Below are 68,768 nucleotides of genomic sequence, written 5' to 3' on the forward strand. Positions count from 1 at the left end.
CCCCTTCCCTGCTAATCCAGAAATGATAGAGAATATAGTCTGAATTTTGAGCATTAAACCAGAATTTCCAATAATGATGTTCCTCTGCCATGTTAAAAACCACCTGCACTGAAAGATCTTGGGATTTTAAATCAGTAGATGTGTATGTTTGGGTTTTCCACCTGTTTCTGTGAATGTCTCACTCTGATATTTGCCAAGTATCTTGCACAAACTATTTGAATGCCTAAAGTTAATCATGGAAGTTCAAGATGCTGAAATAAAGTCAAGCACAGGATTGTTTCGCCCTCATTATGGTCTTGTTAGCAAATATCCAGCAACCTCCTAGCAGGGTGTCACTTTTCCTCCTCATTTCTCATAGAACTGGCTCCTCTACATGAAAGCACAGACTATAAATAATATTGGATCTTTAGCTTAAAAAATGCATATCCTGATGAATACCCTGATGAATATTTATTCAGCACATTAAAAATACCATCCATGCCTGGCTTTCATTTGGCTCATAAACCTGAATAGTGCAAAAACCTTAAAGACAATATTTATTCAGCACATCAGCCAAGCATCAGCTGAGGAAATTTCATATTTCTGTTTGGGATAAGCACACACATCCTATTACTGTCCTGTGGAAACCCTTCATAATCTTTTGAGGTATTTCTTTGAGACAGATAGGACTGCTCCCACCTCACAGCTGGAGAGATGTAGTAGACAGATTTATGGCATTTAATTCCCACTAATTCCAACGGAGGTAGATGCTGAATAGTTTATTAAAATCCGACTGCAAGTATCTTGCCCAGGGTCACAGAGGAATCCCCTGAAGCAGGATTTTCAGAGTTCTGGATCAGCATTCCTGATTTTCCCCTCCTGCTGAGGATGCTTTATTTTGAGTACCATGACTGGGTGTGCACAGCAGTATCACCTTGGGTTTTCTGGTCAGTCTTGAGCCAAACCTTCCCCGTTATCCATCACACTGTGGTGGTATTTGCTCTCTGGCTCTGCCTTGGAACCACCTGCATCTTCAAGCAAGAAAACTGAAATAATTTCTGAATTATTGACCTTGGCAGGGCTTTCCAGCTGCTGTAATGAATGTGAGCTCCCCTTACCTTTTCCTGTTCACTTGGGACAAGATGTAAACTCAAACTGTCTCCTCTAGCTGAGGTTCTGATTTTCTTGGGAAGAGACACTGCTGTGCCTGGAGAGGGATTTTGCAGTTTGAGTCCTCTGCCATGCATGGAGTTGCTCTGCAGACACAGCTCCTGGTGCAGTGATGTCCATGTTTACCTCCCACTCTGCCCAGGACAGGGCTCTGCTAACAAGCAACATTTGGCCTTTTTAGCTTTAGTGTTTAGTCCCTCCAGAATCCTTGATTCCTGTTTATTCCAGTTTGGATTTGAAGAGATAATGCTTTATACTGTGATTTCTAAGCATATCAGAATAAGTTGCCCATATTCTACAGCCCAGACTTTCTCATCTTCTGACATCACTGGGAAAGTTTAGCTTGTTTTTTCCAAACTCAGTGTGTTTGTCTCCTATAAATATACACTTTTCAAAACATCCTCTCCTCAACAAGACATGGTTCCTATTGTGTCCTGCTGGCATCTGTAAATTGAATGTCCTGGTCACAGTCAGGGATTCTCTGACCAAGAAATGTGTGAGGCCCCATCCCCTCCATTTGCTCCATCTGATCACACTTTGCCAGAATCATCTCTGATTTTCTCTAAAACAACAAAAAGAAGAATCAGCCGTTGGAGTGGGAAATTCTTTCCACTGCAGATGGAAATAGGAATTCACTTGTCACTACTGCTTTCAAATGAATTTCTAAATGAAAAACCCTTTTATACTGTCAGTACTGTGACATGGAGATGACAGGTTCTGTTGGTTTTCCACCAGTTACAGCCTGTGTCAGCAGCTTTTCAGGATCCAGGATACACTCCAGTTTCTACACTAAAAACCATTTCTTTATGTTGCCTCTTTGCTAGGAGCAACTGTGAGTGCTGGTGCCTTGTAATATGTTTATAATTTTTTACATAAAGAATTCTGTAACATGTTCTTCAGAAGATTTGATGGTGTAGCTTCCACAATCACCTTGTGTTCTTTTCCATATCCCTTCTATGTGCAATTCAATTAAATAGGTTGATGGTGTTTGTGTTAATCTAAGCAGCATTTTTGGCAACATGACAAGCTGAACTGGACTGAGTTTTTGTGGGTTTATGATAGTCCTGCCTGTAGCTGATGTTTCTTAAACAAAATGTTTGAAAACAAAAAAACCTGGCTGTTTTTAAATGTGAGATTCCCATCTCTGGCTGTGTGGAAACTATTCTGGGCAGGAGGCAAATATTCCAGGATAAAAAATACCCTTCCACACATATCCTGAAAAATACAACGAAAAAAATGCAAAAGCACAAGTAGTAGCAGTTCTTTGTCGAACTGTTCATGCTTTTCTTGTGCAAGCCCCTTGAAGCCCTAATTAAGGACTAAAATTTCTTCTTTCAGGCTCTATCGAGGACTAACAGATGCCCATACAATACATAGATAAGATTCATTGATGTTTGATGGATGGATGGTGATCATCTCCAGTTCTGAGACAGGTAAGTTTAATGGTTTCTCTACTTTTACATTAATATGCTCATGTCCCCTAATCCCAAACATTTTTCCTTTATCGCTTCCTTGGAATTAATTCCGAACTCAGAAACGTGGTGCTTGCCTTGCCAGCTGTTTACAAATCTCCCTCCACAGCTGAACTGCTGCATCCCAGAGCTGATTTGCAATAACTCTCCTAACTCAGCTCCTGGCCTTGCTGAAGGGGAGGCTTCAACTCTGACATTCTGTGGCACCTTGCAAATGCCTAGGAAAGGAAAAAAAAAAAACTGGAATGCAGAGTCTTTCAGCATCTGCATAATCAGGATTTGACCCAAGGGCCAAAGGAGGGTTTCTTGTTTAATTGCATTTCTCTGTGGTTTCAATTCTGGACAATAACCTGAGTGTGACAGGCAGCAGATTTCAAGTTAGGAAATTTATACTAATCCCAAGTACTTTTACAGTACCAAGAACTACAGTTTAACACTATCAAATGTCTCCCTAAGCTCTGAGTTGGGCATTTTGAGACACTGAATGAGGAGAGGGAAAGTGATCTCCCCTAATTTGTGTTTCTTCTTTGAAGTATCCATTACCACAGAGTCTGTTCTGCTTATGGGATTTATAGGTTTGAATAGTGAATTCTGTCTATGGGATTTAAAGGTTTGAATAGTAAAAATATGTATCAGAATATGTAAAATGCTCAAATAGAAACTCACCTATTGAAATGCTCATATTGAAGGCCAGTTGCAAACATAAATTCCTTTTCTGTGCTCAGAAGAGTTCACTTGCTGATGTAAATGGGTTCTACCATTTGCTCTATACTTTTAGGAATTCTTTGAATAAAACCCTTTGGAAAAGCAAACAGGATAAAATGAGCTGACAAAATCCAATACAGATACAGACATAGAGATATATTTCTTATCAGTCATTGTTGCTGTCTCTTCATTGGAAAAAAACAGTGGACAAAAAGAAAGATTTCTATATAATGGACACAGATAGGGAAAAAAATCAGAATATCCGCTTAAGATTTTTCTCTTGGCCTTCTCACATCCCTTTTCCTCAGCAAGTGGCAGTTTCCTTGCACAGTGCTGATGAGGAAAGGGCTTTGTCTTGAGAAAGAAAACTCCTCTCCACTGATTATATCAAAATACACATTTTTGTAAGTCAGTTTGTTTTCAAATGGGGTATTTGTAATCCCTCCTTAGTTTTATTTCTTGCTACTGGCAGGTCAATAACTGGTCTACTTATGCCATCTCCTGGGTAATTACAGAATTGTCTCCACACAGGAAAAGCCTCTATCAAGAAGCATTAGTAATTATCAGTGCCTTGAAATAATTTGCTAATTGAATCCCTGAAGTAATTTTCCTTCTTATTTTACAAAATTTGGAACAATTCAAAAACTTCTGAATTATTAGTAATGTACCATACTCAGCTATTATGAATAACCAGGAGATTGTACGAAAAAGATCTTTGTAATCGTGGTCCCAACATTGATATATTTAGTGCAGTTATGTTTCACAAAAAAATACTTTTTTATACTGATATTTTGCCAAGGAGAGCTCTGTTTCCTCAAAAGAGTGGGTTTTAATCTCTTGGGGATGATCAAAAAGAAGGAACAGATGTTGGCTGTGCTGCATAACATGTTACTGGAGATAACTGTGCTGTGTGACACTTGGTTTCTGATGTAAATGGTAGAAGAACCTGAAAGAGCAGATGATTTTGTTTGATCTTTGGTAATTTTAGCTTTGCTATTCTGTTCATTCATTTAATTACCCTTACCAAATTTCACATTGGGTACTTACACCTGTCTAGGGGACAAGGAAAAGGCTGAAGAGCCTCCACTGGCTTCTGTAGCCTCTTTTGCTTCATTTTCCATAGTATAGGATGGTTTTCTTGCAAACTGGGGCTGGCTGCAGCATCTTCAGTGGGACAGGTGGCACAGACAAAGCAGAGGAAATCTAGAAATTTTTCCTCAGAGCAAAAAGTGTTTGGTGAATCTGAGTTTCAGTTCACACCTCATAGAGGTAACTGGAAATTATAGATTCCTACCACAGGTGTTAAGCAAAACAAAGCAGGCATCTGAAATGCTAAATATTCACATTTTCCAAGTGCCTTCTGGTCCCTAAGAAACCTGCATTCAGGATAGGATTAAATGATTACAGTAGACATTGTGGATTATGTTCTTCTGGGCATCCAGAAAGGACCTGCTCAGTCCCAGGTGAAGGTGTTGTGTTTCACCAACAGGGTTAACACAGGATGTTTCCATTGTGAAGGCTTCTCGTGCCTTTTAAAAATTAGGAAGTAATGAGAGTGTGAAGAGCAGGAACAGCACAAGGACAATGTACAGCATCTCCTCACCTGTGCTTTGAGTGTGCCTCCCCTGGATTTTCCCTAATCGCCAGGTTTCCATCCAAATGCTATGACAGGCTAAAATAGAAAGCCACATTGGAATGGCATAAATCTCTCATTTTTCTCAGTCTTCAGCATCAGCACATGTTGAGAAAGGAAAAGCCTATTTTCAGGTTTTTTGAGGGTGATTGTGGCCTCTCAACTCAGTTGGGAAAGTTTGTCAGCACCACACGTGCTACAGTGTCTGTTCCCTGCTTGCTCTCTGAAAACCTTCAGAAAAGCCCCCAGCTTGGCCCATGAGCTTTTTAAAACACGAATCCAACACTCTGCTACTAAGTGTTTAATTATTAGGATTGTGAAATACAACACCACCTACTGCATTAAGAGAAGGAACTAATTATAACCCTCTCAGCATGTGGTTTCCCCTTCACTGATAGAATCTCTTGTCATTTACTTGTCCTCTAAATGCCTTCTTATGATACCTTAATCAGGATAAATGGATCCTTCAGAGGGGAGAAAATGACCCCAAACTGGCACAGAAAGATTTGATTAAAACTTATACTCCTTCTGTGGCTACCCAAAGATCCCAGGGGATCCCATTGCTCAGCAGAATAGAGGAAATAGGAGAGAGGGAAAAGCTTTCTGTCTGAGAAAAAAACACTATATCACTGGTGTGCTGCCATCCCCTCTCTGTAGGACCAGCCTGTGATCAGCGTCTCTTGTTCCCTTCAGAACTCAGTGTCAGAAGTTTGGTTGCAGCGTGATTAATTTCCCCTTTACTGATTGTGTGTCATTCGCTTTTAAGCGAGATCTTTACAAATGAGGCAAAACAAAGGCAGAGATGAAGCTTGTGCGGAGATAAACATTTGTGCTGCCGGGACTCCCACTGACACGGGCACAGCGGGGGCCACAGGTAATGGGGACTCACAGGCCTCGTGATTAGACCCCTCGCTGGGAACAGGTAATTGAAACACTAGAGCCCATCACCAGCAGTTAGGGAACAGCAAGGCACGCAGGTACTTAGTTTAAAGCAGGCCCTGAACAAACCAGAGGTTTCACACGCTCCCCGTGCCAGTGAGTGAACGAAGCAGGGCCCGAGGATGATACCGGCGGCGTTTGCACGGAGAGCACGGGACGTCCCTCAGCAGGGGCTGCTGCTGGGTGGCTCTGGGGGCACCAGGCACAAGCAGAAGGGCCTTGAGAACAGATGTGGCCAGTTGTATGGACTGAAGATCATATCCCTCAGCCCAGGCGTCACTGGAAAAGGGTGTGTGCCCAGCAGGGACATTGCATCGACCTCTGTGTGAACCTTTGGAAGCTCCCTCAGTGACTGGGAGTCTGATGGTTCCCTCTCACCCCCAGTGGAGACAGGGCAACAGCAGCTTTGAGGCCCAAATCTGCTTAGGGTATCACCTCATGACAACCTACAACATCTTCTTGAGGGGAAGAAGAGGGGTAGACACTGATCTCTGCTCTCTGTGGCCAGTGACAGGACCCAGGGAATGGCCTGAAGTTGTGTCAGGGCAGGGTTAGGTTGGGTATTAGAAAAATGTTCTTTCCCCAGAGGATGGCACTGAACAGGCTCCCCAGGGCAGTGGGCACAGCACCAAGACTGCCAGAGCTCCAGGAGTGTTTGGAGGATCCTCTCAGGCACAGGGTGCGACTCTTGGGGACGTTCCTGTGCAGGGCCAAGGGTTGGATTCAATGCTCCTTGTGGGTCCCTTCCAACTCAGCATATTCTGTGATTTTGTGATAATATTCAGGCACAAATAAATCTGCTGCCTCCAACATTTACCTCTTGGTCTGTCTCCTGGTGGAAACCTCAGCCTCACATAGTTAAGAGCCATCACTTCCTTCAGTAAGGTCTTTAAAGGTGTGACTGACACAAATGTGAGATGCAGGGAAGAAATGTGCTAATTTATACCTCATTCTCACTTCCTAGTAATCATTGTATCTCATGAAAGCCTCTGGCATTAGCAACTGTGGGTCTGATCACTTATAACCTTTGGTGACTGCACACATGGCATGCTCCAAACCCAACAGAAGTTTACATGAACAATAAACACACAGAATACTTTCATTATTATTTTTAATCTTGCGTAATTTTCAGAAGAAATAGCAAAACACAGCATAAGTCTAATTTTAGCAACATGGTTATCATTTGCAATAAAAACATCACCTCACTTATTAGCATGGCTGCCAAATCACTGACCTGACTTGAAGTGTTCCACCTGGAATTATAGGTTAAGGCCAGTTTATCACAGGAGTGATTTATTGTGCAAACACATCTTGCTGCTGGCATTTAGGAAAATGTAGCTGCCTGCCACTCAGCCAGATTCTTTTATCACACTTGACTGAAGTTTCCAGCCCTGAATTATTAGTTAATAATATCTGAGCAAAAGCCTAATGCATTAAGAAAACTTTGAAACAGAAAAACAGTGTCTTAGCTACAAGACTTAGTGCTTGCCTTAGGCAAAGCATTTTTCTTTCAGCACAGAACTGCAGTAGAACAGAAGGAAGATCTGTGACTGAATCCACCACTTAACTGCATGTACAACTCACCTAAAGGCAGAATAGTCTGTCCTGAGCTATTCCCCCTCACCCCTGTAGTGCAACACAACAGCCCTGGTGCCATAACCAACACTGGTCAAGCACACTCAGTCAGACATGGCCAAACCTCAACATTTAAAAGTAACACACCTGTGGTTTCCTAATAGGGAAATTTGATACTGTCCCTTCTTCATAATTTCCCCTGTTTTCTCGGCGGTGCTTGAGGAAACCCATGGGTTGCCTCTTCACAGTCACTTGGGGCTCATTTGGAGCAGGAATTTATTTTACCGAGAGGAATAACCACCTCTTGTCTTCCAACAATTTCGAGTGTTTACAGCAGTGCCATAATCCCAACAACCAGCAGGTGCCAGCACAGCACGCAAGCACCAAAATGTGCCTTTTCCTACTCGAAGGAAGGATGTGCAGACCTCTCATGTCCATGTGTGGGTACAGTCACAACAAGAGCAGAAGTTCCCTTTCTCCTCGATGTTTCAGCGTCATATAGATAGAAAAGTCAAGTCAGATCCACATGGCACTGTGCAAAGGTTAATCTTGGATTTAAAAGAGAACACTTACTGGAGAAAGGACTATGTGACTGGCCCAACAGGTAATTGCCTTCTCTGTTCAAAACTGGCTGGAATTTCAAACCAGCAGATCTGGTTTGTTTTCCTTTCCATACTAAATTGAGGATCCTTAATATCAGATCTTCTATTTGTGTAATTCTGCACAAATGTGCCAAAATCCTTCCATCATCTCTGCAGAGTAGAGTGAACCCTCCAGACACGTCACGTTCTTGGCTGCCTTTGTGCAAACAGTGCAGGCAGGAGGAATAAGAGGCCAGGACCTCGTGGTGCAAACACTGCAAAGCTTTTCAAGTACAGATGGTTCTTTTTTCTGAAATTGTCAGTGCTCCTGCCAGAAGCCTTTGCAACACCATAAAGTAGTCATATGATTCTGAAATTATTGAATTATTGAGATGTCTTCTGACAGATTTCTTCCAGAGCAGAAAACCTTGGTCCCAGATTGTTCAAAAAATCAACAGGCAGGTCTTCACTGCCAATGGAGACAGAGCAGAGGGAGTCACTTCTCTCTAGTTCTCCTTCCTCAGAGTATCTGCAAGGTTCATCACTGTCCCTGGAATCTTCCAGTGTGCTCTGGTAATACAGTTTCTAAAGAAGGGAACAAACAAGGCAAGTCATCACAGAAGCTCCTACAGCCCTTTTGAAAATTAAGGGAATTCATGGCCTGCAAATCAGACAGGTAAGCCAGGAACTTACAGGGAAGAGTATGAACCTTCCTCTGACAAGGAAAAGTTTTATGAAACTCTCAGCTGAACAAGCTCCAGAGCCTGAACTTGCCCCGGGGTACAAATGAGGCAGAAAAGGGCATTGGATCTGCCCTGCACCAGAGCTGCCAAGGGCCCCTGGCTGCCAGGGCATGGAGTCTGGCCAAGGAGGCACGAGGGGCAGGCCTGTGAGCATGCAGGGCTCAGACAGGACATGGCAAGAGGAATTAGAATTTCCCTGATGGCACAGAAGTGCAAGAGCAGGCGACCAAACTAACCCTGCCAGAGAAAACATTTTAGCCCCACTTCTCCATCCTGAAGAGCTTTTAAAGGTGACAGATCTCAGCCTTGCAGTAACAGCTGGTGACCAGCCAGAAGGAGCCAAATGTCTGGGACACAAGATATTTTTCAGGAGGAGTCTTGAATGTTTCCTATCAAATATATCCCTTGCTTTCGAAGCTTCTGAGGTGGTGTGGGCTGAGAGCAGCTGCAGCCATGGCAGCTGTCCAGGTTGGAAAGCCTTTTCTCCTATACTGAAAAGCCAACCTGACACAGGAGGAGTTCAACATTCATTTCTTACCTGCCCCAGTGTTCTTTCCACTCTCTGTAGGAGGTGATCCAGGTTTCTTGCTTGGAATATCTCATAACCAGTGAAAGGGCAGTTCTGGAAGACAGAGTATCTGAGGTTTGACCTGCGTAAAATCAACTCTTACTAATTTTTTCAGATGCAAATAAGTTCAGTTATCTTTCTCTCTGCTGCATCCATTTCTCTTGTGCTGCCTTCTCCAGTTACATTGCAGCTTGTTCTGTTCAGGAACTATTTCTCCTTGTGAGTATATTCTCCATGCATACATGGAGTCACCAACTGTCACCATTCTTCATCATCTCCAGTAATTAAACCTCTTTCTTCCTCTAAAGTTATCATTTCCTTTTCATTAATGGCACCAAACATGACCTCAAATCACATGGGGAATCCTAGCTCCTAACTATGATTTTAAGGATTGAGGAATTGGGTTCTCACATACAATAAAAAGGACTATTTTACATTTTCTTTGCCTGCTGTAAGACAGAGATTGTTCTTAGAGTCTCTGTGATCCCTGTGTACTTACAAACAAAACACATGGCAGTCACCTACTGATGTGGACCAGAATTTCCTTCAGGTATTCTTTACAATCAAAAGAGAATACAGTACAAAAATCCACAGTAAAAAAACTCAGAAGTCTTCAAACCCCAGAAGTACATCTTAGAGTCATAAAAATACTCATAAATCCTGTCCAGACTTTTACAGTATTTTAGGTACAAGTTGTTGACCAGAGTGTTTTTGACAGAGTAAAATTTTCTGCATATCAATTCAGGTATTGTGATAAGAATTTTGGAAGAAATTACACTTCCTTATTTTCTAATTGAATTATATTGCATTACTCTTCCTATTGCTAGGTTACCAATGTCTGTGATATAAAAAAGGGCATTTACATCAGGAATGAGGCAATTACCTCAGCAATCTCTTCTTTTCCAGTCTCCACAGACACAGGTGTTGGAGCAGCATGATGTGGAAAATCCAGCTTAGCCTGCACAGAGGGAGAGGACTGGTGTTAATGAGGAACTGAACTGGGCTGGGAAGGATCACACATTTGCAGACTATTCCATTTTTCACTTCCCTTTAGCCCCCTGTTGAACACACTGCTATGTGTGTGCATTGGTGGGACAAGAGACGCTGTGCCTCCCATCTGCTGGATTCACCAGCAGGATGAGGCACCTGGGAAGGTCCTGCTGATACTGAAAAAGGGCAGGAGTGGTAATAGTCTGTCCCCAGAGTGGCATTATCCAGTCCATGCACAACACCACTCCCCAAATACGCCTAGTGACAAAAAACCTTTATTTTGCTCAATTCCAAAACCAGAGGAAACATAATTGAAGAGATGATTAGTTGCAGGTTCAGCCACACAGCACTGGTGGGGTAATGTGAATATACACTTTGGCACTTACCTCCGAAAAAGAACTTCTGCTCTCTTCATTATAGTTGATTAAAGTCTGTTCACCTTCCTGAGGGGGAACAACGGCTTTGCTTGTAGATCCTGATCCGAAACACCGGCAAAGCAGAATGCTGGAAACTGTGTAAACAGCAAAGGGAAAGGGAATGGACATCGTGGACAGATGGGTATGGCTCAACACACAGATCAGTGAGGGACACAGCCCAGTTCCAAAGGAGCTCCCTTGGGAATCTCCAGCAGAGGGAATGCTCGGCTGGAGCAGGGACCTGCTGCAGGCAGCCAAGCTGCTGCTTGCACAGAGCACTGCACTGAGCAGCAGACACAATAGATACCCAGGTAACCAGAGGAATAGTGCTCAGATAATCCACTCATTTTACTTCATAGAGAATCCACAGTTCATCTCTCCAGCATTAACCAACATGAGCTGGTAGGGAGGAAGCAGCTCTAGAAGCAGTGTAACCCCATGAGAGGAATTCATTCATTCCAGTTTGGCACTACACAGTTAATGTCAAAGAAGTCAAGTACTGGATTTCATTCAAAGTAAACAAGAATATTTCCTTTGTTGTACTATAGAGTTCAGCTTAATGACAATTTGCATTTTCCAGTCACCATCTAGTGGCACTATGCTCGTAATTTTAGTAGATTTTAGTTCATGAGCTGCAAATGCCTGAGATCCAATGGGCAGATGACAGATAATCTGCACACATAAGTTACTCACCCAGGAGTAATAAGAAAGCCATCAGTATTATTGCAATGGCGCCACCTCCAAGCCCCACCACTGCTCGTGCAGCTGGTGAATCTTTACATGTATGTCCATCTGGGCAAAAGCAGAGCCTGATGTGCTGCTTCTGCCTCGTAGAAAATCCTTGCCTGTCCTGAATTATGATGGGCACCAAGTAGCTGCCTTGTGGGAGGCTTCTTAACATCAAAAGTTCAACTGACTGCCCTAGGAAGAAGAAAAGCAAATTTTTTCAAGTCTCCCTGAAAGAAGTCTGATATTGTACAATCCCTTCTGCTGATAATCAAAGGGAAACTCATTTGCACCCCAACATAAGATACTTTTTTAAGTCTTAAGGAACCACAGTAAAAAGGACAAAATTACATTCCACTTTATCACCTCACTGGCAGAGAACTGTCTGGGCAGAGAACTGTCCCAGCCTTGCTGCATTCTGGCACAGCTGCCCTGATAACCTCAGAATTCATTAGGTAATTAATCAAGTGCAGAAGTAGATCCTCAGCTTCCTACCCCCCTTTCTGCTCATTGCTTCTGGTCCTGTCCTCAGCACAGTTGAAGACTTTCAAATTGCTGTAACTTCATGTTTTGAAAGCTGCTTTTCCACATCATTTTAGTCTTATTGAGACTCATCAGTGACAAACTATAAAGGTAAGAGAGAGTGAAGTAACTTGAGGGTACACAACTCGTAATACACCTCCCATGAAGGACACGAAAGGAAGAACTCACCAAAATTCCTTCCTAAAGTCCAGTTACGCTTCACACCTTCCGAGTCCTCATCCAGCTCAAATGTAAATGGCCCAGAATGTGCATGGACCAGAGCAGGTTTAGCTTGTACAGTGAGAGGTGTCCCTGCTTTGTCACACACATCCAAAGAGGGAGCCAGCAACGATGGCATATGGTCATTAATGTCAGACAAGTAAAGCAGGATTGTGCCAGTGCCAGTCTGTGGTGGAAAGCCTGGACAGGAGCAAAGGAAATGGAAAAAGCCTCACAACTGGGCACTGACAAACACCATTCACTGGCAGGATCTCTCTGGTTTATCCTGCTAGTCACACGTAACACAAGTTTTAAACATTAGGCTGTTCTATTATCCAGTAACCACTTAGATCCCTAATCTTGCTCTCATTTTGTACCTAACATGCACCTCATGTCCAGCAGTCCAAATGCTGCTGGACTGTTTTCTGACTGGCTGCTTACCCTGAGCAGTAGCTTGAACAATAATGGTGTACAGGCTGTTGTTCACAAAAGGGGATTCCTCATCAAATTCTTTTGCCACAGTAAGAACTCCAGAATTCTCATCCACACTCAGCCAACCATCTGGGTCATGGGCTAGTTTATATCTGGATAGGAACGGGAAAAATTCCAAATTTTGATTTTCAGTGGATTTGGAGTATCAAACTAAACTTGAAAACCTCTTCAAATCCCTAAACTATTTCTTATTCTGAGAGTTAGAACATCACCACTTACTTTATCTTAGTTGGCACATCATCTGGATATGTGGCAGGATACTTTCTAAATACCCTGCCAGGCTTCATCGAATCTTCTTTTTGGACAATAAGTACAGGAGGATGGAACTTGGGAGCACGTTGTGACTGTGTGACCTTGATGTTCACCGTTGTGTTGGTGGATTCTAGGTCTGAGGTCATCACAACGCCGTCTTTACACAAGAAAAAAGGTTCTTCATTGGCTACAGAAATCACAAGTCTCATCTCAGAGTCACTTTCATAGCTGAGAGGCTGAAAAACCGCAGACAAAGGTGTGGTTAACATTTACACTGTTGACTTGGCAGACACCCCAGGTTACCTGGAACTCCGAGGTGAGCTGAAGTCAGCTGGCTCAGCTAAAACACTGAGTTACTGGTCCCATAATCAGCTTGGCCACACTGCATGTTGGCATTCACTGCTGCTTACCTTGATAATGCTCAAAATGCCCTCGTTTGTGGCTGGATCTGTCTCAATGGAGAACTCTTCCTTCTCATTGCCCTTTGCCACTCTGTATTTTGCTCTCCAAGCTGGAGTGTTGGGAGAGTCTTTATCTTGCACCTGGAGCCGTAAGACAGCTGGATTTTCTTGTCCTGCCGAAACCTGTAGCTGGTACTGGGAGGGAAAACAAGAAAATGTGGGTATTTATTTACTTATTTTAGGTAATCTCCTCACAATGGCTTAAGCTTTTGATGGTGCAATGTTGCCACCAGCTTGCCTAACTAGTACTCCAAAGACAGACTGAGAAATGCCAGTGAGATCGCCTAAGGAGCGGTGAGATGGTAACAAAATGTAATTTGTTCATCTTTATTTCTTAATATAAATTGGTCACTGGTTGAGAGCTGAAAGTTCAGACTCTTGCCTTATAATATATAAACAGCACAGTCCTTGCATGAGAACTTTTCAGAATGCAGTGAAGGATGATCCATGTACTCAGACAGAGGGAACAAATCACAGCTGTGAGAAGGCTCAGAATTTTACTAGATTGGAGTTAATGCCGATGAAGCACAGACTTCTTATTTTCACAGGTTATTTAACGTTGTTCCCCCAGGTCTTCCAAACACCATTCTGAGGGTAGGAGACCTACTACGGTAACACACTGGTGAACATGTTTGCTTTTGCAGGTGACTTTGCACACACTGTTGTAACCTGGTATCCGTTCTTACCATCTACAACTCCAAATATTTACACATACTAGGGCTTGCCATGACTCAGCACTCTGCATGCGAGGGCTGGTTTTGGCTGGGATAGTTAAATTTAGCAGACTGTAAAATAGAGTAGATTGTAATCATAGAATTGTTTGCCTTTAAAGGAACCTTAAAGGCCATTTAGTTCCCACCCCTGCCATGGGCGGGGACACTTTCCACTAGACCAGGTTGCTCAAAGCCCCAACCTGGTCTTGAGCACTTCCAGGGATGGGGAATGCCCCTCTTCTCTGGGCAACCAGCACCTTATCTTCCCAGATATCTGTCAACTTTCCTTCTGCTACCAGTGAGACAAAATCTTCTGGGGCCACACACAGAAAACTAAGGAAGTTGGTCACTGCCCACATTTTAAGCCATATTTCTTCTGACACATAAATCTCATTTGCACATGTTTTGGCCCAATGCTGCAAGTGTCTGAGGGTTCCCATTTCCACTGCTGAGTGCATTTAGCAGTTTGAAGGACTGAAATGTAGATAGAAAGGCTCAGTGAAGTAACGATGTTTTTGCTTACACTGTCACTAGTAAACACAGGGAGGTGGTTGTTTGCATCTTCAACAGCTACATTCACTGTTGCAGTTGATGACAGCTGGGGACTTCCCTGGTCACTGGCTTTAATCAAAAGTTTGAAAGAGTTGGCAGTCTGAAAAACAGAAATCAGGAGATTCCAAAATCAGTGCAGAAGCAATTCCCACGTTTCGCCAGTCACAGCCACAAAGCTGGATGTGAGACTCTCCTTCTCCTTATACCTGGTAACTGTGTAATGAACACATATCATGCATTAAACGATGAGAAACTGCCAAATATACATCACCTGATAATCCAGGCATCTTGACAGAAGTATTGATCCTGTGGTAGGATCAATACTAAACGTGAATCCATCTGGAGTGGGCATTTGCATACTTATAGAATAGGACACTTGGGAATTGGCAGTGCCCGCTTCATCTTTGTCCGAGGCTGTGACTTGGAAAACTGGCTCACCTAGGAAGAAAAATGTACACTGAGGTTAATCAGACAAGAGGTTAAAACATAGAGGTAGTCCCTAAATCCGGGTGTGTTTAAGTAGGGAGAAGAACAGATTTAGTAAGAAAGGGATGAAAACGATGAAGGAATTAAGAAGGGAGCAGTCACACACAAATAGCACCCCTTGTTTGGGAAGCACTTACCTTTACTGTGGTTCTCTGCTATTGTAATGCTGTATTCCTCCTTGGAAAACTCAGGTGCATTGTCATTAATGTCTTTGACCTTTATCTTGAAAAATAAAGGGCGGTCCAACGGCTCCCCAGTTTTTCTGTCCTCAATGTCGAAACGTATCTAAATGAATAACAACCCAGATATGAGAATGGACTGAACAGTACCCTTTAGACATCAAACAGAACAAAAAACTTGCCATCTTGAAGCTGCCTCAGTCAAATTTGGCTGACATTGGCTTTCAGGCAAATGCTTAGGTCATTATTTCACCTTTCAAAGGTAGCAGATTCATAATGATCATCCTGGACATCAAATAATATTTTTTAAAGTAAAATAAAATTATTGAAATATGGATTATTGAAAATGGCTGCCTAATATAAAATACTTAAATATCCTCAGGGCCAGACAGAAAAGGGTTTTCACCTGTGCTTCCCAGTTCTGTAGTATTTATTTAAGGAGTGAATTCAGTTTTCTTCAGCTGCATTTCTAGGATATTTTGGTTCCCTATCCATGAATGTGCAGGGGATTCAACTCTGAAGGCTGAATCCTCCTTTGCTAAACTTAGTTCTGCTTTAAAACCAAGCCCTGGAACAGTTGTGTGTGCAGTGAGGGGGAGCTACAAAGCTCTCCAGAATTTATTTTTTCATTATGAAAGGCAAGACCTTGCACAGAAAACCACATGAAAAGCTATGATTTGGGTCCGGTTAATCCCCAGAGACACAAATAGGAATCCCCACAGAATAAACATAAGGAGACCACAACTGAAAACTTTTTTTGCAAGAGGAAAACAAACCCACACTCACATATTCCATTCATCCACATTACCACATTTCTTTCATTACGTTCATTAACTTACTGCTTATGAACACTGCTATTTAAGGAGAAACATATGTTTCCTCTTATGTAAAGTTACAGCAGTGCATCCTTGCAGCTCCTTCAGGGTTATCTAGATTATTTTGTTGTTGTTGTTGTTTCCATCCTCCTGATCAGGAGGTTCTGTGTTTAAAATTCAGTGATCTGGCCACACAGTTGTGACATACTTTGACTTTCAGGACAAACTCTAAAATTTTAGGTTATGATCAAGAGTCACACCAAAAAAAACACATAAGAGTATGGATATTTATGGAAGTTCAAACAAAGAGGTTTAGAATCATTAGTGATGAGGAAGTTAGTGGTTCCTGCTGAACCAATCTAGGTTCAAGATAAGAAAAGCAGGTTATAAAAACACACGATATTAACATAGGTGTGTCTAATCCCTGTGAAGGATTTAGCCATGAAAAAGCAATTAACCTTTGCAGACAGTTTAAAGTCCTCTTTTGAAGTGCATTACCAGAAAAGTTGGGGTCTTCTCCCTGTCGATGGTGCGATGCACATACACGTGTCCATTCACATCGTCTTCTATGGAAAACAATCCAATCTCTGGAGGTTCATCTACGCCAGGTCCACTGATCAGATATTTTAGTGATGTATTAAACGATTTTTTATTGAACAGCTTTTGAAAAGAGAAGCAGAACAATGCAATGTGAGCAGGGAAGATGGAACAGCCCAAGAGCTTCGTGGGCTGCAGCAGCACCACTGTGCACAGCTCTGTGCCATGATCCTCCCACCTCTCCCTCTCCACAGCCTTCTTCCCCCCTCAGTGTCCCTGCAGCTCCCCATAGGAAGGAGCAGAACACCCCTCTCACCTCCCAGTTCTGCCCAACTCTGTAAATAAGACAATTTTGAACAAAGGAAGCTTTTCAAAAAGTTGCTGTTTAATGCACAATTCTTGCCCCTTCCTCCCTGTGGTATTTTATTGTACAACTTGTGGTGAGTAAGTAATGATTATTCAAGATGAATTTTTCCTAAGAGGTTGTACCTGTCCAGCATATTTGGGGAATGGTCCTTTGTCCTCCTCTTGAACATCGATGGTGGTGATGACCCAGGTCCTCTTTGTGCGCTGGAGGGGACGCAGACTGTCCAACTCGTGAGAACCCACCCACTGTGGATAAAGGGGCGTGTTCAGTGTCCTAGTTCACACATCAGCTGTTGTGTGGCTGTTATTGTATAATATTGACAACAAACCTGAATGCTCTTCCCTCGGGTGGCCTGTCTTAAACTGGAATTCTCAATTTCAGCAGAAAAACTGTTGGCAGCAGTAACCTTGTGACAAAAGAAAAGAGATCGTGACAAACACTGATACGCTGTCCAGGAGGATGTTGCCTTCACAGAAACACATTGATCCAGTTTTGACAGTATTGCATCTAACCCTGGAAACTCCACAGATGTCATCTATCCCATTCCAAATGAATGGCATGAGAGCTGGGATATAATTCCTCTGGAGAGGTGATGCCAGTCCCAGAAACATGAAATCACTGCATCCATGCAGACAGCAGTCCATGGCATCATCTCTGTGGCTTTTCTCAAACCAAGCATCTCTAGTTTTTAAGACCACTGTCTCTGTGTCTGGGGCTCCTTCAGAAGTTGTCTGGTATTGACAGGACATAAACCTACTTCTGGAAAAAAGAGTTAAGCCCAGGGAGTATTTCAGGGTCTCAGGTGTGACTCCAAGTGTTCCAACCAGCTGATTTACAACAAGGTGAACACTGCACAAAAGTCTCTGATTCAGATGAGAAAAATAAATAGGTGAGAATGGTGATTACACCCATATCAGCAGGATTCGAATTACTCTATTTCTGTGGGCTCACAGGTAACTGGGACACTTCTCCCTTTCTTCAGAAATCTTGGGGTTTATGACTGATCCCATCAACTGCTTGTAAAAATGGAACAGGTCTCTGCCTGCCTAGACTTGGATGAAGATCAGGCCTTTACCCCATGACTTCCTTCTAAACTTGCCATGGTTATAAACCTGCCAGGAAGCAGAGATCACCAGCAATGCCTTGGAGTTACTCATAAGCTGTTCTATCCCTGTATATTCAGGGAAAAGCTCTGTGATGTAAAAACAGCAGGCAAGGCTTCAACTCAGCACTTGCAAGTCATCTTTATTAGCTTTGCTCCAGGTTCAGCTCTGCTGGACCCCCTGAAGAAGCTGGTTTACCCTTTGGGTACGTGCAGCATTTTAAAATATTTTGGAAGTTTTAAGGGTGTATTTTATGGCTTGTCCCCCTCCTCTGTGTGCTCCTGCACAGCAACGGCTCAGGGCAGGGCTTTATCCATTCCAGCCACAGGCACTGCTGGAAAGGAACAACCTTGGACAGGACACAGATCTCACAGAAAGACTCATGGAAATGCCACTGAAATACTGGGGGGACGACTGACATAGCAGGGTCACCACTAGGCACCAGTGTGCTCAGCCAGGTGGAAGTGCTCCAGTTTCCAAGGCAGGAGGAGCAGAGGGTCCCCAACCCTGGAAACCTCCTCCCTAGAGACCTGAACCCAGTTCCTGGGCAGAGGAGTCACCTGTCTTGGAGGGACCACATGAGGACAAACAGAACCACAATCACACAGAGTGGTTAAGGTTGGAAGGAACCACTGGAGGTCATCTAGTTCAGCCTCCTTCCTCCAGCAGGTCCCCTCAAGCACATCCACAGAATTACAGAATGTGCTGAGTTGGAAGGGACCCACAAGGAGCATCAAGTCCAACTCTTAGCCCTGCAAAGGACCATCCCCAAAAATCACACCACGTGCCTGAGAGCACTGTCCAAATGCTTCTGGAAGTCTGTCAGGCTTGCTGCTTACTCAGGATTGTTACCAGAGTATCTCCAGGAGAGGAGACTCCATCACCTCTCTGGGCAGCCTGTTCCAGTGCTCAGCCATCCACACAGTAAAGTTCTTCCTCATTATCAGGTGGAATGTTCCGTGTCCTGTTGCACCCCAAGAAGATCCTGGCCTCATCCTCTCTCCTTCACCCAGCGCAGCCAGATCCCTCCCCACATCCCCACCCACACTCACCTGCAGGAGCAGCAGGATGAGGAGCAGCTCCATGGGGAGCAGCAGGACCATGGGGAGCCTGGGAAGATCCTGCTGTGGGAGGTGGGAGCCCCCAGGTGCAGCAGAGCCAGGTCTGTGGAACGTTGTGGGATGGCTCCCACAGCCCAAAGCTTTTAAAGCAGCCCCGGGAGCCGCCCCAGAGGCCTGGGAGTGTTTCTGCCTCGTCACACAAAGTGAAAGAAAATGAACTATTGTTTCTGTAAAACTGGACTAAAAGAAAAGCTCAATCCTCCCGTGGTGTTGGTTTCCTTCAGTCAGTTTGCAGCTGCCACTTCCACACCCAATAAATGGGCCATGGCTGCAATAAAGGTAAACACGTGGCTTGTTTTGCCATTTCCTAAGAACTCCTCAGTTATCTGCAAAGTAAACAGGAGCTGTTAATTCAATGGAAGGTGGTTTTATCTGCCAGGCCCAGGAGTTTTTGCGACCTCAGACTTTGAAACAGGAGCAAGTTCTGTAGCAGCTAATCTGAAAGCTGATATAAACACCACCAGAGGTTCCTGTTGCACTGAAAAGCCATCCCACCAGGATGACCTCGTGTACCTGAGGCTGAACTTCCCACCCAGGGTGTGAAAAATACCTTTTACATAGAACTACACAAAGAAGCAGGAGAATTAAAAATTAGGTCTTGTAAAATCACGTAAAAAGAAGACAGAGAGTGGCAGAGAGTACGGGGAAGGTCCTGGGAACAGCTTTCGGAACAGCTCTTACAGCATTTTCCATTCTCCTGTATTGCTTTTACTGGGCATGAAGTTTATTCTCTTTTAAAACTGGGAAAGAGATAATTTAATGTTCTGGAAGTCATGAAAGGAAGATTTAGGAAAGAACTGATCTGCTGTTCAGGCAAGAAGAAATACATGTCAAATAAGCCCCGATGCTTTGAGCAGCAGTGAGTGTGGGGAGGAAGGCAAGCAGGGATCTTCTGAGACTCACAAATACCAGTAAGAGGCTTAACCAGCAGTGCAGGACTGCATGGTTCAGACAGCAGCAAAACCTCAGACAGCGAGAATGTTCTGCTTGTACAATTCTTGTGTGGTGTCTCACAGAGGGGGTTTGTAAAGCTTAATATAAAGATTACAGGACCAGCGAAGCAAAGGGGGTTTTGTGCAACAGGAATTGCCCTTTTCCCCCCCCCTTTCAGTCTCCCTTCATTTTCCTCTTGATGAATCTCAGCTGAACATATGAACAGTCTGTGAAATTAAGTTACAGATATCCATGGATATTAGCAATGTCAGAACGTGGTTCTCTGCATGAATCCACCCACGGCTTTGCTGCTCTTTGGACTGTGTTCTGTGTCCTGCAGATTACAACAGAAAATGTTAAACCTTTGAAAAATGTATGACTGTGATGAAGTTTTTCCTGCTATTTGCACCTGTTATGATGCCTTAACACGGCCAAGACAGAAGTGACTGCCAGGTGGAGTAGAAATAGCTGTATTTTTATGACCTCACTTGGTCATCAGAGCTGAGCTGAGCTGAGCTCCAGCTCCACATCTCCATCCCGCGGGACAGGAATGTTCTCAAAGAATGGTCCCGAGACGCCCTCTCGAGGATGATGGAAAAAAATACAGCTCAGTACCAAACGGGCAGTATCTCACTTTTAATGTAGCAAATATACAGTAACTTTGAATTACAAGATCACCTCCCAATGAAATCGCTAGCAAAAATATTCACAAAAAAAAGTTCAAATAAATTAGAATACGTGATTATCAACATCAAAAGCAGGGCTGCAAACACTCAGTTATTCGAGTTCAGTCCTTCCAGAGTGGTCTGTTTATTTTTCAGATGAAAAACAACCGATGCAATGGGAGCAACAAAGGCTCAATACCTTTAAAATAAGGCAAAAAATAGTACATTCTAGGCAATTTCATTCTGCAGAAATTTCAACTATAATATCAGCTCCAAGAAAAGGTGTCAGAGACTGACTGAAAAAAACTACCAAAATTCTCTCAAACTTCTACCAAGATCCTTTAAATAGCAAATACAAGATAAAATGACCTCAAATAATAAAGGAAACACAGAAAGGACATGAGCAGGAAGGGGATTATGGTGCAGAGGAGGTAAAACTTTAACTGGCCACAGTCTGAGATGCAAGAAATGCAGGAAAAAGAAAGATGTCAAGAGAAGAACAGTATTGCTTTACATTTCATTGTGTGATATACTAAAAATACAGTTTCGCATTACTAAGGAAAGCAGTTTATACATACTGGAGTAAAACTCTGTTCACACCTTTGTAACAGGGTAATTTCAGTGAAAACAACTGAGTGGTTCAAAGTTTACAGTTGAGTAACTGAAGGACAATCTGGCTGATTATCTAAAATGCAACCTGAGCATATTTATTCTGTAGGTAACACTGCAGAACATTAAACCTTGATATTCTCTAGCAAAAAAAAAATATATATATATGAATAAATCTCTCTGTTTAAATATCTCCCATCACAGCAACTCGTTCTTCAAGAAGCATCACCAGTGCCAGGCTCAGACACGCAGATGATCCTATTGCTAAAGATAGTAAAAAAAATATAATAGCCACACACTGTGCTGTGGATGTATCTTAATTAAATAATTTCAATGTATGTGACAGAATAAAATCTTCTGCTATATTCAGAAGTGCTTCTAAAGACAATATACATCAATACAAAATGATGGAAACATAAACCATATTCCTCTCACAAAAAGAGCTCTTTTTATCTGCAGATCCAGAACACAGTCAAGTTAAAATGGAAACAGGATAAAGCCCACTCCTTGCAGGTCTGCTCAGGCCAAGAGCTGTTTGTTGAGGCAAACACAGAATTTCTATTTCTGTGTGTGAACAAAGACAACTGTGGAAGTATCAAACCAATGGACAGAAATTAGACTGGTGTGATTATCAAGTGAGACAAACTTACTTGGCCAGATCACACACAGCTGAATGATGAGCAAGTGTTCATTTATTTGAAGTGGCCTCACTATCTCCACCTGCTTCACTTTGTATCTCCAACATCAGCCTGATGTTCACCAGATCACAAGCACTACATTGAAACAAAACTTTCCTGCCTTTGTGATAACAAACTTTTCTCAGTGCCAATCACCTTTGATCTGGTTTCTGATTGAAATGTTGCCTGTTTATTCTTCAAGCAGTGGTCATGCAAAATGTGCCTGTACCTACATACCCTCCTGAGAACCCGGGGAAGGATCAATATACAGGAAGATTTCCTAGGGAAATTGAGCATACACCAATAATCAGTGCCGTAACAACATGCTAAATTAATTCCTGCACCTAACAGAATTTGTTTAAAAAATTGCTATTCTGATTATTGCCTGGATCCTGCTTATTTTTTGTGCTTAGAACAGTGGCCTAGGACAGGGCACTGAACTCCTGCTCACTGGCAAGAGCAGCTCTACCTTGGACCACTGTCAATGTGATTTAGGAAAACTTGACTAAGGCAGGCTTGCAAAATCTGGCCAGAGCTTGAAATACAAGCACTGGATGCAGGAATTTTTCATCTAAAAAGAGCTGAAATAAGTGATATGAGGCTGGGCCAAAACAAAGGGGTGAAACAGTGACAATGGGATGTGCTGGTCCTCTGTAGCTGCTGGTGTTCAGTTCCACCCTCTGAGTCCATCCCACCTCTGAGACAACCAATTGATTTGATCTTTGAGCATGTCAGATTAAGTTTCACTTTAATTGCATAGAGCTGAATGTACATGCAACTACAAGTCATTTTAACTGTAATTTCACAAATACTGAATCTGGAAATGTGATACCATTCAATTTGTTTCCTTTATCAATTTAAAATTTCACATTTGGTCTCCAGCAGACTAGGAAAAAACACTAAAAATATTTCTTAAGACTATTCCTGAGCAATGTTTTTTATGTACTGTAAAATACTCTAGTTTATTACTACATTTATTAAGATTTTCACATTTTAAACTACATATATATTTATATATAAATCCATGCTTTGAAATTTTACAAAGCTGAAGATCTGGTAGGCACAATGAAAGATAGAAACAGCTAAGCATCTTAAAACCAAGATGAGCTCACCAAGAGAAGTGCAATTTAGCTATATACATGATGGACTCTTTAGTATTTGCTACTTTTTCCATTTTCCATCACAATGTGAAGGATCTGGTCCATCAGACCTCAGCTCACTGCTCATGAACACCGTAACACTGGGTGGCTGAGGATGAATTTAATGCTGACCAGGATTTTGATTTTAAATGAAAATACAAAACATCCTCTAGAATTTAATTTAAACAAGATCATGTCCCCAGCTGCTGTGACTGGAATTGTACCAGATGAACTGCCATATGAATATTGTCTGAACTGTCCTTTGTGTTCTCTTGTATCTCATAGACACAAGAGAAGACAGAGGGCCCAAGGACAGGACCCAATCCTGGTTGTAGAGCCAGGATTGTATCTGTAGGATATTTCCTCATGTCACCTCACTAAACCCTGAAACAAGCTAGACTGGACCATGGGCTAAGTAACAGTCATCTTGGGTGACTGAAAACAGGTATCTTCTGTATCAAGATGTATCTTTACTTGAACTTCCAACAGCCTTTAAATTCTTCCCCTAAGAGTTTATTTTTTAGGTTTTGAGAGGCCACCAGTTCTGCGAATTAGGCCACACAGTCTCTGGTAATACCCTCACTTTGCAGTACTCAAATAAATTCATGTGCAATTTGAAATTTGGCCATTTCCTCTAAACACAAAAAGCATCAAGACTTACAAAACGAACTTCCAGGAAAGCCTCTGTAAACACAGTGAAGATTCCAGGTATAAAAATACACATTCCATTTTCTTAATCTGTCACTATTGAAGCTGTCTGCTCCCTAATATTTTGTCTTAAAAAGATCCTTTCTGCATTAAAATATTTCAAAACATTATCTCCATTCTTCTGCTTTTCAAAAAAATAGTATCTATTTCATCAAAAAAATCCAATTCATCATCTTCTGTGAAGACTCAGAGTTGGCTTTGCATAGATAGCAGGCTCCATTATTTTCCACAAAACAGCTGAGCCCTTTCCATCAGAAAAAAACCACCATCCAACCTGCCTCATAAAACAGCAAGAAAAAAAAGAGCATGGACCCTCTTCCCTCAAAACCACCATGGGAAACACAAGGAACACCACAGCCTTCAACAGACCAGTGCAAATAGACCTATTTCTCTAAACTTCACCCTGTGCTACTGTTATCTTCATCGAGCAATTGGAAATATTTTGGAGGACAGACCAATGGAAGACACTTGCTTTCAGGGAAAAAAACTTCCTGCTGGCCTTGCTGGCTTAAGATCAAATGTACAGAAATGAAGAGTGCTGACTCAGAACCCAGAACGTATTTTCTCGGGACCTTCCTACGAGGAAAACCCTCCCGCGCTGGCCAAAAGCAGCAACATTTCCTAACGGCTTTTCCTTCACTTGAATTTGTGTGATGTTTGCTTGGTGCCATTTGTTTTTGTTTTCCTGTCCCCTGCTGGTTTTTTAGGAGGAGCATAACTGCTGGAATTGCCGTTTCTCTTTGGATTCGTGCACGTGTACGCTTTGAGGCCTTTGACGGGAGCAGCTGCCCCGTGGAACGCTGGGCTTTGCCTGGGGGGTCTGATGTTACCAACACTTTGGATTTTTGGGCTGTTCTCGGAGGGCTGCAGGTTGAGGAGCTGTTGCTTTGCAGGTGGTTTCTTTCTCAGTTCGCCCCTGGCATCCCCAGACTGTCTCAGAGAAGGGGCTGCACATCCCGTTCTCTCCGCCAGTCTCGAGTGACCAGGGTGAGAATGTAACTGGTGGCTTCCCTCGCAGTGGGGATCCCCCCTGTGACCCAAACAGCTCCTGGGCTGCCTTGCAACACCGTCCTGGGGTACCACCTGCCTGCTGGGCACAGGGCTGAGCAAGGCCTTGCCTTTGCCAGGGCTCTTCAGGGCACGGGTGGAGCCGGGAGCAGTTTGGGGCCGGGCCTTGGCCGCCTTTCCCCTCTCGTTCTGCACCGTCTGCATCTGCAGCCACTCCAGCTGCACCAGGCGCTCGATGTATTTCTCCAGAAATCCCGTCGGCTTTGGACGGAAATCAGTCTTCCCTTCCACGTGGACAAAGATGGCCAGCTGCTTCAGGTCCCAGGAGTTGAAAGGGGGTGGGAGGAAGTCTGGGTAGTAATATTCTGATTTTTTAAAACCCATCTCAGGGACGTGTTCCAAGCAATCCGGATCGATTTCTTCGGCTCGGAGAATGAGTTCCGGTGGAGTGCAGGGAGAGGGGGGAATGGGAATCCTTTCTGAATCAGAGAGGTCACTGGCACTGTCATCTTCAGCATCTTCTTTAATAATTTGGACTGATTCAAAATCAAGAAACATTTGACTTACAGATGCTTCTTGCCATTTAGAAGGGCCTGGACTGGCTCCAGCAACATGTTCTTCGTGATTCTTTTCCAACTGTTCTTTTTTGCTGCAATAAAAATGTTGCACTGGGACATCTTTAACCCTACAGAAGTTTCCTTGCGTGCTGCCTTTTGTGCTTGGAGGGATCCTGTGCAGAAAAGGTTCATTCTGCCTTCTTTCTGGGAGACTCCTCTTTGGTCCTTGCACACTGTGCAGTGATGGACAAACACTCAGGGTCCTGAATGAGAAGAAAGATCATGTCCTGTCAGAATGGTTAATTCTTTGAACATCGGCTTGCTGGTAGAGATAACACTGCCTACTACTGATTTATTTTATTTTATTCTGATTTTTCCTAAGAATTCACTAAGGCAGGACAGTAAGTTTCCGTATCAATAAACTATATTTGTTGTCCTCATAAATGCTGAACTCTGGGGCCAGTTAAGTCAAAATCAAAACACAGCAGCCATGATTTCATCACATGCATTTTATAAACCAGCCTGAAACGACCACAAATTAAAGAGACAATCTGAAATAAAACTACCTTTTGGACTGAGTGTTACTGTCCAGATGGTTTCTTCCTTTCTTAAGAACATTTGGTTGGTTACCATCTTGAGTGTCAGGAGAAAGCTGAAGAGATGTGAAAGTATGGGATGTTATTAAGAAGCTGACTTAAACTAGGTACTCTTCTTATGCTAAAAAAAGGGATTATTTACCTTTTCAATGGCACTTGATAAATTCCTGCCCAATCTTCCAGGAGAAGATTTCACATAAGAAATTGGTTTATTTAGTCCTTTGGTGCTTGGATGGCTTTTTCCATTGCTGTAACTATGAAGGATTAAACAGAATATCATTTATAAATAGCAACATATATGACTATCAGAAAGAAAATACAATAAAGGATTAGAATGCAATTGAGTTTAGAAAAGAAAATCGACTGCAACTATTCTTAATTCAATACAAACTATTTCAGAAAAGGCATAAACAAAACTCAGTATTTCATGTTACAATGGGGTTGTGAAAATACTAGCAGGAGAAAAAACTCATATGTAAGAAAAGGGAATGGCATTACTGAGCTGGGCAGCTTAAAACTAAAACATGTATTTCATCAATTAAACCAGATACATTCCTGTGTAAGCACACAGAATAAATAAATTAATGTATTCTGTAAGAATCAGAAAACAATGTCTGTTCTACAAACCAGAAATACTGCTGGTTTTAAAAAGGAAAGCTTTAAAATACCATTTCAAAACAGGAATAAACAAAGTGTGCCCTCCCAGTCTAATCAATCAGTTAACTTGCTAGAATATACATCTTGTTTTCACAGTTTTTATGTCAGTATAGTCAGATTTTGGTTTTTAAAAAAACTGATTTCATAAATTCAAGAGCTTATAAAAGAATGAAACTACGTCTTGTGCCTCCAGCACTGCTGCAGTCACCTCTGTGACTTTGTGACCTGCATGATCATCCTGCACAATCATTCCTGCTGCCATGGATCCGGGCAGAGGATGACAATCTCAACAGTACAGCCAGGCACTTATTAACTCATCTACAGTATCCTGACAGTCCTGTAACCAGAAAGAGAGAAAATTAATTTCCTTACTTTACCATTCCTTTGTGGTTTTCATTGGTGTGGCTGTGGCTTCCCTTCTGCTGTGTCTCTCTGTGCAGCAATAAGGGATATTCTTGAATGCCTGGTCCCATTATTCCTCTCTTTCAAGGGTATCTGCACCTTTATTTTTACATAATCTTCAAACGGCTCCAGTCCTTTGGGTTTGAGAGACACAGCGTATCGAACGCAGACATCGCCGCGTCCTGGAGCTGCTGGGAACAAACCAAATCCTCCCAATGTGATTCTATTTTTAAAGCAGGAACATAAACAGAATCAGCCCCTGGAAAACACTGTCCCCTCGCTTAACGGGAACCAGCATCATTCATCGCTATTCCTAATGCAGGGAATTACCTGGGGGGTCGGCAGCGCTACCAGAGCTCCCGTGCGGTGTCATGTGCTCACCATCCTCACCATCCTCACCATCCCCACCATCGCTCCGCCTGCGCACTTGGATTGACTTGGATTGCCTGGAGCCGGGCGTCACAACCCAATGGGGCGGGTGTTCCTGCTCCCAATTTACCGGGAGCAGATGCTCATCCCCCTGCGTTCTGCGCCTGCCGAGCTGTCCTCTCCGTGTCACAAAAAACGCGCTCTTGCAATATTCATGTATGCAAATTTTGAACCGGATACTTAATTTTTTTTTTCTTTTTCCAAAACAAATGCCTCATCAATTCCTACTGAAAACACTCAGAGCGGGATCTGTGGCGTTCTTTTATTTCCCAGGAGCTGAATTCGCATTCCAGGGTACCGCACTGGGGTGCACAGACACGGCGTGCAAATGTGACAGGTCTGCTGACCCACCTTTACTGTCACTGCACTGCTGTTGATGCATTGCTTATGCACATTAATGCAAAATAAATGGAAAATACTTTACATTCGACCCCGTCCTCTGTCACACGCCTCCCCCCATCCTGTCCCCGGCCAAGGAGGAGCGCGGGGAGAGAACCGGGGCCCCGGAGCGCCGGGACGGGGCAGATCAGCGGCCGCGAAGAGGCAGCACCGGGATGGCAGTATCCGGGGTGGATGGCAGCGGTGCCCGGCATGGATGGCAGTGCCCGGCATGGCTGGCAGGCTGTGCCTGCAGCAGCCGCCGATGCGGGCCCCGCTCCGCTCCCCCCGGGCTGCCCCAGCGGTCCCCGCCGCGGTGCCCGCGCTCCGCAAGGACAGCGCCCGCAGGGTTCCCGAACCCGCCGCCCCCGCCACCTCCCGCCGGGCCCGCCCCCATCCCCGCTCCACGGCCGGGCCTCTCCCGATCCCCGCCGTACCTTCGCCTTCGGCCCCGCGTCCTTCGCCGCCGAGGGCGGTCCCGGGGAGCGCAGAGCGAGGGGCGGGCCGGGGCGGGGAAAGGGCCCGGCGCCTGCGTTGTGGCAGCGGAGCGGGGCCCGCCCGGGCCGGGCCGGGCTCAGCGGGGCACGGTCGCCCATGGGTGCTGTGGCAGCCCCGGGCGTGGACCGTCCCCCCGGGCCCGGCGCTGCGGTCCCGCCCGACAGCCCCGGTGGCGACAGCCCCCGCGCCCCCTCCAGCCTGTGCAGCAGCCCCGGGCTCGGCTCCGGCTCGCTGCCGCCCGACAGCCTGCAAGCCTTCCCCGGGCTCGACTCGCCCAGCATCCAGTGTGACAGCCTGGAGTGTCCGCCCTGCTCGTCCTGCTGCTGCTGCCGCGGCAGCGCGGGGTCGGTGGGGGTCAGCGAGGACAGTCTGCAGGCCCCTCTCGCCCTGTGCTCCGGCCGGGGGTGCCTCGGGACGCACCTGACATCCAGCGACCTCTCCGACAGCCTGGAGTCCCTTATCCAGCACGACAGCCTCCAGTCGCTCTCCAGCCTGTGCGTGAGCTCCTCCAGTATCAGCGGTGATAGCCTTGAATCCCTCTCCAGCCTGAGCCTCGGGGGCACCAGCCAGCACAGCGATCTCGAGTTTAGCGGCCCCTGAGACTGCCTTCATCTCGCCTTCATCTCCACACACACCACCCTCGCCGCTGGATCCTTCCAGCTGCTCTGAGAGCTTCCACGTTTGTGCCCTTTGTTCACAAGGTGACATTCGAGTTGATCCTTCTTCCTGCATCCAGTGCAATAACCTCAGACCTTACTGTTTGTGGCTGCCATTCCCAAATTAAGTGCTTCAGAGGGGCAGTGTTCTTTATTACCTGGTTCTTTGCCAAGAACCATTACCTGGTTCTTGCCTGGTTCTATGTCATCGTTTAAGTATGGAAGTGCGTGGTCCTCGGAGGAATCCCAGCTATCTCTCTGATCTCTATGAGAACATGTTAAGGGCTGAAGGAGCAGCAGGACGAGGGCAGCAGCAGCCCCCAGCAGTCCATACAAGTAGCAGCCTGACTTTTCGGAGCAGCATCCCAGCCAAGGAGAGCCCCCAGCCAAACCACCCTCAGAGCGGCACATCCTCCAGCTGTGACCCAGCACTGCGGCCCATCATACGCCGCCGAGCCAGATCTTTGCCCACGTCACCCGAAAGGAGGAGAGCAGCGGTGCCCCGTCAGCTTCCTGCGTGCCAGAGTCGGATGAACCGCGTGAGGTTTGCTGATGCTTTGGGTTTGGAGCTCACAGAGGTGAAAGTCTTCCAGACTGGCGAGGATCCATCCATCCCCTTGCACGTCCTGTCCAGGCTCTCCATAAACTCAGACCTCTGGTACAGCAACTCGCACTTGGAGTTTACCATGCAGTGCTTGGTCCCTGACTTCCAGCAGCCTGCAGACTGTATGGATTTCTCCTCCCGGCTTCAGGAGCAGCAGGTGTGTCTTGAGCGGGTGACCAGCTCCGACCTGGGGCTCAGTGGCACCATCCAGGTTCTCAATGTGGCGTTTGAGAAGCGGGTGTCTGTGCGCTACACCTTCAACCAGTGGCAGAGCCTCCACGAGGTGTGTGCTCGTTGGCACCGCAGCATCCCAGGGAAAAACGGGCAGGATCAGGTCGATGTTTTCACTTTCTTTCTCCCTGTGCCTCCTTTCCTCCTCCAGCTATGCTCTCTTGTCCAGTTTGCAGCAAGGTACCAAGTCAACGGTCAGGAGTACTGGGATAACAACAGAGGCAAAAACTACACTCTCACCTGCTGGACTCACCCCCTTAAGATGCCGAGGGAGTGTGAGGAGAGCTGGATCCACTTCATCTGAACAAAGGACGTGGGTGCAGAGCAGCTTGTCAGTAGTCTTGGTGGCACTCTGTTCCTTGGCATGGCTCTCTGCTCCTATGGCAACAGTCTTCTCGGTGAAACCTGCCAAACCTAGCAAAGTGTCCCAGGGCTGGGGAGCAGCCAGTGACCCTGACAGACTCTTCCAAACTTCTCAGAAATTTAAAAGGGCCAAAATCTTTCCTGAGGTGCACTTGCAGAAAGCCCATGTCATTTCTTGTAATGTGTGAGCAAAATGGTTTCCAGGAATGCTGTCAGACTACCAGAGGGCAAAGCAACATGTTTCTTTTTCCTAGTAATACTCTTTAAGTTGCATAGAATGTTTTTAACTGATTTAATTTTGTACTATTTGTTTTCTAAATGGACAGCATGGCTTTACTAGTTTTGTTTCTAATTTTGTTTATGTTATCTCACAAGTCTGGGCACTATTCCATTTCTGCATAATTTGGATGGCAGACACTGTAGGGAGTACTTGTATTTATATATATATATCCTACTAAGGCTGTAACCACGTTAAATATTTCCATTAATATTTGGGTTGGAAATTAAATGTTACTACGTGCAGAACATACATGAAAATATGCCATCAGCCTCTCTTTTTCCCTTAAAAAATACTCAAAGAGGTGCCTTATCTCCAGTTTTTGTAGCAGAAGTGATTGTTATCAAAACGTAAGGCAGACCTTCCTGGGGAAGTTCTCATCTTTTTCAGATGGTGCCCAAATAGGTTTTTCTCCAGGCAGTGGCAGGGAAATTTTCCTTTCCTGGTGCACCTGTATTTACTAAGGGAAACGAGCAATTCTGGACTTGTGTTGGAGTTAAAGATCTCAAAACACTGTGTGAATGCTCATGATTTTACCAGTGTTTCTGATAAAATTATAAATTAAGAAATGGATATGATATAAATATATAAAAGGAAAAAAAAAATAGACAGCATAGGGAGCAGGTTCCAGAGCCTTGGAGTAGCATGCCAGAACTCTGAATCCTGGCTCCCTGTTCCCCAGTGTCCCAGTACAACTGCAGCAGGACCTTTGAATTCTTTATTTAACTACTTCTCATTATAAAACTCCCAAGACTGCAGCCTTTGCAGCACAAGCAGGAACTTCAAAGCAAAATTATGATTTTACTTGTAAACTAATACTTACACAAACCCATAAACAGAATCCCTTCTGCTGCAGGGAGAGCACAGGAACACTGTTACACACCATCTTCCCATGAGTCTTGCACCACTACTTTAATTCTGTGGATTTAGTGTGGTTTAGGATTGGAAACAGGCTTGATTCTGTTGAGCAAAAGATTATCCATAATTGTTTTCAGACATATTCATAAGTGCATGGAAAGTTTAGCTTTATATGGTAGCATGAATTTTCAGAGCTGGCTGGCTGGAGGCATTAGAAAAGCTGCTTTTTAGGACTGTACTGTGAAAATCAGGCCCACTTATTCGGGCATGTTATTTTGGATTGGTGCTTATTTATTGAAATCACAAGTAGGTTTTGAAATCACAATTGTAAGGAACCCGTGACCAATTCTGTTTTAGCCCAAAACATCTTCTGAGTAATTCTGGAAGTGCAGAAACCCCCAGAAAATTAATTTGTCTGGCAACTTATTGTTGCTCCTTTGTTGTGGTACCCATTCAGCAAAGCTGGGATTTCAAGTGAGGAAGCTGCCTCATTCCAATTAGGCTTTGGCTCTCGGAGGAGCCAATGAAGATTGATGAGCTGCTGAGCACCTCCTGCAGAGTATTCGGAGGATTCAGTCCTATTTGGAACTATTGAGTATTGACTGCCTTGGCTGCTTTGCTGGAGCACTGTGAGGCTGAACATTTAGGTGGAAATTGTTTTGAAGGAGGAGGTGAGGCTGAGGTGTGATTGTCAGAGGGCAAAGTGCTGCCTGCTTTAAAATCCACCTCTTGTTTTCTGTGCCTGGGTTAGAGCAGTGACCAATCGGGCAGCAACTTCTTGCATGGAACTGTAAGTCTGGTCTTCCTCACGTGGCACAAAAGATGGTAACTGTAAGAAGGGGCGTTGTCTGATTGTAAGGAATTTTGCCTTAGGAATGCTGGCCTTCCTGTGATTAAATGACAAGACAGTATAGGACACACAATATCTGCACTAGTCAATCTATATTCTCCCTAGAAATGGAGATGCTTTCCCTGTAGTTGACTGCCTGTGGTGTGACAAACTGTATCACCTCTGCTGAGTGTGGAGAGAACAACTGTGCTGCCATTCTGCATCTCAGCACTAGTGCAGATTGTGCCAAATCATGCCAGAGCGGGTGTCAAGTGAGGTGAGCTGGAACACACCTTTCCTGACTGCAGGAGAATCTTTAGTGGCAGGATTTGCAATTGTGGACACTTAGATGAAACTTGCTGGAAATTCCATTAAAGTTTATCCACTGTTGTTAAGTCCCTGGAGGCAAAGTTACGTACTTGTCAGTGAAGTAAGAAGAAAGTGGATATGCACACACACAAGAGCAGCTGTGCTGAATAAAAGGCACTATTTTAAAGTATTGTTCCGCTGTCCTTTTCCCTCCCAAATTACTGTATTTCTTCCATCAGCAAACCCAGCACACCCTAAAAATCCCTCTGGTACGTGACAGGAGCTCAGCAATCCTTGGCTTCCTGGCAGAAAGATGCTGTTGCCATCTTCTGGGAGAGACTGTCATGTGCCACCAACTGTCAGATCTGAATGTTATCTCAGGCAAGGACAGGTTAAGCAAAGCTGAGGCTCTCAGCATAAAGGGTAGTGCCAGATGTACCACAGTGCAGAGGGGTAGGAAATGAATGTCTCAGCAGTCTGAGCTGGGCTTGTATTGTCTCCCGCCACCTCTCAGGGCACTGGCGTGTGCAAAAGCTTGAACACTAAACACTAAAGCATTATTCCAAGTTTCCCTTTGCTCTCTTTTCTTGCCTTGCCCTGCTGGAGCAGCAGTGGCAGTAGCAGCTCCTGACAGTGCAGCTCTCTGGCACTGCTGGCTGTCAGTGGAGCAGCTGAGCTGAGAGTGATCTCCGGCTTAAGCTGTTAAACGTTCACACCAGTGCTGGCACCTGTCACATCAGAGAGGAAACAGGCACTTAGGTTTTCTTGTCACATTCAGCAAATGAGCATCAAAAGGCTTCTGGTTAGCAAAAATGGGATTAAGCCATTAAGTAGTGGTAATAAGCACTTGTCATGAAAGTAAACTTGTGATCACCTCTGTATCTTCTCAGGACAACTTGACTGCTTGCACTGTGTTCAAAATCAAGCACTTCCCTTATCATGAGGATTTTGTACAAGTGAATTCTTCACAAGGGTTATTGCCACATAATGCACTTTTTAAAAACATATCTATTATTGTCATACAATAAATGAATGTCTGGTAGCCCACAGTTTCAAGGTTCTGCCAAGCATGTTTTTTTAAAGAAACATATGAAATCCTTGTAAATGAAAAGGGGGTTGTCTTTTGTGATTAAATGTCTTGTCCAGAATAAAGTACATTACACAGGATATCAATAAAGCACATATGCTGGACAAAGGGTGTAGCAGTTCTAAAATTGCAAAGTTTGTAGTTAATTTTAAAAAGCAATAATAAAACTATGGCTATTGTAATACAAGAGATTGAAATAAAAGCTTTTCACAGTTTTATGTTGTTTTTGTCAATGGTACTCTTATAGGTTGTCAGTGCTATTTTTAATATAGGTGTTATTTTTACATTTAGTTTCGAATTCATATTTTCTTTGTATTTGTTTTACAACGAAAAAATTCAGTTCTAACTTGTAAAGATAGTTATATGCATACAGAGTCAGTTGAAACTACAGCACCTAATGTAGTGTATTATCAGTGCTCAGTACAGTGCTCTGTGTACCTTGCAGCTGATAAAGACTCAGAACAGCAAGTCTGAGTGATTACATGAGTGTAATGTTAGTACTGACTTCTCTCCTGACTTGGCTTTCTCCTGGTGATCTCAGATCTGCAAGAAACTCAGCTGACACTTGATATTAAAACTTGGCATCAACACTCCTGACCCTTCTGAGTTCTACATAAACTGACAGCTGTGCTAAAGATTGAACACCTTGGCCAGCACAACGTTTCTGGTGCTGCAGCAAAGAAAGGTCCCTGTACCCTAAAGTGCTACCCTACCCTAAAGAATTTTCCTGCCATTCTCTCAGGAGTTTTTAAGTGTAGTTGCCATGTCTGTGGCCCAAATAATTTCACTGCTCTGGTCTGTTTGATGCATAACTTAGTGAAACTTCTGCTCCCTGCTGACTTTCCTTCTGCTAAAGCAAATAAAATAGACTGATTAAATTAGAGAATGAGAAAGGAACTGAAGTAGTCTCAGTGTACCTACTGCAGGAGGGAAAGTGTAGGATCCACTTCTGGACTCTGCCTCACTTCTCTTTTGCTAAGTAGAGTAAGGCTGGATAGTCTCACTCTGGGTGTTTGCTCATGGGACTGGTAAAGGGAAAGCATCGAATGCAAATTGGCTTTTATTACTTCTGCTTCATGTGATGGAAGCAAAATTCAGGATTCAACTTTTACAGAAGATTAGCGATGCTCCAAGTTCCTCATGCAAAATTTTGTCCCTAGTGGGTTTCTCAGTAAAGCTGTGTTACAGATCTGCTTCAGATCACCCACTGCCTTCTATAGTGTCCCAACAGCAAATATGAGGGCCGTTAATGCTGCAGTAAATTGCTTTAGCAGGACATTCCTCCTGCAAAATGCCCAGCACTGCTCACTCCCAACTCCTCACCGCAGATACTCCAATTCTCACACCGCTTGTCATTTTCTTGAATCACAGTGACATCTGGTGGTATTTTAAATACTTGGTGTACCGTGCTTTTTTGCCTTTTATAGTACTGAGATTTTATTTCCCTTATTTTGGACGTCAGCAGTGCTATTTTATTTACTATTGCTGCAGCTTTTCCTGCTGTGAAAGGTGATTTTTCTCCTGGATGCTCTGCTATGGCTGCTTATTCTAGGTGTGAACGGAGATGATTCTCGGTATTTCCCTGGAGTATGTGAGATTCGTGATAAATTTTATCACCTGTATTTGGGCGATATATGGATACACCAGCAATAGATACACCAGTATATAAATACACCAGCCATAGATACACCAGTATCACACCAGTACAGGTAAAGCCCCACCTTGGCACTGCTGGATTCCTTTAAGCATATTATGCAGTGCACTGTTGGATTCCATTAAAGCATTTATTCAGTTCCTTCTGGATAATAAACACCACAAATGCCAGTCAACACCCTTTACCCACTGCAGGTAAATAAGCACCTGAGTGTGCGTTTGTACCAACTGGGGCACTTTATGGCAGTGAGAACGTTTCTGAATGAAGCACATGAATGACATATTGGTTCAGCAAACTGACGCCCACTAACTCCCGTCTGTGCGCTGAAATCAGTGCTCTAAAAGCCAATTTGTAACGCAGAGGGAGCGCTCAGTGCTCTGAGGGCACTCCCGCCACCCGCGCTGAGGGCGCGCAGAGCCCGCCCCCCGCCCCGCGCCATTGGCCCGCGCGCAGCCCTGCCGGACGCTGATTGGCTGGCGGCCGGCGGCGCCGGCGGCGATTGGCCGGCGGGGAAGGGCGCTCGTGGCGCGCGGGCGGTGGGGGGGGGGGCCCGGGGTGAGGGGGGGCCCGGGATGAGGGGAGGAGGGAGAGGGGGCTCGGGGCTGAAGGTGCCGGGGCCGTGTCCTCACAGGGCCAGACCTCCTGAGGGGCATTCCAGCCTCCTGAGGGATATTTCAGCGGATACACCTGTTTTGGGGGTCCTAGTCTTCTCTGTGGAGAAGGGGGCTTGTGTTTCATCCTCTGCCTTGTCCGACCCGCCCGGAGACACCGGAGCTGTGAGGTGCCCCACAGGCCTCAGCGGAGGCTCGTGTTTTGTATTCTACTGGAAAAAGTAATTAAAAATCTCCCTATCTGTGTTATTTCTGTGTTGGTTAGCAGTACATAAAAGGCTAGCCTGTGCTCCTAGCTGCTGCTCCACAGAAGTTATTCCCTGTTCCCAATCACTGTTTCCTTTTGCTTTGTCTGTGCAGTTTCTGGGGAGACTAAAATTGCCCATTGCTGACTGTCCACGGATTGGTTGATGTGAATTAATTCATACAAAGCATGAACAAGTTTATCGGGGTTTTTACATGTTACAGAAAATACTTTGCCTGCTGTTTTTGCTGGTGAGGGTCACCTTGGAGCCCATCACTGTGTGTATAATACAGAAGGCATTTTCGCTGTGTCATCATATTTTTGTTAAATTATTTAATCTGACATTTGATAGAGAGGCCCTTATGGAGTTCTGTTGCTTCTGAAGCTTCCTTATATCCCCAGTTAGTCTAAATTCTTAAATAGCCTTTATACAGCATTTACACTAGTGGCAAATTTTGGAATTTCTGGTGTATTTTGGCCAGTTACTGATGCGCTTGTTGAACCTGTTTGAAGCCTGAATGATGATTGTTTCTGTTGTTACACAGCTGAGTTGGTGAATTGCAAAAATGACAGCCAGGAGTGAGATGCAGGTATGTGCTGATGGATCAGAACATGAGTATTGGTTGTTTTAATTACTGGCTTAAAGCACTTCTTCAGGTACTCAATTGCAAGTAAAATCTGCAGTGTGGCAGTGCAGTGGGGTGGGAAGAAATTTGCCTTTGCCATAGGTTGGTGTGAATCAGGTGGGTGAAAAGCAAGAGGAACTGGAAATTATTACTGATAAAAATAAATCATCTGCATTTGACATAGATGAATGCACTGAGGTGATACTTTATATCAAAATGCTGCCACCTGGGTATAATTGATTTAGAAAGAATGGGAGGGGGCAAAATAGTTAAGGTTACTTGGTAAAGGAAAATGTTAAATGTACTAAGAAAGGGCCATGAAGACAATGAACACTTATGTAGGAATTTAGCTGTAATAGGAGGAAAGAAAAGCCAGTTGAGGAAAAGTGTATAAATATTTGCATGACTAATGTATTAGCTATGCTTCCTGTTCTTTAGAAAACCTGCATGAAATGCTGTTAAATCTGTAGCAGTGCTGAGCATACAGTAATGCAGCTGTTTGTTTTATTGTTGACAGTTGGAGAAGTTAATTGATGAAGCTACAAGAAAAAAAAATTCCCAGTTACTAGAGAAATTTCTGGCCACAGAAGACTCTGAGAATGTCTCTTACAAATGCAGCAAACAGTTTGTCAACAAATTAGACAAGCTTCTGTGTCGGGTAATGTAACCACTGCATCCCGGTCATCTGCACTGGCATTGCAATAGTCTATAAAAGATCCTTTCATTTGCCTTGGTTTGTGCCAGCACTTGATTTGAAAGCCTGAAATAAAGTTTAAGAGTGAAATCTCTCCTTCAAGCTGCAATTAGGGTGGCTTTGGAGAACAAAAAAGGCATCTGCTTAACTGTCTGGTTCTTCTAGAGCTGTACATTAAAGCTTCTGTTGTCATTTTGGTTTCAGGAACTTGACAAGCAGGAAGTGAAAAGCGTTTCTACCTTACTAAATGTTATCCAGAAATGTGGGGGGAGAATCAGCATAGCAGGAGAGGATGGGCTCCCAGCAGTGATGAAATATGGGCTTGTTGGAAGGATAAGTAAAACCATCAAACATATATGAACTGCTAAAGAAATGCACAAGAATTAACCAAGTGTATAATTGATGCTCCAATGCTGAACTGCTCAGTGTTTGATTTGCTCCTTGGCTGTTTCACAGTTAAGAATTCCCCATAACTTTGCAACAAACATCACATTTGAATGTGCTTATAAAGATGCTGCTCTATCACAGTGAGGGGTTTGCAAGCTATGCAGTATGGAATTAATTCAGATATGCTTACAGCAATTACAACAACATCACATATTTTCATATGAGTTTGCTGGACTTCTTTGGAGTTGGAAATTACAAATTCCTGGTGCCATTTGAAGATTTTTTTTTTTGTGAATTCTCACAGCAGCGATTTTGTAGCTGCTCTTTCAACAGATTTTAGTGCTATTGTGATTATTTTGTGTTATTCCAACCTGCAGGTTGGATACATTAATCATTTGCAACTCAGTAACTGTACAGAACAATAGACACCACCCACTTCCTTCTGCTTTCACCAGAGATTTCCCTGAAGAGAATTAATGGCAATGGCAGTGTTACTCAATTGCCTTCTCAGCTGCTTTAATAATAAAAATAATCATAATAATCCAGTGTGGTGATAACTTTATGCTTATATTCACACCTACAAGCAGCACTCAGCCCTTTCCATTTCCATCTCTTCTGTCTGTGATGGCAGATAACACAGTAGATCTCCAGTTTTTGTGTTTCGAAGTCCTCGAAATCTTTTAATTTTGTTTTACTCTGAGTGAAAAATTTTGGTCTGAGGCTGACACGTGCTCAGCAGACTGGTAATGCTGTGGTTGTTTTAATCTTTGTATACTTTCACTGAAGGATAATACAAACTATTGTCCTTTTCCAGGCTACTAAAATGGTTTCACTTTTCTTTTTCCTTTACATGGTCAATTGGTTTGAAAAGTTAAAAGGAATTTTGATCCTCAGAGGAAATGAAAAGAATGAAATGCTTACAAGCCTGGTTGAAGATTTCTTCAATGTGCTGCTGGTAAAAATATATTGATAATAAAGTTTGTCATAATAGTTGTTACTAGTTTTACTAGTAACAAAATTACTAGTTAGAAAAGGACTTTCAAACGTGTTTCTATTTAATATTTCTCTAAAGTTCATGTTATAGGGATTTTTGAAATAGATTATAAGTCTTTGGGGATGAACAGTTTGCTGTATTTATACTTGTTTTCCGTTCATGTTTGGCATCATGAAATAAAGTTTAAAAAATCCACAACATTGTGTTCAGTGAACCAAAAAAAATTTCTTCTTGATCAAATTTTGATTACATAAATTATTGGTTTACTAATCCAGGGCCCCATATTTATAAGATCTGTGGGTTTGCTTCTTTTCATAAATTTTTTTGTTATTGGTGAAATAATCTCATTTAACTGACATATAATTTTGGGAAACCACACTTGGTAGTAGAAATAATTTCGTATATTCTTTATTAAGGATGAAATCATTTCAAAGTCCTAAATGCATTTTGATTACTTCCTTCAGGTGCATTTTGCCTAATTTTTCTGCTGTAATATTTGCTGTATCAAAATGATGTTTTGTTTTGTTTCTTGCTGCAGGCTGTGTGTGAGAGCAGACCTGAAGGTGAGCTTAAAAAACATGTGCAATGCATATTGAGGGTTTAAAATGTCTCTTCCAGGACACTTTATCAGTGTTAAAATCATTTATACTTTACTTGGAGGCAACTTTAGGCAAGTATTTCTGAGGAGAACATGTGCAATGAGGGTGGTGCCAGTTCTTTAATCTAATATGAATATACCACCATTTTTCAGCTGATTAACTGTGCCCAAAGGACCCCATTTCATGTGGGAAACGTCAGCCCTGACTTGGATTGTTCAGTTGGAGGTTTCTCTACTGACAGATTTCCTTGTGACTTTCTTAGGCGGTAATAAGAAAGCAGGATGCTCTCAGAGGTGGCAACTGCACCGAGTTGTTCCTAAAAAAAGGTGTTTTCCAAGCTGATGTCACAGCTCAGTGATCCTTCCGTGCTGACCTTGGCATCAGGGATATCACACCCTTCCAGTGTGGCACTGGCTGGGAAGTCACTCCAGACCCTCATGGGGTCATGATCAAAGTGAAAGATTTATCTCCTTGGCTCTGGGAAGACAAATTCCAGCACCTGAATTGTATCTCAGAATTATAGGATTGACCAAGTGTATTTTAAAATTCATGAGCTCCTGCCCAGAGGGGTTGTGCAGAACCATATTTACTATAAATTGAATATTCTGTCTTACATTTAACCGTGATGCTTAAGATGCTTATTCTCAAATATCAGTAATCCTGTATGGAGAGAAAGACACACTGTATTTTATTTCTAAGTGAAAATGAATCTTCTCCCAAATGTTTATGAGGGGGCAACTTTCTGATTTATTTTTTTCAACTCTTTGATTTGTTCTTCTGTTTGTCAGGTAAAATGCAAATACTGGAAAACTTCGTTCTGAGGACATGTTCCCTCATCACTGATGTGAGAATCAGTATTTATGTTCAGCAGGAGGTAAACATTCTTCTTTCTAAGCAACAGTTCTCTGGTCACTGTGTTAACAGACTTGTGAAGACATTTATTTAACTGTACAGATGCTACAAAAACAGTGTCAGTTTTTTTTCCCTCTGAAGATAAAGTCAAAAAAAGTCTTGTGTCAAGGCTGCATCCCCAAAGGGAAGGCTTTTTAATGCTGATTTAAGAGACATTTGAGCTCAGCAATCAACTGTAGACAGAACTCCAGCTTTGAAAGATTTTTTTTCTATATTTAAACCTGCAAATAACAAACATAACCCTTTAAGAACTGATGTTCATGTTAAAACTAATGTGCTTTATTAAAATTGAGGTTGTTAAATTAAGATAAGCACCCTTAAGGTCAGATAGAACTCATTGTTATTTAAGCATTTTGCCTTTTGCTTTCTTCAGTGTTCTCAAATATATCACAAGGGCTCAAAATAAGAATAACAAACTTACTTTATATTTCCTCTTACTCCCTTTTTTCCACTCAGGTAGTAAGAAAACTGAATTTAATGCTTGACAACGTACCTCGAGAGGCCAAGAAAAAGTTATTTTCTACAAAGGAGATGTTGCTTGTCATGTAAATAATCTTCAGTATGATTTTTGTATCATCACATCAGTTGCAGAGCTGGGAGGGCAGTTTTTACTGAGGCTGTTTATGGTTTGTGCAGATTGGTCCCTGTTTAATTTATTTTGCATTTGCTATTGAGCTGTCCAAGGTAGTGGCTGTGGGCAGATATTCTGGGTTATTCTCCAGGAATTTTCCTCTTTCCCAATCTGGGTCAGGTTTTTCCTTCTCCCAGTTTCATAAAGCAATTAAACTCTATTTTATAAGAATGTGTGAGTCAGTCACTGGAAAGACAAGCTGTTCACACTGGGAAAAAGCAAATAGAATAAAAATTATACATATCAGGTGATTTTCCGCAGCAGTTCTTCCACATCCCTGGCACTGCAGACTTAGCCCTTTTTAAGTCTCACAGGCTGGTGGAAGCAGAGTTCTGTCCCATCCATTGAAAGTTTGTAATTAAACCTTTCCTGTGCTTTGTGCTGCTCTCCCGTTCTGACAAAACATTCCCTTGTTTGGCAGGAGTGAAATGGGGAGGAGAATTTTGGATGCTGGAGGTGAGCATGGGACTTAATTTAATATTAGGTGTCCTAAAAATTAGTTGTAGAGCCGTTTCACCTCAAGAGTGGCTTTAAATCTCCTTTTGCTGCAGACTATGACATGCAGGTGGCCATCACAGAGGCTCTGTGCAGGATGATCTCGGAGAAGCAAAGAGGAGAACTGGCCTCCCAGTGGTTTTCCATGGAGTTTGTGTCCAATGCATTTAAAGGAATTAAAGATTCCGAGTTTGAAACAGTAAGTCATGGGAAAAAAATATTCCCTGGGGGTGGGGGTAAACTTCCATTTTACAAACCTTTAAGAAATCTCTGTGTTTTATAGGATTGCAGGAAGTTTCTTAACCAGGTGAATGGCATGCTTGGAGACAAAAGAAGGTAAAACTGATTTTTTTAAAGTTAATAAAGTTTCCTTTTTTTTTGCATTTTATGTTGATTATGCATTTTATGATTAAAATTCACATTACCTCCTTGGGGAAAAAGTGATTTTTGATTGCTGGGATCTCCTAGTCTCTAAAGCACACGAGTTTGTGAAAACACAACCCAGTTGCTAAGTTCACATATGCAGAGTTTGTTTACAGCATTGCAGAATACTTGAAAAAAAAATCCTTTTCTTACAGGGTTTTTACATTTCCATGTTTATCAGCAGCTCTTGATAAATGTGAGGTAAGGTTCTCTGCCTCCTATTTTAATAAAAAATAGGGATAAGGTAAGAAAATTATTTTGTTTTTTCAGAAATATTCAGATGGGCATGTACTGGCAGTTTGTGAGGCCAACACAAAGCTTGTTAGCTGGTGTAAGTCAGTGCTCTCTGCCCTTGTTATTTTATCTTTTTCTTTTAGCTCCAGATCCCAATGGATGAAAATCTGGAGGAATTCTGGATTGATTTCAATGTTGGTAGCAAAAGTATCTCTTTCTATGTGGCAGCAGATGATGCAGTAAGTGATTTTTGTCTCTCAGACTGAGGCAGTAGATCCATATTCTTTCCAGTGTATCAGATTTGTTTCTTCACATCAACATGTTGAACTTATTCCAGTGTGTAGGGGGGGAAATATCCAGATTTGGTGTAGATATTTAGATCACAGAATTTCAAAGTAATGATTTTCTAATGCTGTTTGGAAGCAGTTTACATGTGCAGTGGTGAAGCATTTTTTCCTTGTCACTCTTCCTAAAAGAGATTTAAGAAGTTGCAAATCTGTCCTCAGTGAATGACTTTTTGATCCCTGCATTTCATTTAGTTGCAAAATAAGAATTTTCTATCTTTAAAAATCTATTTTTCATATAAGGGTCACCAGTGGGAAACAGTGATCATACCAGAAGAAGAGGTGAACATGTACAGCCTTGAAGGTATTTGAACTCAAAAATGTGACCTTTTGGTGCACACTGACTTGGATTCTCACATCAGTTAATCCTGAATTACTGGCTCAATTCTCAGCAAAGCAAAATTCTCACTTAAAATAATACAGCAACTGGTTTTATAAGGGATAAAATTGCATTGCAGTCACATTTACATTTTGGATATGCAGGTGTGCTTTTATGAAAATAATTTAGAAATAATGTCTTCTAGTTATTTCAATACAAAATAAGGGAAAAGACAATGACAGTTACTAATATTCCTTTTAAACCAGTTAGAATAGTAAATACCTATAATTTGTTTGCAGCTATAGTAAATAACCCTCAAAGAAAATTCTATGGAATAATAGAAAGAAAAATTATTTCTAAAAGATTGAATCTTGCATTGTTTCACTATTAACGTTTATTGTAGAGTGAATTAAAATATACCTCTTAGTAGCTGTACTGAAAATAAGTGTCATGTGTTTCCAAACATTATGTGAGAGGCTGTTAAATTGTAATGAACTTTTCAAATTTTGTTTTTGCCCAGAGAAAGACTCAAAGAAATTATTAACAATAGATCTCAAAAGCCCAATGAATGTGGGTAATCTGGAAGGAGAGAAATTTTCTTTGTATTTTAATTCCATCTTGGAAATCAGAGACGTAATCAGAAAGATTTATGGGTTTAGCAAATGTAAGGTAAGACTGAAACACCTTTTGGGATAGTTTTTAATTGATTCAAAAGAAATGTGGTTTAAAAATTGTTAGCAAGCCTTATATAACAACTTAGAACAACTACTTTGTCCTACAGTCTGACTGAGGAATTGATGAAGAATGGATCTGCTTTGTAACATTTCTTTACCTCTCTAATCTGATTTCAGACACTTGTGATCTTTCATTTAAATATTTTCTGTTCCTTTTTTGACCCAAGAGCAAAGTGCCTGTTTTGATTCCTCCCTTTGTAGGATGTGAGCAAGAAGCAAACTGCATCAATTGCCAAAACAGCTGTACACGTCCTCTTTGATGAGAGTGGCTCCCAGGTATTTTAGTTCACGGGTTTGTGTCTTTAGTCTGATAATTTGCTGATTTATAATCAGTTGCTCTGTGTGTTTGTATAAATATAAACCATAAAACCCAAATATTGTATGCCATTAAATAAAATGAAAATATTATATAGGTTACGGTCCCAGAAAGCCAGTTGTCACCAGGTTTGAAAGAAAAACCTGAAGAGGAGGAGAAACCCAGTAAAAAGAAAAGTCAGCAACTTCCTGGAAGTTTGAGGACTCAGAATAAAAGTAACAGTCAAGAAAAATGCAGAGGGGAATCCTCCAAGGTAAGTAGGGTTGTCAAAACAAAAAGAGTAGAGAAAAAAATACAAGTCACTAAATATTTATAGCATTTAATAATGTAAACCTCTTCTTATTTGACATTTGGAATACAGTTAACACAGGGTTTGATTGGGACTTTCTGCTCTAAAGAGAAATGTTTTGAAGACATGCTCGGATCTCCTGGTTTGCAGAAGTCAAGGCTGGAGAATCCTGGGGAGAGGAGAAAGATGGGACATTGTCTTCCTGGTGTAAGGGCTTTAGTAAACCTGCTTCTGTTTAGTTTGGAGCTTAAGTGACACCTTGGCAGAGTCTCCAGGGAATCCCTCTGTGAACAAGGGACAGGATTTGCTCATAATTCATTGAATTAATTTAGAAAACAACAATCAGTGACCTCAGTTTAAAAATACTCAGGTCAACTATTATACAATTCAGGTGTTTTGGGGAGCTTTCTTCAAAAAGGGAACTGCCTGAAGGTCCTGTGGCATTGATATCTGCAGCAACAGCAACTGGCATTCCAGGAATGGAAAGTGTCAAGAGACTCTTGGAAATAGATTTCCTAAATCCTTGTGCTGTCATCCTTAAATCAGTGTATTATGGTCAAGTTCCTTCTGTTCCTCCAGATCACTCCCTCTCGCACAAGGAAAGTGTCTGAAGCCTCTGTGCTTGTGCCTGGAACTACAAGAACTTCCACAAGGAGCCCGCTGAGCTTTGTCAGCACATGTGAGTTTGCAAGTGCTTGCAGGGTAAAAACATGCTCTGACTTGTCTTTGAAACTCAGGCATGATCTGTGCTCCTTGTCAGAGCTGGAAATGAAAAGGACAATTTGTAAACTCTCCTGAGCAGATGCTTTAAACTTGCAGTTTTTAAACGAGGCCAACTTGGTCCTGGTCCACAGATGTGACCCTGGGACAGTGGCTGCACAGGAGTGCCCTGTAAATGAGATTCACCTGCCATTTGTCCTGCAGCTCTCAGGCAGCTGCTCAGCAAAAATGTCTTCCAGGGAAATCTTTAAATTTAGAGTGACCAACTGTTTTCTGCCTGAGCCAGCCTGTAAGAGCTTTGCTTTTGCCTCCAGACCCCCACAGTCTGTGGGCTATTCATCCCCACATAACAAAGTTGGAATCAAGAGAAATATCAAAGGGCCATGATGGGTTGTTATCAATACTAACCAACTCTTGTTGTGGTCGTGGGCAAAATCTCTTCCTACTGATGTCCCAGACAGCCCAGTAATTGCAATGGAAGCAGTGGTGGAATTCCAACGTGTCTCTGCTTTGTTCCAGCCACTCCTTTTAAAGGGAGATTTAAATTGCCCCTGGAAATGATGAGCTCCACTAAGAGGTCTGACAGCAGTGCAACAAATGAGACCAGAGCAAAGATTTTCTATCAGGACCCTTCTGGAGTATGCATGTCATCTGTAGCTAAGTCTTTTCCTTAGAATAACACTAATTTCTATTCTAATTTGTTCCTAATTCATGTTTTAAAGAGCTAGAGGCAACAACTGTAGTGTAGAAAATAGCGTGTTTTACTTTATTGCATAATGTTTTCTTGTCCTCTGGATTTCAGGTTTAATATGTCCAAGGTCAGAATGAACTCTTAATTAGCTAAAATTTGCATTCACTCATCAGTTCTGACTCCAGAATTAACTTGCTTTTACTGGACCCTCAGTTCTTCCTTTGTGTGCAATAGGAGAATCTCACAGGGGTTATGCAGGATTGTTTTCTTAGGTAAAGTTTATGAGGTTATACTGTTTATAGTTCTATGCTAATATTTCCTTTTGGGTGTTATTCCACTGTAGCAAAAACGTGCTGAAGAAGTTTTCAAACTTATGCAAGAGGCTACAGAAGAGCAAACTTTAGGCAAGTAATTTTACAAGCACTGTTAATCCTTACTTTTAATCTAATTTTAATTTCATCCATTTCTTTTGCCATGATGATTGACACCAAGTTAATGTCTCATTTAGATGAAGTGTTTGATATCGTTCCTGATTCTCAGCCCGTTGGAAAAAGCAGCAAACCTTTGTAAGTTATTAGAAAAGAATTCAGTGTTGTCCCTCACTTTGAAGGGAGTATTTTCAAGTATTAACAGAACTGAAATTAATGTTGCCATGTAAAATACTTTGATATCTATAAGATTCCATTATTTTCCTATTTTATGACCCACGTTTATTAGAATAAAAAGTAATTTTCTGCAATTCACTGACAGTAAGGTGGTGTTGTCCTTCAGGCTGCCTGGACTTCTGGAGAGTTCTTTTGATAAAACTGAAACGTGGAAAAAACCCACATGTCCTGTTCCTGAGAAGAGTGGGAGCACTGGGGACAAGAAAAAGCCAAATCCATCAGTGGCGCGTCAGTCCCATCCAGGTGATGTTCACACGTGGTGAATTGTTACTCTTCACAACAGATCACATAAACTGTGTCCTCGCAGCTGGGCTTTGTTTTCCTTTCTATTGTTAGGGACTGAGTTGTGAAACAAAAAGCATTTCTTAACTTTCTGAAGTACCTCTCCAGATAAACAAATTAAACAAAAATAAAAGAAGCAAGAAAATGAAATTGGTACCGTACCAAGTGGGCAGTCAGAGTCTTAATCATTTTGGAACAGAAACTGTTAAATACAGTAGGGAAATATATAAACTACTGCTGAAACATTGTTTAAAACCTCTTTTCAGCCAGAGTGGCCAACACATCTTTGCTTTCTGAGCTTTCAAAAGAGGAACCCGAAGTTCTCCTCAGAAAGGAGGCTGCAAACCCAAAACCATCAAAGCCTGTGAGAATTTCTTACCTTCCTGTCTTTGACTTGCAATTAAGAGAACTGTCAAATTTTCAGTGTTTCAAAATTTGTGGGTTTACTGTCATTTAGTCACAATTGATTTTCCACTAATACCAATGAAGAAATAATGACACCTTCACTTTCTGCTTTTCTCAGTGACGTGTTCAACATTAGTTTGCTCTGAATTTCATTTTCAAAATAATTCTTAAATAAGCACCAACTTGTACTTCTCATGCACTTCTTTGCTCACTTTTGAATGTTCCCAAACCCTCAACATTTCAAAGAAAACACCTGCTAAACTCATGTTTCCTTGCTCACTGTTTGGGCAATGCAAGGGGAAATGGTTTGCAAGGAAATGGGATTTAGTACATCTGGAAGACATTTAGTGTAGTTTAGGGGTTTTTTTTAGGAACCTGAAGTTCTGTTTGCAGCTTTGGATGGGTTCTTCTGTTGGATGGGTTCAAAGTGAAGTCTTCAACTGTTTTTATAGAAACCAAAGTCTAAAGAAATCACAGATGCAGCCAAATCACTGATTAGTAAAATCAGTGACAGATACAGAGATAAGAGCGCTGAGAAGAGCAAAGCAAGAGACTCCTTGAGTTTTAACAGGTAGGATGGGAACTGTTCACTGCTGTGCTGATCCTCTGTTGCTGTGTCTGTGATGTGCTGATGGATGATGATGGGTGTAATCCTTTAATTTAATGTAATCCTTTGAATCTTTTAATTGATGTTGTGTTTAAAAGCACAAATGGGTTTGCTGGGTTTGATAAGGCTTTTATTTCTGTAGGCGCTGTTGTAATGCATATATTCCAATTAGCATTTAACCAAATGTGTGTTTATTTTTAGGACACATTTAAATAAATCCTGGGTCTCCAAGGTAACATATTATTGCTTTTGTTCAAATTGCTTTTCGTGGCAGCTGTGTGTACAAACATGGTGGGAATCAGTAGGTGTAAAGGGACACTTCACAAACACCAGTGAATGTCAAGTATCTGAAGTTGTTAATTTTGTATTGACTGCATATATTTAAAATACCTGTGTGGAACAGTAATTTTTACTGGTAACTGTCAGCTAGTGAAACCCAAAGTAATTTCTATTGGCATATTGTATATTTAATCTCTGCCTTTTATACACATCAATTTTAGAGTAAAAATAGTATCATAAATGAGATTATGGAATCCTTAGAGGGGATAGAGCCAGGACACAGAAATGAGCCATAATGTTTGGGGGGCAAAAATATTCCGAGGTTTTGTTGATATCCTTAAAAGATAAAGATGTAGTTCCTCTCAGCTCTTGTCCCTTTGTTGCTAATCCACACAATTGTCTTCATAATGAACTTGCTTTTTGAGGTGACAGTGGCTCTGAATGCATAGTCCAAATTTGCCTTTTCATTTCTGTATAGGAAGAAGTTCAGGACAGAATCCTGAAAACCACTTCTTTTCTTAATGTAACTGCTGGTCAGATCATGTAAGTAGTTCAACATTTTCAAGCACAGTTTTTGATTTCCCATTCCTGACTCTGTGAAATGTTTGTTAATTCAGTCACAACACTGATCTCTGTGTCTGTTTGACAGGGATGATGTCTACAACTTTAACATCAGTGGGTTTGATGAGCCTACAATAAAGCTTGGAGTAAGAATATCTCTGAATCCTGTATTTTATGATTAGAATATGAAGGAAATCAGTCAAATTTTGTTTGCTAGGATAGTTCAATATTCAGATTATCTCAGTGAACTCAGTGGGGAAAGAAGTTTGCCATGGAAATACCTCCAGCCCTCTCAGATGCATGAAGAGTAAATGTATAACTGTCCTAAGGTTCTGGCCACCTCAAGCTGTTAGGAACTTTTTCCTGAATTAAGAATTAAATGGTTTGCTAGGGAGTATCATTATTTTAAAATATCCCATTATCCCAGAAATGTTATTCCCATCCTTCCAATTCCCATTTAAAAAACATCTTTGCCCAGATGTTTGAGTAAAAAGAAAATGTAATGATGATAAAAACAGAAGACAACAAACAATGGTTTTGCTTCTTAAGCTCAGAGGAGCCTTCTGATTTGGGGAAGGTGGTGAAGCAAGTGGGGGGATTGGTTTGAGATCCTGAAAACTTCAGTCAGTTCCAGCTGGTTTGAACTATCCGTTCTGCTAAATGAGTTGTAAGATAGAAATTAATCACCATTAATTACTAAGTGTAATAACTGAGAAGGAGCCCTTAGCTGTTGCTGTCTGGTGGCCTGTGGAATTTTGCTCAGATTGTATAACAAATGAAAACCTCAGTTTGTTGTTCCTTATTTATTTGCATTTTCAGGTCCAAGAATTGCATGTTACTCAACTGAGTGTTCACACAGAGACAACCAGAAAAGGGTAGGATGTTCTGTTGTGTCCCAGCCTGCTGATTATCAGTAGTACTGTCCGCACTCCCCAGCATCCTGTGACAGAATTCCAGAGAATGTAGTCCATGAGGAAAACTCCTCAGGGAGGGATAGAACCTCCTGGCTAGAGGGGGTGTTTTTCTGTTCATGTTCAGCCTGCACAGGGCTGTGTTGTTGCTGTGTGCTCTCACTGATCCTTGGGAAACAAGCCCATCCTTTAGGGTTTAAAGGTGACCAAGGGTTTCCAAAACAATGTGAAAGCAAAAGCTTTCAAACCTTTGTTTGAATCCTTAATCCACGTATCACGTGAATAGCAGAGAGTTTTACAGCAAATATTTTTAAATGTGTTATTAAAGGTGGTTTTTATTTTTCTGCTTAAGGAATGCAGACGTCAGTAAATCCAGCACCGAAGTGAAAGGAAGAAAAAAAGTAAGGTTCACATTTTTGTGGTTCAGTATAGCCTGTCTGCCTGCCTTTAAATACCAGTTATGGAAGCAGAATGTCTATAAAAATAAATCAGTAACTTGAGAACTTTTTTGGGTTTTCTAGACTAGAAACAACCAAGACAAGAAGCACCTGTTTAGTGACACAGACACAGAGAACAGAGGGGAGGACAGCAAGACAGAGATTAGTTGGCTCCAGGAATCCAAGAGCAAACCTAAAGCCCAGATAGTTGATTACAGTAGGAATAAAAAATTAGGGAAACCAGTAAGCACAGGCAAAAGTAAGAAACTTCTTTCATATTTCTGAAGAGTGCTGCAAGAAGTTTGTCCTTAGTTGTTAACTGCACAGCATGTCATGTGCTCTGTTGCAGATATCAGATGTTTCTGTTGTCTTGTTTCCAAGGAATTTTCAAATCAGTTCTAATCATTTATAAAGGTCGATTTACATAAAGCCTGTATTTTAATGTGGGAAAGGGTTGGAGGATGGGACAGGGAGAAGTTGTTGTCAATTAAAAAAAAAAAAAGCCTTTTTAAAATAATGGGCTGAAAGCAGTTACTGAGTAAGTTTGTGGGCATGAAAGTGATTCTGTTCTTTACAGCTCAACCTAATGGCAAACATTTCAACATTATATTGATTTTTCAGACTGTGTTGTAACAGCAGATGAATCCCCTGAAGCTGCTTTCCACATGGAGAAACCAAAAGGCAAGAGTGCAAAGAAGAAAAAGGTAGATGTAAATTTGCACCTAGAATTGCAATATATATTCAAAATCTCTTCACTCCCCACAGAAACTCTTTTAAAGTAATTTTTTATAAATGTATGACATTCCTCCATACTCATTTCCAAATCATTTGTTAAATAGTGTGTATTCTTTTTATGTAGAATTTTGGGTGATATTTCAGGCATAACACTGTGAGTTAAAATGATTATTATGCATTGATGCTTTTGTTAGTAGACTGGTGGTTAAACTCTCTGAGCTCTGGTAAATTTAAACTTTTTTAGCTGTTTTGAAATAACTTGGTTTAATTACTTGAAATACAGTATCTACCATTTTTTCTTATATATTTACTTATTAATCAGTCTTCTAAACTGAAGGTGATTTTATTCTTCCAAAGGGAAACAAATGTAAAAACCAGAACTCAAGAACTGCTGAAATGATAGAACAAACCTCCAGAAAGAAACTACCTCGAAGAGCAGCAGCAGCAAAAAATTACAAAGAGCCTTCAAGTTCTGAGTCAGAGAGTGAAGCGCAAATTCCAGCATGCACCTCCAAAGCAAAAATGCAGGTATGCAGTTGCTCTTCATTATTAAAAAGCCACTTCTGCCATATTTTTCAAAATTAACTCTGCTCTGTTTGTGTACTTGGTAATCCTGAATTTTAAGAGCAAGGTGAAATGAATAGAAGTTGATGTGTCCAGTTTAACAAATTCAGTGTTTGTTGATATTGGAACACCCGATATCCTTATGGATTTAAGCCCTGATGATGATGTTCCTTCTGCTTGATCTTAGAGATAACAGGCTCTTTGTCTCTTTTGTGTGCACTTCCCCATGTTTGCAAAACTGTTTCTGTAACATTTGTGTTTTAATAGAAACTTATGAATGGGGCAATCAAGGATTACAAGCAGCCAAAGGTACCCCAGGTTGTACCTGTGGAACCAAGGAGAGGGGATAACTGTGTGCAGAAACCACCTGAGAAACCCAAGAACCCTGCAGAACAGAAGGAAGTGGAGATGCCATCAGCTGAGAGTCCTGCATCTCTGGAGACAATGAGATGTAGGTGTTTTGATGTGGAATTTCCAGCCATGCAGGATCTAAAGTTGGAGGTTAAATTGGGATTAGCACAGCAGTTCAATTTTACATTTATTTCATGCTTTTAAATAAGAGAAATCCCCTAACTCTGGGTGTTCCACGTAACTGAAGGAAGTGTATTAATGTGCCACTGGTACTTTCAGATGTTGGTGCAGTTATTTGTCACCAGCATAATCTAGGAAAGCAATGTGTAAATGCTGGAATGAATCTGGTAACTGCTGAAATAGTGGGAGAGTGCAGAGGGAAGTGTGGCAAGTCCTATGCCAGCACTTGGAAATAAAATTTCACACATCGGAGACTTGGAAATACCTGGAGCTGGAACAGTGAGCAGTTTGGGCCTTTGGCTTGCCTTTTTTAACTTCCATTCCTCATTCTGACAGTGAAGGAATTGTTTCTTAGGTGCTGAAGGACTCTCAGAAGGAAATGTTACCCCAGAGCACACTTCCAGTGGAAGATCTCTTGATCTTCAGCAGTCATCACCAGAAAACAGGGAAATGTTAAACTCTGAGAAAGGAATCTCTCCTGATAATTTCTGTTCCCAGAATAAGAACATTCAAAGTATACTTGACAATCAGTCTCCTGAGGCAACAGTTACAAAGTCAACATTTGGAAGGAAAAGTTTCTCCCCAGTGTTGACCGAAGCATCTCTGGTAAGAACGGTAATATTCCTCTACAGTCCTTTGAACTGAAGTTGTTCCATTCAGCTGCCAATGTCTTGTGTTTCTCTACATCTCCCTTCAATAATGATTTTTTTGTTGTTGTTGTTGATGTGTAGCTCAGCTTAACAACATATAAAACTGTCAGTGGCAAAAATTCCAAGGGAGCTGGGTTGGACACCTGTAACAGTAACGAAGGTTCAAGTTTCCAGCGTTGCTTTTCGGACGTGCTTCCTGCTAAAGGAAAACCAAAAGATCCCACTAAAGCTGTCACCAAAAGCAAAGAAGAGGTATGGGTCTAAATCCTTGGCTTTTTGTCTCTCTGAGCTACTTTCCAGCTGGTGATTTTCGAGGGGCATCTGTCAATAATGATGTTTTTTTTGGTTAATGTGTAGCTCAGCTTCACCACATATAAAACTGACAGTGGAAAAAATGCAAAGGGAGCTGTGCCAGAAACAGGGAATAATAATGAAGATCCAAGTTTCCAGTATTGCTTTTCAGACACGCTTTCTGTTAAGGGAAAACTACAAGATATCACTAAAGCTGTCACTAAAAGTAAAGAGGTAAGTTGATGCATTCTTTGCTCTGCAGAAATGAACTCCAGCTTATCCATTTCACCTCTTTACAGTGGGGAGCTCTCAATATTAAAAACTATATAATGTCTACTTGGGGCCTGCTTGGAAAATTCTAGTAGTTGTTTTTAAAATATTTGAGGTAAATATCATATTTTTGTGTTTTATCACATGGCTACAGTTTATTGTTTTTCATATGGGCACGATGAAAGAATTGTGTCCCAACTAGATCATGTTTTTATATTTTAAAAAATTACAGGGAGTAAATATTTTCCTGTTGACTTTCAATACAAAATAAATTATTTTTCACCTCATAAATGTGCATTTTTGATGTAGACTTCTGAAAGTGATGTAATTTGGAAGCTAATAAATCAGAGGCTTTTCTTTTAGGGTTGTGAACCACCATCTCCACTGTCTGCCTCCAGTGGGAGCAAAGCACAGTCTTCAACTGAAGAACCTTATGACCCTAGAAATGAGTCAGGTACAAACATTTAATTGAAAGCAAAATGCTTTTGGTATGTCTCAATAAAGGTTAAGAAAAATGTTTTATTTGGCATAAAAATATGGCCAAATTGTTGTATTTTATATATTTTCAGCATTATTCTATTTCTAGCCCTTTTCTCGTTTTCTCTCATTTAACTGTCCCAAAAGAAAGCTGAAAATTAGGCTCCAAAATGCAGCTACAGTGAAGAATTAGTTGTGCTCCAAAGAAACAGAGACATTCCCACTGATACTAGGAAAAAAACTGGGGATAATTCCAATGGTATTATCAGGAAATGATGCCAAACTTGCTAATTAGTCAGAGTTCTGTGTTCCATGGAAATCTTGTTGTTGTTTTACATTATTCTCGTGTCTTAAAGCCAAGACACTCGTTCCAAGAGTTTGGATCAAACAGGTGACTGAAATCCTCTTTATGCTCCCCTCTCATTGTTCTAAATAATCCCCAAATTGTTTTTATGTTGATTAAAGGCCCAGCTGTGCAGACCTTCCTCAAACGAAGGTACCACAGTGACACCGAGAGCAGCTCTGACGAGGCACAGACCAGCAGAGAGGAGGAAAAGAAAGGAAGGAGAAGAATCAGTTTACAGCCCAAAAAATTATTTAAAACAAATGATGCAGCTGCTTACAGAGGTTGGTCATGGAGTGACAGTTGAATATGGTTGGGCAAGAGTTTAAAAGAATGTGACAACTTGAAGCTTTAACAAGGAAATGTAGTAATATCCTAGGAAAAGCGTTTCACATGTCAGAGAAAAGAAATAAAAATGCTGAATATTTAAAGATTGTATCCATATAAAAATTCAGAGAGTTTGTATGAAAATAGAAATGGTTTCAGCCGTCTCATGGTGAAATGAATTGACAGATAACAGAAGCTGTGCTAACTCTGAGCAGGTGCTTTTTCATCCTGAATTTGACCTTGTGCTTTGGTACCTCTGCAGTGTCTGAGAGCATATCCACTCGATCTGTCAATGAGCTGTCTACTTTGGATGGGGAATTCTGGGAACCTGGTTGTTCAACTCTAAGCATCTGTCAGAAGCTCCAAAAAGAATTTAGCAAGAAAATTGAGGCAAGACCTTTCCTCTCCAGTGTCAGTTGTGTGGGGGTACACGTGTGTGTGTGTGGGGATTGCTTGGCTTCCAGCACAGTTAGATCTTCATGTCCCTGTAAGCCAAGTGCACAGAATGCCAGGGCATGACAGAATTCACATTTCCTTTTAAGCCTCTGTACTAAAAAGATTACAGTTTTTTCCCTAAGGTGAAAATAATCTGAATTTAATGTTAAAACACCCTCACAGAACCGCTCCCGGAAAATGGATCATTTTAATAAGCAAACATTAAAAGTTGCCCATCAGCATTTGACAACAATGAGTCACCAACTCCATGAATGCAGGTCAGTAATGACAGAGTTACTCTAAAACATCCTTCAAGTGCAAGGAATGCCTTCTAAAAGTAACCTGTGGGGTTTTTTTGATAGGACCAGGCAGTTGGACAAATTTCATATTACTCTCATTGAGGAACTTGAGAATTTTGAAAAGGATTCTCAGTCCCTGAAAAACATGGAAAAAGAATTCTTGGTTTGTATTTTAACTGGTGGCTCGTGGGGAAAAATTAATTCCTATGGGATCCATAGATTGTTCATGTCGTGTTCAAGTACTTAACTTTAGATCATTATGTTTGATTTTAAAAGCCTTTATCATTTTGCTTCAAGTTGAAATATTTGAGTGTTGGGATGGGCCAAAGCTCTTAGAATTCCTTGGTTACTACATGTTTTTTCCTACATATATTCACTAAATTAATTCCTATATGATTTTCCTCCTAGAATAAGCTATTACTAATACTTTATTGGGCTGTTTTTCCAGCTTCTGTGGGGGCTGTGTAAATTCTGAGTAACTGTTGAGCCTGTGGTTGGGGGTTATTTTGTTCATCTGAAATACTGGTCAGTTTGGGTTTGGAAAATCAGTTCCTATTGATCAGCAGCTGTTCATATTTTTTTTCATTCCAGACCTTTTGGAAAAAACAGACTAGTGCTTTGAGTACTTTCATGAAAAATGAGCAACAGAGGTCAGTGGGCTCTGGCAGTGCTGGGGTCAGGTTTGGGGGCTGCTCCTTTCACGTACAAGTCAGGCCAACTGATATTCCTTATGCAGTTTCTTCCATTAATAGAGATGGTAGATGAGATGAGAAAATTAGATTAAAATCTTACATTACAGGAAAAATGTAATGATTCTCCTTCTAAATTCCTCCACATACCTGAGGGACTGTTCCAGCAATGATAGTGACATTTATCCACAATTTAAAGTACAAATAGACTACAAATAATGGGACCTATTCGTGGTCTGTGTGGGAAGTTCATACATAGCAAAGCTGTTTGAACTGCCTTTTATTTCTTTAGAATTCAGGTTCTTAAAACTTCATTTGAAAAGAATATCTACCATTCTGTTGACTATGAGGAACGTGTTTTTACTTCAGAGGTATGAGGAACTTTTGTTTTATAGGACGAACTTGTGTTTCACTCTTGTAATAATTCTTCCATTGCACCAACAGATACCAGTACTGACTTTTTTTCTGAGGAAAGACTTTATCCTTAGCATTGTATTGATGATATCTTTTTTTTTTACTTTTCATAAAATGCCCTTAATTTAACAACATTCACTATTTTAGGCTGAGATTTCACCCACTAGAAGGTGTGTGCAGTTACCAAGATTTATTCTGGATTCCGTGGCTTTGTTTATTTTGTGTCTGAATATTTATGTTATCTCAGAAAGAACAAATTTAAAACACGCATCCCTTCCCATAGGCAGGTGGATACCTGTGCATCTCTATCTCTTGGTTATAAAACATTAGGGGATGTAATTGTTTGCTTGAAAACGTGTCAGCAGTTGTGAGCAGAGGAGATGCATTCAGGATCTTTTCTTGCAGATGCACCTGATGAAAGAAGACATTAAAGGACTGCAAGAGAAACTTCTAAAAGAAATGGTAAATAAAGTCATCTTGCACTCATTTTTACTTATTTTATGCTGTTTGAACACTAAATTACTAACATTTTAAATCCAAGGATCACTGACATTGCACTTTAGACCTTGCCTGGGTGACCAAAGCCACGGGTAGATATGAACGTACTGCTTTGGTTCTGACTCTTAATACGTGCCAAAGTATCCTATTTAATATGTTAAAAGCAGCGTATTCTGTGCACCAGAGGTGCAATATGTTAAATAAACCCTTCCTTTTTTCAAAAGCATGTGGTAAGTGTGATGTTTGTTGCACAGCAAGAAGAGGAGCTGTGCAGTGTTCGCAGAGGATTGCAGACCCTGTTTCGATCAAAGACTGAATTCTGAAGGGATGTTTCTCAGATTCCTTCCTGAACTTTAAGGTGAATACAAACACCCTTTTATAATGGAATGGAACCCTATTTTCATTAATAATATTAAAATCTTTGTGGATAAAACTCCTCCACTTACCTGTGAGATTTGGGATTATTTTACTGAATCTGCTGAAATATAATGTGTAATTTCATTTTAGCACGTGCTACTTTTAAATATGTCTTAAACAATTTGTATAGGTTATTTAAATGATTGCCAGAGAAATCCCATTGAATTTCACTTTGAATCTTTGTTTTGGGCCTGTATGTACAGAAGACCCACTTTGTCTGATCCAGAATGGACTCAGAAATTATTTAGGGATCGAGTCACCTGGTTTGATCTCAGTCTTGTTTGTGGCATTTGACTTCAGCAGGAGTTTGTAAGAGAAAACAACACTCCAAACACTTGTGTTTGAACTATGTTGCAAATAATTGTATTAAACAAGTCCAGAAAAATATATATTGTCTGTCTTTTTTTTTTCCTCACAATGAAGTGATTGTACTGAAATTGCTAGTAAATAGTGGGGTCCACTCATCCCATCTATGTAAGTGTACTGATGCTTTTCTCATCTTTCTGAGCCTCCGGTTTTGTGTGGTTTGGGGTTTTTTTGGCCTGTACTCAGTGTGTTCTCCACTAGATGGACCTCCTGAGCTGGTAAACTTTCCTTTCCACCGGTCTAATTGAATTTCATCTGCATGAGACAAGAGTTTTCTCTGGATTGTACAAGGATTTTAAAAGTGCACTGGAAGGTCCAAATTATTTCTTACAATGAGGGCACGTTGGAAAAATAAGACAACTGCCTTGTTTTTAGTTAAGGACAGGAATTGGGCACTGCAGGCCTGCTTGATTTTTCCACTGGGAAGAAGCTGTACCAGGAGAGCCTCCCTGAGCCACACCTGCCTTCCCTGGTGCCATCCTAGTTCCCAAACCCATTCCCTGGCCCAGGGAGTGCAGGCAGTGTCCAAACACCCCCCAGACTTGCCAGCAGCAAGCAGAGTGTCACCAGGGGATCAGGGGGATCACTGTGGCTCTGCAGTGGTCACAACTTGTGTCCCCACAGGAGCAGAGCAGAGGCTGGGCTGGCTGTGCTGGAAGGACACAGAGCAGGGGAAGGAGCCAAGCTGTCCCTGCACAGCTCCAACAACAAGGAGTTCATCCATGACAAAGCTGTTTGGCATTTAAACAGCTGCTCTAAGTTACCCTTCAAACATTTGTCTCTTTCTTTTATTTTCCAACCTCATTTTAATGTGTTCTATGCAGCATTTATTAGCAATGGAAGTATGGAGTGTTACTTTCATGGACTATAAGCCAAGTTTAGTTTGTGGCTCATCTGCTCTTCTCACACAAAAAAATGCTTCTGCTGAAGAAACTTTCTGTTTTCAGCGTTTTTGTAAATTGCATCTGGACTGTCATGATATTGTTGTTAAGAATTAATATTATTGTATTAATAATCAAATTAAAATGATGGATAAATATAGTAGTAAGTTAAAAGACTAGTTATAATGATACACGTTTCTGTGAAAAGCCAGCAAGTTAAACAATTGCAATAAAGAGATAAAAAATACATCTTTGGATCAAGTGGTTGAGTCATTCAAGTTTTCAAGTGACAAACAGATCAAACATGAAGCTGTAGGACAAAGTGACAGCCAGCCCCAACAAATCCAGCCAGTCTCACTCACCCATCCTGGACAGCTCCTCTGCCAGGAGTCCTCAGTTCACATGTAAGTGCTGCAGTGCTCTTACCTCCCATTCTCCAGGAGAACCTGGGGGTGTGATTCCATCCCCACCGACCTGACTGTGTGTGCTGACTGTTCCCCACCTGCAGCAACTCAGTCGTAGTCTGGAGCAGCCAATTACAATACTGGATTTTATTGTTTTCACACTCCATGGAGATCAACTCAGTGAAGCTGCAAGACCAAGAATGCCTTTCTCAAGGTTTGTTAACATTGAGTGATTCCCTAAAGTTATAGCACTGAAGAGCCTTGCAGAGAAATGTTTGGGAGTGTATTCACCATTTGTTCTTGTCTCAGGTGTGTTTTCCAGCTGCCTGGGTTTGATTTTATTCCCAAGTATTTTTTTAGTAGTAATTTGAGTAAATTCTCAGATGCCTCCTCGATGTCAGGCATTATTAGAATGTCTGGCTTTACATTTTTTCTCCACCAGCTCTATTTGCTTCTTTATTAGCACTTAGTAACTTTTTTTCTCTTACTGTCAAGAAAGCATTAAGATCATTTGTTTGCCAAACATCAAAGTACATTGTTACATTTCTACCTGTGCTTGTCCACTTTACTCATTCTGAGTGAGAATAACAGTGAACTTCATTGTCAACCTTTAGAGGGTCAGAGCCCCAAGTAGTGGAGCATGACAATCAGGGTCTGCTATTCCATGAGATGGAAAAACCTTAGTTGGGATCATCCTTTTGCAGACTCTCCGTTGATGGTGAAGGGCAGTGATCTGGTGCAGAATAATTAGAATCTCTTCCCTTCCCAACTCTCCCTGGGAAAACAAGGAGCTTTAAGAAACATGTTCATTTCCTGCAATAAGTAGTCATTTAATTAAAGAACAAAAGTAACAGGAATCAAAAATGCTTGCAGCTGTGATTCTGTTAGACATTATATAAAAAAGAATGAAATTATAATACATTAAATTAGTTTTTAGAACATGAACTTAAGTGTTTTACAAACTAATTGTGGTTAAGTTCAAAATGTCTCGTCAACATAATACTGGATGACAGTGTGTCATGTCCGTTTATGTCAGAGGCCTTGGAATGGTAAAGCCTGTACATGCACAAAATCTCCTCTTCCGAGACAGGCTGCAAAACAGTTCCAAACAGGTGTGGAAGGAGAGGAGGAGGCTCTTCCAAGTAGCTTTGCTTCAGTCTTTGCCAGCAGCTCGTCCCAGTCCCAGGCCGTGGCTCTCCTGCCTGCAGAGCGAGGGGCAGCCCTGGGCTCTCTGTCCGTAAGTGCTGCAGAGACCTCAGCTCAGAGTCCTTCCTGCACACAAACACCGAGGGATCCTGCTCTGAACTCGAGGGAAAGGCTCAGATATTCCCTGATGCATGTTCAGCAGCAATATCAAAAAGTAAAGACAGATTCTTCTCAGAAGAAAATTTCTATGGCCTGTGAAATCTGGGAGAGATGAGAGACAATTGTCAAACCACTTGGAAATAGAGAACAAAAAATAGTTCAATTCTCTGTCAGATTAACAACATTTTAAAAAGCCCGCAAAACTATTCATTCTGTTTCAAGGTACAGTAACAGTATTGAAGAATATTAGCATCTCTAATAAGTCTTCATTTTCACCAGGACTGTAGTGCAGGGATGGTCTCAGGGCCCAGTTTAACTAGTTCACAGCACTAATAGTAAACTGTAAGCCTGCTTATTCCTAACATCCTGAACAAATTTCCAAATCTATCATAATCCTCTACCTAAACTCCCCAGGTAGCTTCAGTTAGAGAAGGTAGGTGTCACTCTCAGGCTGACACTGCAGCCATCCTCTTTTCCCCTCCCATGTTTCATTCCATCAGTGCAGTGATGATCTTTGCCCTAAACGCTGAGTCTGAGTCCTGTCATGTTAAAAGGGCCTTAAATTGCAGGAAAGGTCTGGAATTATATAAATATCACATGGTACTTTGCATTTACAGCTGGAGTGTGTTTGCCTGGACCATTGACCAGCTCAGTTAAGCTGGAATTCATTGTGAGTTCAGGAATATGCCTGGGAATGTGGCACAGAGAGTGACAAGAGTGACAACACTCCAAACCTGTTCCCTCTCCTGACCTGCTCCAGTCCTCACCTGAGTGCCAGGACGTTCCCTGGGGGGTTGCACTGCTTCCAAGAGCAAGTGGCCTGACAGGGGATCCTGAAATCCCCAGGCTGAATCCATTAGAACAAATCCAATTAGAACAAGTGCATTACCCAGGGGCTTTAGGTGTGTTTGTTACTGCAGGTAGAATTTTATATTTCTTAGCAGGGAAGTTGCAGTGTTTGTGATAAGGTTGCAGACTAAAGTACATTTAATTCAGAGACTTTTATACAGTGTACTAAGTCGTTCTTCTACTTAAAAAAACTTGTTTTGTACATTTTACCCTACATTTAATTTTTTTGTTCTATTTTCTGGATCTTTGGTGCAAGGAATGCTGGCTGAGGGATGCTCTGGGGAAGGTCTGCTGGGTACATGCTAATAAAAGTCCCAACAAAATCAGAAAATCTGGATTCTGAACAGGAAGAGAAATGCTTCCATTTTCCTTTAAAACAAAGCTCCCTTTGCATATTCTTCTCCCACATCCACCATGTAAGAATAAAATGTACAGATTCAAGACTCAGGAGACTGTTTTTAGCAGGAAATGGAAATAAATAGATGGAAAACTGACCTTGTCAAATGTTTGCTGGATGCGTGTACCTCCATTTCATTGCTTTTGTACTCATTCAGCTCCTTCCGAATCGCTGCCTGGGGATTGAAAAGAGAAAAACAAATAATTACATATGAAAAAACATTGTGTATTCGTGAGCATTGCAAAATGCCAGACTGGCAGAACAGTTTTCTGTAGTAGAAATGGCAGGTATTGGGTACAGCAGAGCCCACTGTGCTGGCAGAGACACAGAATATTTAGGCCCTATGGATTGGTGACACAACCCCCCTCATTCATCATTGATTGCTGACAGGGCCACTGCTGTCTACAAGCACTTCTGACAGAATAACACCCTGGGGCTTACTGTCTCACATTTAATAAGACTGCAGTTCAAATTTATTAAAGATTAACAGAAGTTGCCAAGCAATTGATCCTTTTTCCAGTCCAGCTCCTGCCCCCGACTCCCTGATGGGAGCCACCAGCACATGCAGCTCAACTGTCCCTTTCTTTTTGCTCTTGAACCTGCCTTGTTAACAATGATTGAAACTAGGAAAAGCCTAATTTTAATAAAAGCTGAGTACCTACGAGGAAAATAGAAAATCATTATTTATTGATTACTATAGAGTGGTTGATTCACCATTTTGCTCAGGAGAACAGCTGCTGCAGGACAAATGCTCTGTGCCTTTTCCATAGGAGTCCTCTGAACCCATTTGGGTTTTTTACTGAAGTGTTTGATCTCAGAACAAAGCCATACGTAACAGTCCTGTGTTTGCTGTTTTGCCAGCAAACCTCAGCACCCTGTTCCTCCTGCTTCCTGCAGCCCTGAAACCTCCCAACTTATCCAGCAGCTGGAACTGTGCTGGGCTGCTCTTACTACTCAAAGACCTAAATGCGACAGTTCAGCTGGGATGGAAATCAGTGAGTGGCAGGTATGTGACACAAACTGAGTATTTGTTTATTCTCCTGAGTATGTGGGTCAAGTGACTCCTTGAGCATTCACAGGAAAGAGGAGAGGAAATCTTTGCATGTTTAGAAACACGGTGGAGGATATTTGCATGTCTGGGACAAAACTTCCAGTCTGAGAAGAAATGTTATTATTGGCTGGAAATGGCTTTGAGTTGGAGCCCAATGACTCTATCCACCTTTTTGGGTGGGCTGGGTAGAAGCCCTTCCAGCACTAAATAGGCATTTTTATAAAACACCTTTTATCCTGACAGGATGCATTGATCAGTGGGATCTCAGCATAGAAACTAATGGTAAACTGTACAGAGATCAAACGTCCCAGAGCTTAAATGTCTTTGCAGAATGTGATGTATCATTGCAGACAAAGCAAGGGGAAAGCAGCTGTGTGTGATTTTAGCTCTGGCAGTACCTTGTCTGCTGCTGAGAGTCGTGTCCATGGTTTGTCTGCTCTCCTGTCGTAGTCCTGTGCCTTTGCCACCTCCACATAATCACTGAATCGAATCAGGATTTTTCTGTCTCTCAGTTCATCAACTGTAGGTCTCTGGTTAAGCTGTATTCAGTAGTTTAGAAAAATAAAACTGGGGTTAATAACAGAGGTATCAGTAAAATACGCAATTTTTCTGCTTCTTAGCTTAGTGTAGGGAAAACCACCGAACCTTTGGAAGTTTCAGAGAACATTAATCATTTAGGGGACTGTTAGCAGAGCAGTAATGGTTTAAATGGGCTGCAGCACAGTGCCTTTAGAGAGGGCAAAAGAAGAAAATATTTTAACCTGGCTACTGATCAAATGGACTTGCAAAATGTAAAGCAATGCTGGTGGATTTGTCATGCTCTCTGGATGGCACTGGACACTCTCAGGGTGTTCTACAGGCAGAGGCAGATTGTCTGAGGGAGATTCTCCTGGCTGGACCCACTGTAAGAATTTCAGTTTGGCTTTCGCAAGTTCTCGGCATATTTGGTTTATAATTCCCATAGGGATTCCCAGGAACAGAACAACAAGAACTAGTTCTGATTCTGGAAATACTTTAAATTCAAAAAGGAATGTTCCACTGGAGCACACCTGGGGCTCAGCAGAGACTCAGCTCTGCCAGCTACTGCATCAAAGAATGAGAGAGTCCTTTTCTAGGCAATATAATAGACACAGTGTGCAAGCAAATACCCATTTTCTGACTTACAGTTTATATGTAAGCATTCTATTTAGTCTCACAGAGCCGAGAAAAGGTAGGGATTTTTATAATTCCTGTTACTAAACACTCTGAGACGCTGCTGATGAGGTTGTATATTAAGGCAGGTTCTGTGTAATAATGATCTCTATGACTGGCTGATGTTACAGTAGCTTTGCTAATTTCTAAGATTTCTATTAGTTAATTTTTAAAAGCTAATAGGAGGTATGGCGAGTTTTTTTACCTTTCTTGTCAGTCTCTGCTTGATTTCCCTTCTTTCTTCCTGCTCCGTCTGATCATTTCGTTCTGCGGAGAATATAAAGAAAAAGATGACTTTCCTCATGAGGGAGTTTGGTGTTTTCCCAAGTTCCAGGCAATAATGAGCACAGAGAAACGAGGAGCTGGTCCTTGGTTGTGTTGAGTCAGTACACCTCTGTGTTGTGCATCAGAGCACGGAGTTACCTCTCTGGCAGGACAAGGCACTGCTCCCAGTGCCAGGTTCCCTGTGCTCTGAACTCCAGCCCCAAGCAGATTTAATCAAACAGCAGCCACACCGACTCTTCACTTGTATAAACTTGAGAAGGAAAATCAGAACATCCCATAGCTGGTTAATGCTCATGTTTTACTCTCCACATGGCTGGAGCCATTCCCTGCTCTTGGATGCCGAGGAGCCTTATTGCAGCAGCTCCAGGGAAAGTGTGTCCTGTCCTCTCTCCTGGTTTTTTTAGGCTACATGCTGGCAGTGCTGCAGTGCTGGGCTGGGACCTGCACGTTCTGCCTTCCCTGCTCCTCCAGCCGTGAGAAGCTCTCTCTCCTCCCGGGGGGTTCCTTTGCAGTGCTCTGTCCCACCCCGGGCCAGCCCGGCTTTGTGTGTTGTGCCTATTAACATGCAAGCCGTGAGAACTCCTCCACACTGACTCTAAAAATAGCCTGGAGTGCTGTAACGCTGCTGAAATCCATCCCCTGCCTTAGGAAACAAGTTAATGGCGTTTCTATTTCCAGTACTATCTGTTACTAAATTGGGAGTGAGCCCATGACCTGAACAAAGCTGCAGAGAAAGGTTTAACCATTGTGGGATTCTCCAGATACTCCTGTGAAGTTTATTACACCACTGGCATTAGATATTTCCAGTGTTAAACACACATGTGATTTCTAATGTGCCTCAAAAAAAACCACCAGCACTGCAGATGAGTTTCCAAAAAGCTATTTTTAATAATGAAGTGTTCTCCCTGGTTTTTATGCTCATTAGGCTCCACTGCAATGCAATCATAAGTATCTATTTAAAGTAACGTAGTAGTGCAGAGCTACAACTGGCTGTAGTAGAAATGTAAATCAAAGAATCTGAAATGCTGTAATGTGCTTTATTACAGTTCAGTGGCAAGGCACGAAATGTAAAGAGAACAGGTCAGCTAAAATTAGTGCTGTGTCAGGGATGAACAGCTATTTCAGTGGGGAATGTTTAAAAAGAGAACAGGCTTTAAAAAGCAGAGGGTATTCTTAGATGTAGAGATACCTGCAAGAGGTTATTCACTCAGCTTTAATTCACCTCTTTTAGAGAGGATATTTCTCTATATATTTTTTATTTAAAAAAATGAAAATTTTCTGTGGCATGGTGCCTTTCTAAGACATGGTGTGATATGCACTGAGAGAATTGCCCAGAGCAGCTGTGGCTGCCCCTGGATCCCTGGAAGTGTTCAAGGCCAGTTTGGAAGGGGCTTGGAGAAACCTGGAACAGTGGGAGTTGTCCCTGCCCATGGCAGGGCATGGACTGAGATGAACTTTAAGGTCCCTTCCAGCCCAAACCATTCTGTGATTCAGTGATTCTAAAGAAAAGCCAAAAATACACATTTCTGATCAAAAAATGCTTCTCCAAATGTACTCAACGTGTACTGACCTATTTCTATTTGACATTCACTTGGGTTCAGTGCTTATTCCCAGCTCCCAGAAATAAAAGAAATGGTCCTTTTACAAAAAAAGAAGAGGAAGATTTGATAGGAAATGGTGGCAAGGGCATTTTAGAACTCAGGCATTATTACTAAGACAATCCAGAGAAGCTTTTCCCATCCCTATCACTCAGCCCACACAGATCCATTCATTATGAGGGCTGGGTTTATGTCTCAGCAGAGATGCTCCCAATCCTGAGGGGGCCTGGGCAGTGCTGTAATTCATTCTGCTGCTCTGCCAGTTCTTCAGGGAACCCTCAGCTCTGCATGACACTAAAACAATTGCTTGAGCTAAGAATGAAATAGGAATTGTACAGAGGGGTTCAAGAGACACCTCCTTGAATGTGAAATTCAGCCCTTTGCTGAGTACAGAGGACACCTCTGACACCTGGGTTGTGATTTTAGTTCGAGCTTTTCATGCTTGGTGGGAAAGCAGCACTGTTTCTATAGATAGAGGACTTGGAAGATGAACAAAATTATAAGAAAGTGTTGGCTTTCAGCTTACTTTCTATGTGTTGATCTCAGAAACATCCCCCTAAGGGAGATAAGGAATCGCTTTTTGAAATCTTGCTGAGATTCGCTATAAAATAACAGGAGTTGCACTTAGGCTTGTGCAATGTGCTTCTCCTTTTGCCAGAGTTCTACAAATGTGACTTATGAGTCCTTAAAAGAGCTCTGGGGGTAGCTTTGCTCCTGTCAGCAGGAGAAACCACGAACATCCAAAGGGTTGGGAAACTCGGAGTTTAAAACTGTGCAACCCTTGGGAGCTGGTAGAGGTTGTGGTGATTTCACTGAAATCACCTGCACTCTACAGCTTTGCACATCACACCAAATCCATGAGGTTTTTTTATAAAATGCATAACATGAAGGCTATTAATGTCTACTTTAAAAGCCATTTTAAAGTCCATAACAAAAATTTCTAATAAAAGGGGCCTTTCCCAATTTCTGAGTTCACTCAAAACCGAGAGCAGAGTTGTTGTCCCTGCCCAGCAGTTGAAGTTTACACCTGGCACAGCTCTGTGGTGACTGTTGCTCTTCACAGGATACTCATTTTTACATACATTTTTATATGAGGGCAGAGGTAAATAAAATGAAGTGGTTCTGATCTCAGCTGAACCTGTATAAAGCCTGAGCAACTCAACAGAAGTCAATAAATTTGCTCCATGCTGGAAGCCCTTTAAATGAGATACAAATCTACCCCAGTATGTTCAGCTGGAATTCAGGAACTATCTTTAATTCTGCTTTATCTTCTTTCTGCTTTATCTCTCTCTAAGCTCATTATATGAATGTATTCAAACTTTTTTATTATTGAAGCTGGTCAGTTTAACCCAGATTAAGGATGTAACCGGCACACTTCAAAAAGTAAACATAAAGGAACAGATTTTTTCAGTAGAGATCAGCTCTTCTTTAGCCAGGAAAAGAAAACCAAAGAAACAGATTTTCAGAGATCTTGGTTATTGACCCTCGAAAATCTGGCCCAACATATTTCAGAATCTTGGCTTGCTGCTTTTTCTTGCCCCTTGTGGTGGATTGACAGGTGAAGTCTGGCCAAGTTCACCCCTCACATTGCAAGGGGGGGTATCCTTTTCTCATGGGGTCAATCCAGCTAATTTTACTGGGTGTGATCTGTGCATTGCAACAGTACAGAAAATACTGGTAAATATATGCTGTTTATGGAATTTCCTTGTGTTAAAACTGAAATGAAATCCCAATAACTTCTGTGGCAAGAGCACAAGGGGTTTTTTTAGGAACCATTAAGAAAGTTCCAAGACATTAAAATTTAGTTAACACAATGTAGGTAACCTTTATAGCAGCAAATTACAATCCCGTGATTAAATATAAATTAAATTGCATAGGCAGCATTTCTTGTTTGACAAATTCATGCTTGTTTAGTGAGAAACTATAGGTCACATCATTCTGAGTTCTGTCTTTCAACATTAACTAGACCATGAAAATAAAAGAAGCAATAAACTTTTCCTTTAAGCAGATGGATTCCCCCTTTCTTATGTCTGAGACAATTTCAAATCTCCCTCTCACCTTCCCCCAGCTTAGAGGATTCCCAGGAAGGAAATGGTTTATGTTCATCACTTGTTTGATCCCCTGCTCCGAACACCAACCTTTAGGACAAGAGTTGTGAGTTTTGCCTTGAGAATTTGGGAGATGCTGAGAACACTCCCCTGTGGCAGCATCTGTAACAGGTCTGGGACTGCCCCTCTAATAACTCTGACATCTCAGAATGATCTTTGGCTTGTCTTTGGGAAGAGCTCTAGTGGCATAACAACTGTATTCTAGGAGAACCACGCTCTCTAAGGATGTTCCCCCTTCCACTGCAGCCTCCATGGTATCCAGTGTGTGGTTTGCCTTGACAATCCAAGTCTTGAGGAATGTCAGTCCCATTCTCATGGCACTGAGGGCATTGTATTCCCCTCTTGGATACCCTTAACAGTGTAATCAGAATGAAAACTGGTTTTGAAAGCCTGAATCTGAACAGTTATTTTCTGTCCTAAATTGCATGTCTTTGTGATAAATTAAAACTTTTAGGTACAGGAAACAATCCCAGCGAATGAATTTGTCTGTTTAAAAATAATATGTTCTGGAAATGCAATCACAGAATGTAACAAACACATAAAAATTAGTTTAGGGAAAAAAAATACTCACGTTTAAGGATATTCCTTCTTTCCAGCTCCTCAACAGCAGGTCTTTGGCTGAGTCGCCTGCGGAAAAACACCAAAATCACATTTTGTACCATGCCTGCTCTTTGAAAAGTCTGCAGGATTCTGAGTCCTGGTTGGTGTTTTCCTCAGGAGGGGACTACAAGATCTCTCTCTAGGACTAGTGAGGAAGGAAAAAAAAAAAAAAAGAATCCTGGTAGCAGAATTCTTTCTTGTATTATTTTTTCCAAATGCCAGCAATGCAGGTGAAAGTTCTCCTCTAGTTTGCTCTGCGGCCAGTGAGAGGCTTCCTCGGAAAGTGCATGCTTCCCATCCCACTTTCCAGACAGTCAGTTGGAACCAGTGGTCTCCAAGGGCAGAATTCACTCCCGAGGGGCTGTTTCAGGTGGTTCTCAAATGAGTTTCACGGTGATCTTCTGTAGCTCTCACTGTTCCTTTAATCACAGGGAGCAGCGGATTTCCTTTGCTCCAGTCACCAGTGGTGCACCCTGACAAAATGCAGACTGGCCAGAAACGAAGCTTTTCCAGCTCTGCTCTGCTCTGCTCTGCTCTGCCTGCTGGATGCAGCTCGTGTGCTGCTCGCAGCCTCACGCTGTCTGAACAGAATGTCTTGGTTTCACCTCCCCTTTTCAGTAGTGCTGCCTCAGGATTGAGTCTTCAGATCATATGATCGGTGCCACGGCGATTTTATTCCGCATACTAAATGAGAGCCCCCCGCGAGACACGGCTCATCTCTGCAGAGGATCTCGCAGGTACAGGGACCCTCCCCTGGGCAGGCACACACACACACGGGCTGCATCTGCTGGCTTTGATGGAATGACCCAGCCAGCACACAGAGAAGAGTTTCGGGTGCTCCCCGGGCTGTGCTCTGGCAGCGTTAAGGATTCTCATCGCCTGCTCGCAGCAGATGTTGCCAAGCCGGGGATGAAGTTACAGAGACAAAGAAACGCTCAGAGCA

At 42.0% G+C, this 68,768-nt stretch overlaps 6 protein-coding genes across 9 annotated transcripts in view; 3 read left to right on the forward strand and 3 right to left on the reverse strand.

Moving 5' to 3' along the window:
* Positions 1 to 8,418: 8,418 nt before the first annotated feature.
* Positions 8,419 to 19,280, reverse strand: CDH26 (cadherin 26). The gene is made up of 15 exons (XM_027881650.1): positions 19,248 to 19,280; positions 17,421 to 17,498; positions 17,215 to 17,337; positions 16,687 to 16,848; positions 15,332 to 15,479; positions 14,980 to 15,146; positions 14,680 to 14,808; positions 13,393 to 13,578; positions 12,950 to 13,218; positions 12,680 to 12,822; positions 12,209 to 12,439; positions 11,465 to 11,692; positions 10,742 to 10,866; positions 9,336 to 9,419; positions 8,419 to 8,639 (listed from the first exon to the last, which is right to left on the reverse strand). Exons 1-15 carry the CDS (start codon positions 19,278 to 19,280, stop codon positions 8,439 to 8,441), a joined length of 2,307 nt encoding a protein of 768 aa, XP_027737451.1. The 3' UTR covers positions 8,419 to 8,438.
* Positions 19,281 to 20,870: 1,590 nt separating this feature from the next.
* FAM217B (family with sequence similarity 217 member B) lies at positions 20,871 to 28,562 on the reverse strand. Of its 2 annotated transcripts, none has more exons than XM_027881640.1 (5): positions 28,512 to 28,562; positions 27,243 to 27,455; positions 26,351 to 26,462; positions 26,179 to 26,264; positions 20,871 to 25,875 (listed from the first exon to the last, which is right to left on the reverse strand). In XM_027881640.1, the coding sequence occupies exons 2-5, from the start codon at positions 27,260 to 27,262 to the stop codon at positions 24,684 to 24,686; spliced, it is 1,410 nt and encodes a 469-aa protein (XP_027737441.1). In that variant the 5' UTR covers positions 27,263 to 27,455; positions 28,512 to 28,562; the 3' UTR covers positions 20,871 to 24,683. The 2 variants fall into 2 exon arrangements, with proteins under 2 accessions (XP_027737441.1, XP_027737439.1); XM_027881638.1 differs by having other exon boundaries at positions 27,238 to 27,455.
* Positions 28,563 to 28,738: 176 nt separating this feature from the next.
* On the forward strand, positions 28,739 to 31,546 carry PPP1R3D (protein phosphatase 1 regulatory subunit 3D). The gene is made up of 2 exons (XM_027881644.1): positions 28,739 to 29,398; positions 29,435 to 31,546. Exon 2 carries the CDS (start codon positions 29,447 to 29,449, stop codon positions 30,365 to 30,367), a length of 921 nt encoding a protein of 306 aa, XP_027737445.1. The 5' UTR covers positions 28,739 to 29,398; positions 29,435 to 29,446; the 3' UTR covers positions 30,368 to 31,546.
* A 4,499-nt stretch (positions 31,547 to 36,045) lies between these two features.
* On the forward strand, positions 36,046 to 41,207 carry LOC114056439 (synaptonemal complex protein 2-like). Of its 2 annotated transcripts, none has more exons than XM_027881646.1 (8): positions 36,046 to 36,329; positions 36,841 to 36,885; positions 37,439 to 37,579; positions 37,820 to 37,948; positions 38,853 to 38,957; positions 39,535 to 39,559; positions 40,384 to 40,469; positions 40,964 to 41,207. In XM_027881646.1, the coding sequence occupies exons 2-8, from the start codon at positions 36,862 to 36,864 to the stop codon at positions 41,054 to 41,056; spliced, it is 603 nt and encodes a 200-aa protein (XP_027737447.1). In that variant the 5' UTR covers positions 36,046 to 36,329; positions 36,841 to 36,861; the 3' UTR covers positions 41,057 to 41,207. The 2 variants fall into 2 exon arrangements, with proteins under 2 accessions (XP_027737447.1, XP_027737446.1); XM_027881645.1 differs by having other exon boundaries at positions 36,046 to 36,296.
* Positions 41,208 to 41,482: 275 nt separating this feature from the next.
* LOC114056436 (synaptonemal complex protein 2-like) lies at positions 41,483 to 57,818 on the forward strand. Its single transcript, XM_027881641.1, has 38 exons — positions 41,483 to 41,594; positions 41,690 to 41,832; positions 41,917 to 41,969; positions 42,212 to 42,257; positions 42,434 to 42,529; positions 42,878 to 42,938; positions 43,474 to 43,622; positions 43,889 to 43,963; positions 44,101 to 44,256; positions 44,872 to 44,971; positions 45,532 to 45,650; positions 46,047 to 46,107; positions 46,212 to 46,269; positions 46,475 to 46,611; positions 46,917 to 47,014; positions 47,508 to 47,626; positions 47,864 to 47,894; positions 48,420 to 48,484; positions 48,591 to 48,648; positions 49,322 to 49,377; positions 49,766 to 49,814; positions 49,935 to 50,109; positions 50,472 to 50,560; positions 50,943 to 51,113; positions 51,417 to 51,600; positions 52,036 to 52,286; positions 52,412 to 52,582; positions 52,688 to 52,855; positions 53,255 to 53,345; positions 53,834 to 53,995; positions 54,301 to 54,428; positions 54,657 to 54,751; positions 54,836 to 54,935; positions 55,364 to 55,422; positions 55,754 to 55,832; positions 56,281 to 56,337; positions 56,628 to 56,731; positions 57,781 to 57,818. The coding sequence occupies exons 1-37, from the start codon at positions 41,567 to 41,569 to the stop codon at positions 56,694 to 56,696; spliced, it is 3,807 nt and encodes a 1,268-aa protein (XP_027737442.1). The 5' UTR covers positions 41,483 to 41,566; the 3' UTR covers positions 56,697 to 56,731; positions 57,781 to 57,818.
* A 1,426-nt stretch (positions 57,819 to 59,244) lies between these two features.
* Positions 59,245 to 68,768, reverse strand: part of PHACTR3 (phosphatase and actin regulator 3) — a 96,314-nt gene continuing 86,790 nt past the window's right edge. For both annotated transcript variants that reach the window (XM_027881642.1, XM_027881643.1), the window contains exons 9-13: positions 67,797 to 67,852; positions 63,440 to 63,501; positions 62,442 to 62,582; positions 61,091 to 61,167; positions 59,245 to 59,848 (exon numbers count right to left, since the gene is read on the reverse strand). In XM_027881642.1, the coding sequence (XP_027737443.1) occupies positions 59,833 to 59,848; positions 61,091 to 61,167; positions 62,442 to 62,582; positions 63,440 to 63,501; positions 67,797 to 67,852 (352 nt within the window). In that variant the 3' untranslated portion in view covers positions 59,245 to 59,832. The remainder of the gene's footprint in view (positions 59,849 to 61,090; positions 61,168 to 62,441; positions 62,583 to 63,439; positions 63,502 to 67,796; positions 67,853 to 68,768) is intronic.

Source organism: Empidonax traillii, unplaced genomic scaffold, assembly GCF_003031625.1.
Source record: "Empidonax traillii isolate 1590-97213 ecotype Southwest subspecies unplaced genomic scaffold, ASM303162v1 scaffold91:size2966241, whole genome shotgun sequence".
NCBI lineage: Eukaryota > Metazoa > Chordata > Aves > Passeriformes > Tyrannidae > Empidonax > Empidonax traillii.

Excerpts from the sequence above, each read along its gene's own strand:
- CDH26 (XM_027881650.1), bottom strand. The coding sequence starts at position 19,280 with ATGGAGCTGCTCCTCATCCTGCTGCTCCTGCAG. Across the intron at positions 16,849-17,214 it reads TCCCCAAATATGCTGGACAG|CTGTTCAATAAAAAATCGTT; the intron begins GTACAACCTCTT and ends TCTTTTCAAAAG. Across the intron at positions 13,219-13,392 it reads GCATTTTGAGCATTATCAAG|CCTCTCAGCTATGAAAGTGA; the intron begins GTAAGCAGCAGT and ends GCGGTTTTTCAG.
- FAM217B (XM_027881638.1), bottom strand. The coding sequence starts at position 27,338 with ATGGGACCAGGCATTCAAGAATATCCCTTATTGCTGCACAGAGAGACA. Across the intron at positions 26,265-26,350 it reads TATCAAGTGCCATTGAAAAG|CTTTCTCCTGACACTCAAGA; the intron begins GTAAATAATCCC and ends ACATCTCTTCAG. Across the intron at positions 25,876-26,178 it reads AGTAACACTCAGTCCAAAAG|GACCCTGAGTGTTTGTCCAT; the intron begins GTAGTTTTATTT and ends CTTCTCATTCAG.
- PPP1R3D (XM_027881644.1), top strand. The coding sequence starts at position 29,447 with ATGGAAGTGCGTGGTCCTCGGAGGAATCCCAGCTATCTCTCTGATCTC.
- LOC114056439 (XM_027881646.1), top strand. The coding sequence starts at position 36,862 with ATGACAGCCAGGAGTGAGATGCAG. Across the intron at positions 36,886-37,438 it reads CAGCCAGGAGTGAGATGCAG|TTGGAGAAGTTAATTGATGA; the intron begins GTATGTGCTGAT and ends TATTGTTGACAG. Across the intron at positions 37,580-37,819 it reads TAGACAAGCTTCTGTGTCGG|GAACTTGACAAGCAGGAAGT; the intron begins GTAATGTAACCA and ends TTTTGGTTTCAG.
- LOC114056436 (XM_027881641.1), top strand. The coding sequence starts at position 41,567 with ATGGGGAGGAGAATTTTGGATGCTGGAG. Across the intron at positions 41,595-41,689 it reads GAGAATTTTGGATGCTGGAG|ACTATGACATGCAGGTGGCC; the intron begins GTGAGCATGGGA and ends CTTTTGCTGCAG. Across the intron at positions 49,815-49,934 it reads AAGTGAAAGGAAGAAAAAAA|ACTAGAAACAACCAAGACAA; the intron begins GTAAGGTTCACA and ends TGGGTTTTCTAG.